Source organism: Nicotiana tabacum, chromosome 18, assembly GCF_000715075.1.
Source record: "Nicotiana tabacum cultivar K326 chromosome 18, ASM71507v2, whole genome shotgun sequence".
In the NCBI taxonomy this organism is placed as follows: Eukaryota; Viridiplantae; Streptophyta; class Magnoliopsida; order Solanales; family Solanaceae; genus Nicotiana; species Nicotiana tabacum.
In genome coordinates, this window is record NC_134097.1 from 78,416,102 (window position 1) to 78,488,190 (window position 72,089).

The following is a 72,089-nucleotide window of genomic DNA, read 5'->3' on the forward strand; positions in this document are numbered from 1 at the left end:
AACTCCTCCATCACTACCCAACTCCATTCCCAAAAAACCCACGACGACCCTCCTCACGTCCGGCAGAAACACCAACTCCCTCACCTTCCCCATCGCCCCGACAGAGGATTTTTAAAAAAATGGCTTAGAACAAGTACTGTTCCTCCGTCTTCTTTGAAAAACCAAACAAAAAAAACCTACTGTAAAAAACTCCATTTTTTCGGACTCCCCCAGCACCGGACCGACTCCCCATTGCCCATAACCATCGTCAAACCAGTCCGGCGTTTCCTCCATTAAACCTGGCGTACATTGCTCGTTACCTTCCTCCTCCTTTGAACAAGACCAAAACCCTAAAAACCTCCATTCCCTACTCCCCCAGCAGAACCCGTCACCTTCACGCCCAAAACCTCCATCGTCGACCCCACGTCCACCAAGGCTCCGACCGCCCGTCACCTTCCCCGGCACCCCCCACTACCCAAAACCACCATCAACATCCTCCTCCTCCCAAACACCACCCCGACGCCATAACCCAACACCCTTCGACACCATCCTCTACCGGTAAACCACCCAGCTGACCCCTCTCGCGTCCAAACTCCGAAACCACCACCCACAGCGTCCCAACATCACGTCGCAACCAGTTCCCCCCAACGCTTGAACCTAACCCAACCCTACCCCAAAACCACCTGCCGAGCCAAAAATCCAGCAAACCTCGTCGTCACCCCCCCCTCGTCGGAACGTAGGCAGCTGTTGCTGTGTTCTTCTACCCCGTCACTGTCCCTCGACCCCTCCTGCTTCATCTTTTCGCACCAAGCTGCTGGGTCGAGAAAGGTCAGTAGCAGCGAACATGGCGGATTGTTAGTACTTGCGGGTCCGAGTTTTCTATTTCCATCGAGGTCCGGCACGTCGAGGTATTTGTCCGAGGTTCCGTCGTTGTTCAGCGAGATCCGGTTCGAGTTCCGTAGGAAGCACTGTTTGTCGTTCTAGGATTGTCGAGGTTCGAAGGTTGGTGTTCTTCGTCCTTTGTCTCATTTCATTCATTTTGCATATTATGGTTCAAGGCAATAAATGAGAATATTCGATATATATGAATGTCAACAATGCAATTTTTGTTGTTATGTTAAAAATGTTTATTCTATGTTTAGTTACTGCATGCTTAAAGTAAATGTGAGCATATGAACGAAGTTATTCTATTTTTTTCATTTTTACCCTGGATATTATTACCTGTTAGAATCGTTGTTTTTTTTGTTTAACCTCGGATGATTTCATGGGTAGAAAATCGTAATTGCTTTAAGTTTGCCCTCAAATAAATAAAAAAAAACGAGACTAGCTTCGCCAAATAAAAATGTATGGATTGCGAAGCCCTCACAAAATATATGTCTTAAATACTTAGATTCCGGGGCGGGCCGTTTAGCAAATTTCACGGCCTTACCTCAAATAATAATGCGCTAGTTGTTGTAGGCGCGCCTTTAATAATGTTATCTCCCTAAACTCGGGTGCACATTTATGTGACCCAAATCCAAATCTCAACGGAGTCGAAATATGTCTCTAGTCACGGGCGCATTGATTGTGGCGTGGCCCGAGATGCATTTCCATGACGTTGCAAATTCTTAAAAAAAAAAATAAGAATGAGATGAGCCTCGCCGAATAAAAATACAAATTGCGGGGCCCTCAGTAAATACTTGTTTAAAATTACTTAGAATTCGGGAGGGTCGTTTAGCGAATTTCACGGCCTCCGCAAAATAATAACGCGATAGTCTCTTTAGGCGCGCGTTTAATAATTTACTTTCTTAAACTCGGGTGTGCATTTCATGCGACCCAAATCCAAATCTCAAAACATCAAATAAAATGCGTTCCGGATTGTGGGTGCATTTCATGTGACGCAGTCCAAAGACGTGTTTTAAGCGATGTTCACATTCTTATAAAAACAATAATAATAAAGCGGTAAAAAGATAAAATTTGCACATAAGTTCATATTGTATTTAAAATCAGATAATCAAGCCAAATATAACAGTTGAGCGACCGTGCTAGAACAACGGAACTCGGGAATGCCTAACACCTTCTCCCGGGTTAACAGAATTCCTTATCTAGATTTCTGGTACGCAGACTGTAATATAGAGTCATTCTTTTCCTCGATTCGGGATTAAAATTGGTGACTTGGGACACCCTAAATCTCCCAAGTGGCGACTCTGAAATAAATAAACGAATCCCGTTTCGATTGTCCTTTAATTGGAAAAAACTCCCCCTTGCGCCCTACGGGTGCGGAAAAAGGAGGTGTGACAGCTCTGGCGACTCTGCTGGGGATAAACCCAGAACCACTGGTTCAGGGTTAGAAATTCGAGCTTAGATAAATTGTTATATTTGGCTTTATCTGATTTTTTACATGTTTTGAGCCTAATGTGCTAAATGTTGCTTTTACCGCTTTGATATTATGTGAACTGTATATAAACTGTGCCGAAACCCATATCCTTTCTGAGTCTTCTAAATCATGAAGAAGGGTGTACTTCGTACGACTTCTTTTCTGTATAGTGTCAAATCCCAATTTAGAACGAGGTTCGGACAAGTTGCTAAGCCGGCGAAGCTTCTGTATTCCCGGTACGCTGCCCCCCTCGGCTCGAGCTGTCCGCTCGGGTAAGCCAGGTCTAGAACAAACACCCAGGTCTGAACCTAGTATAACAAAGCCACATGCCGGATCCCTAGTAGGAACGTTTATTTGCATCATGTGCATTTGACTTAGGGGACTCAACACAGGGGTTGGGTCCGTCTAGGACAAGCAACCTGAAAATAATAGACAATCTTTCGGCATCCTATGTGCTACATGTTGTATTTAGTCAATGGCGTATGGGTCATTGGGTCATTTCCAGCATGATGTTATTTTAATCAAAGCATGGGGAACATTTGTGGAATCCAAGAAGCCTTGGAATTCCCTATGTCCCCCACGCTTGCTTTTTGGGAAAACACATGGGGAACATTTGTGGAATCCAAGAAGTCTTGGAATTCCCATATGTCCCCCACGCTTCATATGTTGGGAAAAGCGCATGGGGAGCATTTGCGGAATCCAAGAAGTCTTGGAAATCGTTATGTCTCCCATGCCACATTTTTGAAAGAAATAATAAATAAATAAAAAAAAATTACAAATAAAACAAAGCATGAAAATTCAAAAAGATTTTGTATGTTTTCATTATTTTCCACAGATTAAAAATAAATCGTGAAAAAGAGGAGAAAATAACAGCATAGAAGTCCGAGTAGAGTCGAAACTCTGCCGAAATTTTAAAAATGAAAAAATGTCTTGTTAGTTTGTTATATTAAAAGCAAAGGAAAAATAAAAAAAATCACCATTGTTCTGTCTGTTTTTTAAAAAATATTAAAGAAAATAGTTTGTTTTGCCATTAAATGAAAATGAAAAAGAGTTTGTTTTTTTTAAAAAAAAATGTTTTATTTTATTTTATTTTGTTTGTCTATGAAAATGCCAGAAATAAAAATAAAAAGAGTTTTATTATTTGTTCCAAAAATAAGTATATATATAATCCAAAAAAAAAATTCAAAAGAAAGTTCAAAATTCAAAAAAGATAAAATAGATAAATAAAAATCCGAAAATATTTTGATTCTTCTTTAGAAAATTCAGAAAAAAAAAACATTTTAGAAGCATTTCTTTTATTAAAGGTAAAATTCCAAAAAATATTTTCTTCTTCTTCTTTAGAATAAAAAAAAAGCAAATGAAATTCAAAAATATATCTTAGAAGTGTTTCTTTTAAAAAGAAAATCAATCAAAAATAAAAAAATATACTTCCTTTCTTCTTTTAAAGTAGTTCTTTCAAATTCAAAAAAAGTTAGTTCATCTACTTATCCTTGATTGCCCGAACTACGCGGGTTTGATTCTCACCGGATGTGAGATACGTAGGCAACCCTCATCGGGTCCAACCCCACCTTCTCAAAAAGAAGGAATGTTTTATGTTTCTCGTTAATTTGTTTGTTTGTTATGAATGAAAAATAATAGTCTATTTGATTGTTGTGAAAAAAGAATAATAATAAAAAAAATAGAAATGGAAAAGGGTCTTCTCAAAAATAGCTTATTTGCCCGAACTACGCGGGTTTGATTCTCACCGGATGTGAGATACGTAGGCAACCCTCATCGGGTCCAACCCCACCTTTTGCTAAAAAGCCAAAAACAAATAATAATGAAAAACAAAAAAAAAACATGTCAAAGATTTTTAATTTTGTCGTAAATAAGTCTAGTGATGTAACTTCCCCCTTTTACAAAAAAATATAGCAAAAACAAATCTGTCAAATTTTAATTGTCATAAAGGGACGCCGGAAGGCTGGCTTTGCATAAACAGCCACTTTTGGGTCATTTTTAAGACTTGGTCCAGTTGACCCCCACGGCCTAAAAATCTTCGTCCCCGAGACGTTGAAAGGCCGTGTTTGCAATATTGACTTTTTTAATTTGAAAAACGATAAAAAGAGTTATAAATAAGTCAGGTGATGCTGTTTTGTCATAAATAGCTGAATGTTCCCGAAAGGGACGCCAGAAGGCTGACTTGGCATAAACAGCCACCTTTGGGTCATTTTGAGATATGGACCCACACAGCCTTAAAAAGCTTCGTCCCCGAGACGTCGAAAGGTCGTGTTTGCAATACAAGGTTTTTATCATAATTTGAAAAAAAAAAAACAAAGAGTCAACGGTCGGGTGAATGCCGTTTGGATGTTTAATAAAAAAAAATATATATGAAAAAATAAAATAAGCCGAGCCAGTTTCGGCCGCGTCTTAAACCGTTCTTGCCGAAGTAGCCTTAGAGTATCTGTCAATTGTCGAAAGGTTATTTTCGTAAAAGAACGGACAAGTTTGTAAAAGTGTCATAAAATAATCCTCCCCGGCCTCAAAATTCATGTGAAATTTGGAAGGGGCCACATTGGCAAAAATAACCATTTGGTTGCATTTGTCGAACAGAGAAAGGGAGTTAGCCTTTTGTTTTTGAGTTTATAAATCTTTTGATTAAAATAGGCGGGTTGTTTGATTTTCAAGTTGGTAGGTCATCTTTAAACCTTTGAAACCCAGTTTGTTTTAATATGAAAAGTGAAAAGAAAAAATGTTCATTATTGTTTATCTTTTATTGGTCCGAACTACGCAAGGTCTGATTCATGCGGGGACATGATACGTAGGCAATCTCCATAAGATTCGACCACCACTAAAATGAAAAAAAAAAAAAGAAAATAAAAAAAAGAAAATAAAATAAAAATATATAATAATAAATAAATAAAAGAGAGTGTGGAAGATTTTCAGGGGGCACAATTGCCTAACTGCTTGGGTACATTTTTGATATATGATTGTCTGTCCAATGCCCTAACACTAACGTGATGACTTCCTTTTGATGTGTTCATATATAGAGAGTGGTTGGTTGTGGTAACTCCTCCCTGCAAAGTAAAATCAAAGGACAATGGCTCAGAACCGCAGAACCGAGTGGGTCGGTACTGATGACCGACAACAATTGGTCGAACGGAACAGCGGGTTGGTAGAAGAAGTGAGATTGCTGAGACAGCATGTGGCAGACATGTATCAGGCATGGATAACGGGAAAAGCACCACCCCCTCCACCGCCAAGTCTCTTGAACTCGGTCAATTCCCAAGCACCCAACACCATAATGGAAGATCCCCCATACTCTCCATCCCAACCCACTTATGGCAGCCTTCCCAGCTACCCGAGTAGCTCCATCACTCCTCAATGTTTCTCCGTTCCCCAACACCACTTCTTTCCCCGCCATACTTCACTTTCCAGGCACCCGGCTCCACAAAATGCCTACCCACCTACACAAGCCTACCAAAAGCCACCTGGATCAGGTTTTCGGCCCTGTCAACATGCAAGAATGAAGAGGTTGCTGAAACGAGGAAATGTTCTCGCCCCCATCGGGGTATCTTATGCCAGTCTGTTTGAAAGGCTAAGGCATGCTGGTTCGATTGAGCCACTCCCCGCATGTACTATAAATCCGCTTGCAAGGAGCTTTGATCCGGCAGCACGATGCGCCTACCACTCCAATGTCATAGGGCACAACATTGAGAGCTGTCATAGCTGGAGAAAGGAAGTAGAGAAAATGATCCGAGAAGGGCGGGTTGCAATTAATAACAGTGACATGGGGCACTCGAACCTCCTCGAGAATTTGCCGACGGAGGTTGATAAGGTTGAAGCTGGTAATGGTCTCGGCAGTATTGATGCAAAGCTCAGTGGCTAAAATGCCAATTCTGATAAAGTGGGAGGACGTTTTTGTTCCTGGGTCAGCAAGAGAGAAGCTTGTGGTGGCTCATTTTGTTGTCATTTCTGTTGTTCGGATTATTAGGGTGATGAGTCGGATGTTGTCTTGTCCAGTTTGTTTTTAGGATTTTGTTCTGGTTTGCTTTGCTTGTTTTGTTATTTAAACCATTTCACCAGTAGTCTAATACAAAGTCCGGTCTTTCATTATTTCCAGTCATTCTTTTGTCCTTTTACCATTTTCTGTTCAATGCCGATTCTAGGGACATGACATACGCACACACTTTGGGCCTAATTTTAAAGTTAATCATAAAACCCTGGAAAGGCGATCAGACCATTTAAAGAAAATAAGGACGGTTTGAGATTATTCAGAGCCCGAGTCATGTGGAACTGGGGCAAGTTAAACACAAAGAAAATCGTTAAAGAAAGATTCGCCTAAATTGGCATGAGGGTCGTTCATAATAATGAGAATGAGAGTGTCGCCCAACGGTGCTTTAGAAGTGACAAATGAACAAACAGACGTTTAACATAATTGTCAAGTCCAGCACCATCAGAAGGGACTACAAGTTTAAATTGTGTTGTTTGCACTTGGCATGTTTTGAAGACTGGAATGACGAAGGCATTTTGTTCTGCTACCTAAACATTTTATCCTTCGTTACCCCTTTTGAGCCTTATTTATTTTTCTTTCGTACCCCTCGTTCGGAATTAGTAGCAACGAATAAAATACGCAAGCATGGCGGGTAAGAGAAAAGAAAGAAAAGAAAACAACAAAATGGGAAAAGAAGAATGAAAGAAAAAGAGAGAAAAAAAAACGACAAAAGAAAATGAGAAAAGAAAAAGAGAAAAGAAAAATGATAACGAAAAGCAAAAAAGGGAAAGTCAAATGAAAAAGAGGAATTGGGAACTACGTTTGACCTGATTCCTCAAAGAGGATACGTAGGCGCTTCACGGCTCGGTCATAGTTTTGAAAAATGAAAAAATCAATTAAAATATCCCCAAGCAAGAAACTGGGGCAAATGTTGCGTTTATTGTGAATAAATCTAATTCTGAAGGTTGTAACTAATAACCCAAAATTAATGCATTTTTGAGCCTTTTATACCCTTTCTTTCTAGCCCTATCCAAAACCCACATTACGGTCCAAAGAAAGACCTTCTGACCAGTCTTCAAAAGATGCCAAGTCAGACAAATGAAGAGTCTTACCGGCGAACATAACATTCTGTTCCACAGCAGAAAGAACTCTAATCTCCAACAGAAAGAGTCATACCGGCAACACTCCAAATCCTCAGCTGGAGAGAGATATAAAACGAGAGAGTCTTATTGGTGAAAACCTTCACAGGCACCATAAGGCGGTGAAAGCTGAGAGAAAACCAAAATGAGAGAGACTTGATAGTGAAAACCCTTCGGGCACTACAAGTCGAATAAGATTGAGAATCAGAGGGGGAATCGCCAATGGAAGATCTTAAAAGATGATTGACGGCAGAGGATAGGCCACATACGCATGTCATGGCCATTAGAGTCGGTATCTGCGTTTGATAGTTTTTTATTTATAGTTTCTTTTGTAAAAGAGTCATCATTTCCTTTGTCTTTTATTTTGTTTCTGTTATCTTTCTCCTTTCATAAAAAATTTCCCCAATAGAGTCTATCCGGTCAGAACAAGTATGAAATGACTTCAAAATATGCCATCAGCTTTCCAAGATGAGATCTGACTAGTATATCCGAATGGTATAGTCAGCAAGGAACAAGCGCGAGGTCAGTGTCAAAAAAGATATCCCCAGCAAAGGGAATTGACAAAAGGATTGACGAGCATCAAGAGGGATATCCTTGCCAAAACCAAGGTTATAAACCTCAAAGACAAGGCCCGTGAACAAAGCAAGGAGAGCAGTGAGCATGATTTGGCAAAATCCATACTAGACTAAAAGGTCAGGGGAAATGCCGGTTTCCGAGCTATGCCCCAAAAGAAGAAGGATATCCCCAGCAGGAAGGGATTATCCCCAACAAATAATATCATCCCCAACAAGTTGCGGAACACAGAGCAAGGATGGAGAAAGGGAAAACCATCCCAGCAGGAGTATCACAACCAACCACCGCGTTTTAAACTAACAATTTTGTTTGATTTGAAACAGGTAAAGGAAATGGCATGGATGCCAGAACTGCATGCTATAAGGGATATTATCAAACAGGGGCAGAAAATTTTCTTTCCATTTAGAAAATTTTCTAGAAGTCAGGTACCCTCAGCTGATAACATTTTACCACCCAACAGGTAAGTAAATCAAGGGAGGTAGTCTTTGAAGGAAGAAGCTATGCAAAAACAAAAAAAAAAAAGAATAATAATAAAAATGGGGAAGGTAGAAAAGGAAAATTCATCCCAATCCCCAGCAAGTATTCGAGGTAAGACATTTTCAAGTCTTAAAGATTTCGGGTTAATCCGCCCTCAAATAGGATCTGTCGGGTTCATCCGCCCTCAAATAGGATCCGTCGGGTTCATCCGCCCTCAAATAGGATATGTCGGGTTCATCCGCCCTCAAATAGGATATGTCGGGTTCATCCGCCCTCAAATAGGATCTGTTGGGTTCATCCGCCCTCAAATAGGATCTGTTGGGTTCATCCGCCCTCAAATAGGATCTGTTGGGTTCATCCGCCCTCAAATAGGATTTGTCGGGTTAATCCGCCCTCAAATAGGATCTGTCGGGTTCATCCGCCCTCAAATAGGATCTGTCGGGTTCATCCGCCCTCAAATAGGATCTGTTGGGTTCATCCGCCCTCAAATAGGATCTGTCGGGTTCATCCGCCCTCAAATAGGATCTGTTGGGTTCATCCGCCCTCAAATAGGATCTGTTGGGTTAATCCGCCCTCAAATAGGATCTGTCGGGTTCATCCGCCCTCAAATAGGATCTGTTGGGTTAATCCGCCCTCAAATAGGATCTGTCGGGTTCATCCGCCCTCAAATAGGATCTGTCGGGTTCATCCGCCCTCAAATAGGATATGTTGGGTTCATCCGCCCTCAAATAGGATATGTCGGGTTAATCCGCCTTCAAATAGGATCTGTCGGGTTCATCCGCCCTCAAATAGGATCTGTTGGGTTCATCCGCCCTCAAATAGGATATGTTGGGTTCATCCGCCCTCAAATAGGATTTGTTGGGTTCATCCGCCCTCAAATAGGATCTGTTGGGTTCATCCGCCCTCAAATAGGATCTGTTGGGTTAATCCGCAATAATAATAAAAATTTGGGGAAGGTAGAAAAGGAAAATTCATCCCAATCCCCAGCAAGTATTCGAGGTAAGACATTTTCAAGTCTTAAAGATATGTTGGGTTCATCCGCCCTCAAATAGGATATGTTGGGTTCATCCGCCCTCAAATAGGATATGTCGGGTTAATCCGCCCTCAAATAGGATCTGTTGGGTTCATCCGCCCTCAAATAGGATATGTTGGGTTCATCCGCCCTCAAATAGGATATGTTGGGTTCATCCGCCCTCAAATAGGATATGTTGGGTTCATCCGCCCTCAAATAGGATATGTTGGGTTCATCCGCCCTCAAATAGGATCTGTTGGGTTCATCCGCCCTCAAATAGGATATGTTGGGTTCATCCGCCCTCAAATAGGATATGTTGGTTTCAGTCTTTACTTTTAAGTGTTGAAATTGGGAGCCCGCCCAGATAACAGAGGCATAAATTCAGTCTTTTTATTTTCAAGTGTCGAAGTTGGGAGCCCGCCCAGATAATAGAGGCATACATTCAGTCTTTTATTTTAAGTGTTGAAATTGGGAGCCCGCCCAGATAATAGAGGCATTACATTCAGTCTTTTATTATTAGTGTTGAAGTTGGGAGCCCGCCCAGATAATAGAGACATACATTCAGTCTTTTATTTTAAGTGTGGAAATTGGGAGCCTGCCCAGATAACAGAGGCATACATTCAGTCTTTTTATTTCAAGTGTTGAAATTGGGAGCCCGCCCAGATAATAGAGGCATACATTCCACGTCTTTACCCATAGGAGATGCATTTCCTCCTAAGTTTCAGTTTTACCAATAGGAGACGCACTTCCTAAAGCAAGTTTCACCAATAGGAGACGCACTTCCTAAGCAAGTTTCATCAATAGGAGACGCACTTCCTAAGTCAGTTTCACCATAGGAGACGCACTTCCTAAGTCAGTTTCACCATAGGAGACGCACTTCCTAAGTTTATTGTACCCATAGGAGACGGACTTCCTAAGTTTATTGTACCCACAGGAAACGTACTTCCTCAAAGTTAAGTTTACCCATAGGAGATGCATTTCCTCCTAAGTTGTTTTTGAAAAAAAAATATAAAAAATAAAATAAAAAAAAATGACCTAGTCTGATGAACCTTCTCCTAGGATCAAAATCTTAGTCTGATGAATCTTTCTCCTAAGATAACCAAAAAACAAAAAAATGACCTAGTCTGATGAACCTTCTCCTAGGATAAAAATCTTAGTCTGATGAATCTTTCTCCTAAGATACCAAAAAAAATGACCTAGTCTGATGAACCTTCTCCTAGGATCAAAATCTTAGTCCGATGAATTTTTCTCCTAAGATAGAGACCTAGTCTGACGAACCTTCTCCTAGGATCAAAAGCTTAGTCTGATGAATCTTTCTCCTAAGATAACCAAAAAACAAAAATGACCTAGTCTGATGAACCTTCTCCTAGGATCAAAATCTTAGTCTGATGAATCTTTCTCCTAAGATAACCAAAAAACAAAAAATGACCTAGTCTGATGAACCTTCTCCTAGGATCAAAATCTTAGTCTGATGAATCTTTCTCCTAAGATAACCAAAAAACAAAAATGACCTAGTCTGATGAACCTTCTCCTAGGATCGAAATCTTAGTCTGACGAATTTTTCTCCTAAGATAGAGACCTAGTCTGACGAACCTTCTCCTAGGATCAAAATCTTAGTCCGATGAATCTTTCTCCTAAGATGCTAAAAAAAACATTTTGAAAAAAAAAGGAGTCATTTTCCTAAAGCCAGGCGCCCACCCATAGAACAGAGGAATACATTTCAGTCCTCACATTTCGAGTATTGAAGTTAGGCGCCCACCTGTATAACAAGGGAATACATCCTAATCTAGTGTTTAGTTCACTCTCAGCACTGCATCAGTAGTATCAGTGGGCTACGATTTTGCTAACGACTCACAAACCTTCCCAGTACAAACTAGGTTAGGAAATTTTGTTTGTTTTGTTTGTTTTGATTGTCAGGGGACTGCCTGTAGAGCAAAAGATTGTTATATGTCAAAGATTGAGAAGTTAGGGGTCCGCCTACAGAACAGCGGGATCGTTCAAAGTCAGGCCGTAACCCATTGGAAGGCAGAAAGCCACAAAAAAAATCCTCAGCACTCAATCCAAGATAGAAGCAACAAGAATCTCGCCCCAAGAATGCGAGTCAACAGTCTGAGAGGGTCAACAAAAGCTAGTCACAAAAAAAAAGAAAAAAAGAAGAAAAAGAAAAAAGAGAAAAATGAATGAATCCGAAGCACGGATGAGGAGAACAAATGTGATCTGCTCAAGAACTAGCGCCTACAACTAGCAAGTATCAAGGTTCAAATCCAAAGTCTGTACGAAGCACCATTCAAGACTCAAGACCAAGTTTCAGAAGACTTAAAGATAGGAATCCTTGTAACTAGTAGCTGATAGACTTAGTTAGTCTTTTTCAGTTTTCATTTTTGTTGTAATGACAGGACCGTGGACCGGAACCTCAACGGAACGACACCTCGATCGGCTCTTCACCTCGGTACAACTTCACTCTCTCTCTCATCCCGAACTACACGTGACCTGATTCCTGTATAACCAAGGATATGTAGGCAGCTCAGATACCAGGGCTCGGTCACATTCCCTCTTCCTGAAGTGTAGTCCGTCCAAGTAATGGTCGGGTCAAAAACACGGCTAGTCGTTCTTTGTCAGAAAACTCTTCGTGTTTCCAGTCAAAGAGGGGCAGCTGTAAGCACGTGATTTTTGACCCTCCCCGAGAATTTTCACATTTTTTAGCATGAATATGTGAAATTGGGTCTAGTATAGCTATTTTAACTATTTTTACTTTATTTTGTTGCAAAAAGAAAATTTCAAAAAAATATATATATAAATTTTAGTTTATGTATCTCTCATAAACCTGAAAAATACAAAAATTGTACTTTATTTTGGTACTTTATATAAATTCGAAAATTACAAAAAAAATATAGTTCTATTAATGTTTGCAGTCATTATAATTTTGAAAAATACAAAAAAAATATTACGTCATATTTTTGTCTTTATTAAAGAACGAAAATTACAAAAAAAATAGTTTTATTAATATTCTATAGTCATTTTTAACTTTGAAAAATACAAAAATATTACCTCATATTTTATCTTAATATTTAAAAACGAAAATTACAAAAAAATAGTTTTATTAATATTTTTGTAGCTATTTTAAAATCTTGAAAAATATTTAAAAATATATAGTTTTGTTTAAATACTAGTCTTATTTTTGGTAGTTATTTTGCTTACATAGGACTAGTTAAGCAACGTGTTCCTATTTCTCGGGTCCGGGCAAAAGAATAATATTCGGGTTTAAACTACCCGGTTTTAGGCCTAATTTTCAGACCTAGCCCATAATAAACAGTGTCCAGGACACATGGGGAACCCCACCACGCGTGGTGGACATATGCCTCGAACCCCACCACGCGTGGGGCTCATTTTCATGGGCATTGTGTTACAAAACACGGGAAAGCCAACAGGAAAAGGGGGGACTTGGAATTTTTTTGGAAAAAAGGACTGTTCAATCTTCTTCTTCAAAAAAGAAGAAGAAGCAAACACCAGCGAAAAACCAAGAAAAAACCCTAAACTCCTCCATCACTACCCAACTCCATTCCCAAAAAACCCACGACGACCCTCCTCACGTCCGGCAGAAACACCAACTCCCTCACCTTCCCCATCACCCCGACAGAGGATTTTTAAAAAAATGGCTTAGAACAAGTACTGTTCCTCCGTCTTCTTTGAAAAACCAAACAAAAAAAACCTACTGTAAAAAACTACATTTTTTCGGACTCCCCCAGCACCGGACCGACTCCCCATTGCCCATAACCATCGTCAAACCAGTCCGGCGTTTACTCCATTAAACCTGGCGTACATTGCTCGTCACCTTCCTCCTCCTTTGAACAAGACCAAAACCCTAAAAACCTCCATTCCCTACTCCCCCAGCAGAACCCGTCACCTCCACGCCCAAAACCTCCATCGTCGACCCCACGTCCACCAAGGCTCCGACCGCCCGTCACCTTCCCCGGCACCCCCCACTGCCCAAAACCACCATCAACATCCTCCTCCTCCCAAACACCACCCCGACGCCATAACCCAACACCCTTCGACACCATCCTCTACCGGTAAACCACCCAGCTGACCCCTCTCGCGTCCAAACTCCGAAACCACCACCCACAGCGTCCCAACATCACGTCGCAACTAGTTCCCCCCAACGCTTGAACCTAACCCAACCCTACCCCAAAACCACCTGCCGAGCCAAAAATCCAGCAAACCTCGTCGTCACCCCCCCCTCGTCGGAACGTAGGCAGCTGTTGCTGTGTTCTTCTACCCCGTCACTGTCCCTCGACCCCTCCTGCTTCATCTTTTCGCACCAAGCTGCTGGGTCGAGAAAGGTCAGTAGCAGCGAACATGGCGGATTGTTAGTACTTGCGGGTCCGAGTTTTCTATTTCCATCGAGGTCCGGCACGTCGAGGTGTTTGTCCGAGGTTCCGTCGTTGTTCAGCGAGATCCGGTTCGAGTTCCGTAGGAAGCACTGTTTGTCGTTCTAGGATTGTCGAGGTTCGAAGGTTGGTGTTCTTCGTCCTTTGTCTCATTTCATTCATTTTGCATATTATGGTTCAAGGCAATAAATGAGAATATTCGATATATATGAATGTCAACAATGCAATTTTTGTTGTTATGTTAAAAATGTTTATTCTATGTTTAGTTACTGCATGCTTAAAGTAAATGTGAGCATATGAACGAAGTTATTCTATTTTTTTCATTTTTACCCTGGATATTATTACCTGTTAGAATCGTTGTTTTTTTTGTTTAACCTCGGATGATTTCATGGGTAGAAAATCGTAATTGCTTTAAGTTTGCCCTCAAATAAATAAAAAAAAACGAGACTAGCTTCGCCAAATAAAAATGTATGGATTGCGAAGCCCTCACAAAATATATGTCTTAAATACTTAGATTCCGGGGCGGGCCGTTTAGCAAATTTCACGGCCTTACCCCAAATAATAATGCGCTAGTTGCTGTAGGCGCGCCTTTAATAATGTTATCTCCCTAAACTCGGGTGCACATTTATGTGACCCAAATCCAAATCTCAACGGAGTCGAAATATGTCTCTAGTCACGGGCGCATTGATTGTGGCGTGGCCCGAGATGCATTTCCATGACGTTGCAAATTCTTAAAAAAAAATAAGAATGAGATGAGCCTCGCCGAATAAAAACACAAATTGCGGGGCCCTCAGTAAATACTTGTTTAAAATTATTTAGAATTCGGGAGGGTCGTTAAGCGAATTTCACGGCCTCCGCAAAATAATAATGCGATAGTCTCTTTAGGCGCGCGTTTAATAATTTACTTTCTTAAACTCGGGTGTGCATTTCATGCGACCCAAATCCAAATCTCAAAACATCAAATAAAATGCGTTCCGGATTGTGGGTGCATTTCATGTGACGCAGTCCAAAGACGTGTTTTAAGCGATGTTCACATTCTTATAAAAACAATAATAATAAAGCGGTAAAAAGATAAAATTTGCACATAAGTTCATATTGTATTTAAAATCAGATAATCAAGCCAAAGTAAATACTTGTTTAAAATTACTTAGAATTCGGGAGGGTCGTTTAGCGAATTTCACGGCCTCCGCAAAATAATAACGCGATAGTCTCTTTAGGCGCGCGTTTAATAATTTACTTTCTTAAACTCGGGTGTGCATTTCATGCGACCCAAATCCAAATCTCAAAACATCAAATAAAATGCGTTCCGGATTGTGGGTGCATTTCATGTGACGCAGTCCAAAGACGTGTTTTAAGCGATGTTCACATTCTTATAAAAACAATAATAATAAAGCGGTAAAAAGATAAAATTTGCACATAAGTTCATATTGTATTTAAAATCAGATAATCAAGCCAAATATAACAGTTGAGCGACCGTGCTAGAACCACGGAACTCGGGAATGCCTAACACCTTCTCCCGGGTTAACAGAATTCCTTATCTAGATTTCTGGTACGCAGACTGTAATATAGAGTCATTCTTTTCCTCGATTCGGGATTAAAATTGGTGACTTGGGACACCCTAAATCTCCCAAGTGGCGACTCTGAAATAAATAAACGAATCCCGTTTCGATTGTCCTTTAATTGGAAAAAACTCCCCCTTGCGCCCTGCGGGTACGAAAAAAGGAGGTGTGACAGGTATATGTTCCAATTGCTCCACCACAACGCACAAAGATGGGTCCCCAACGAAGGTTGTGAGTATATGTTGGTTATGAATCTCCTTCTATTATTAGACATCTAAAACTTATGACAGGAGATTTGTTTACAGCTTTTGCTGATTGTCATTTTAATGAATCGATTTTTTCAATATTAGGGGGAGAAAATAAACAGCCGGGAAAAGAGATAGATTGGAACGTATTATCTCTATTTCATTTGGATCCTCGTACAAATCAATGTGAACAAGAAGTTCAAAAGATCATTTATATGCAAAATGTTGCAAATCAATTGCCAGAGGCATTTACTAACCTTTCACGGGTTACTAAATCGCATATTACAGCTGTAAATGCTCCAATTCGAGTTGATGTCCCAACTGAACAGTATGATAATGCAAATGAGTCTAGGCCACTCCTTAAACGTGGTAGACCAATCGGTTCCAATGATAAGAATCCCCGAAAAAGGAAAGGAGAAAATGATCAAAATGATCATAACATGGAGGCAATTGCTCAAGAGGAGCATAAAGACATAATAATTGATAAGACATCACATGAGGTTCTAGTACATTGAAATGATGAAAATGAAGAAATCCCAATAAGTTAGGTCTCTACAGGAAAAAGGTGGAACCGGAATAATGTTGTTGTTGACAATAATTTTGCATATAACGTTGCAGTTGAAGTAATGCAATAAGATGAGGATCTTGAGCCAAAATCTGTCGATGAATGTAGATAGACAAATGATTGGCCAAAATGAAAAAATGCAATTCAAGCGGAATTGGTTTCACTCGAAAAACGTGAAGTTTTCAGACCAATAGTCCGAAAGGTTGAAGGTGTCAAGCCAGTAGGGTACAAATGGGTTTTTGTGCGAAAACAAAATGAGAAAGGTGAAGTCGTAAGATATAAAGCACGACTTGTGGCACAAGGGTTTTCGCAAAGGCTTGACATTGATTATATGGAGACATGTTCTCCTGTGTTAGATGCAATTACCTTGATGTATCTAATAAATCTAGTATTCCATGAAAAGCTTGATATGCGATTGATGGATGTTATCACAGTCTACTTATATGGCTCACTAGACAATGATATTTTTATGAAAATCCCTAAAGGATTTAAAATTCCTGAAGCACATAAAAGTTCAAGAGAAACTTGTTCAATATAGCTTCAGAAATCCTTATACGGATTGAAGCAATCATGGAGGATATGGTACAATCGCCTTAGCGAGTATTTGCTAAAGGATGGGTACAAAAATAACCCTATTTGCCCTTGTATCTTTATTAAGAGGTCTGTGTTTGAATTTGTCATCATAGCTGTGTATGTTGATGACTTGAATATCATTGGCACTTCTAAAGAGCTTCCAAAAGTTGTAGAGTGTTTTAAGAGAGAATTTGAAATGAAAGATCTTGGTAAGACAAAATTTTGTCTTGGCCTCCAAATTGAGCATGTACCAAATGGATTTTTTGTCCATCAATCAACATACACTGAAAAGGTTTTTAAGTGATTTTACATGGATAATGCACATCCATTGAGTACCTCAATGGTTGTGAGATCACTTGACATAAATAAAGATCCATTTCGGCCTCAAGAAAATGATGAAGATCTCGTTGGTGATGAAACTCCATATCTTAGTGGAATTGGGGCACTGATGTATCTTGCCAACAATACTCGACCAAATATTGCTTTTGCAATAAGCTTATTAGCAAGATTCAGCTCCTCCCTAACAAGAACACACTGGAATGGTATTAAACATATATTAAGATATCTTTGGGGAACTATAGATATGTGATTGTTTTATTCTAATGAATTCAAGTGAGAAATGATTGGCTATACCGATGCAGGTTATTTGTCTGATTCACATAAAGCCCGATCTCAAACAGGTTATTTGTTTACATATGGAGGTACAGCTATATCATGACGTTCAATGAAACAAACAATAGCTGCCACATCTTCAAATCATGCTAAGATAATAGTCATTCATGAGGCTAGTCGGGAATGTATTTGGTTGAGATCAATGACTCGGCATATTCAGGAAATGTGTGGTTTTCCTATGAAAACAGATAATCCAACTACACTATATGAAGACAATGTTTCTTGCATTGCTCAACTGAAAGGAGGATACATCAAAGGAGACAGAACAAAGCACATTTCACCAAAGTTCTTTTTCACACATGATCTTTAACAAAATGGTAAAATTAATGTTTAACAGATTCGTTCATAATTTGGCTGATCTGAGGCATTACTAACCTCAATATTTGAGAAGTTGAGATAGAAGATTGGAATGTGCCGTCTTCGGGAAATAAAATGATGTTTTCATAAGGGGAGTAAGATACACGCTGTAATCTTTTTCCCTTAGTCTAGGTTTTGTTCCACTGGGTTTTCCTGGTAAGGTTTGTAACGAGGCATATTATTTATTTTGGACATTCAAAGGGGAGTGTTGTAAAACCTATAGTTAATGTGGATGCCCACTACTCCCACTATTTTCACCCATAATGTGAATAACCTCCCACTACTCATCACTATTATGATTGTAACTCTCACACCTCCATAAACTCTCTCCATTATCTCAATTGTTAATGTCATATTTAAGACAATTATTTTGTAACCTTCATATGTAATAGTATAAATAGAGGCATGAAATGTGAGATGGAATACACTTGAACACTTGATGAAATAAGAAAGTTATCTCTTCTTCTCTTCTTCTACTTATCTTCTTGTTTTATATTGTTACTTTGAGCTACAATTTTTAATATTTTTTAAATACTTATGAACCTACACTATTTTTAAGAAATGGGGCCCTCATAAGGTTGGAGCCGGCCCTGATTGTCTGGTGTGCATCTTTATGTCTTGGGTTATATGCCCTTACATCCACAAAATTCCCTACGCCTTCTGATGTTCCCTCATTATGATCAACGTATTTTCTTCTTAAATTTTATTTAAATATTTGTCCATATTTAATGTAATGTGTTTTTCTGTGATTAAAAATATGGTGACTTATTGTATTAGAGTAAATTAATCTAAATACTCTTGTACGAAGTATAAGTTAAATGAGGGCGACCAAATAGTGCTCCCCTGAAATTTTTAGATATTTTTACATGGTTGCTCAAATATATTTGGAGTATCCAGCAAATTTTCGATGTATACAACAATATGTAACAAACAGAGCAGCAAGACTTTTCGACGATACACTGGCTGGCACAGGAGTACCCTTCGAGCACTACTAGTTTAACTGCAATTCTGACTAAATTGCCAAATTCATTGTCTACAGTAAACTTTGTTACACTTGTAAATATTAAATAAATGGAGGGGAATTGATTATGAAGATAATGACATATTTCTGCTAAGTTGGCAGAAAAGAATTTGATTTTATTTGAAGACCAGGTTGTGACATGTTTTATCGCATGGATAAGCACAGTCAATTGACTTCACGCCTGCTCTATCAAAATACCAATCTCCAACTGCAAGTGCAACCGGCTGCATATCGTTCCAATGTTTGTTGATATTATTTGTCAGATCCAGTTGTAAATTCAAATTATCTTTTGCACAAAGAAAATAAAATAGCATAGAGAGAAAAGGATTTACAAACGGTACCTTGTTATCGATAAGGGGAGAATCATCAGCAAACCATGTATCCTGCCTCTCGGATTGGCAGTGCGCGAAGCATGAGTTTATGAAGAGACCATTTTGTGTTGAGGCAGCAAAGCCTTTAACAACATTTAGCATATCATTCCTGAAACCTGTTCCAAAATGTATTTCATCGACATGTAAGTACAGTGTCTAAGAATACCGAAAAGGCAAAAAATTAAGAGCTTAGTGGATCATACCTTGCAGAAATTGAATTTGTGATGCAGAACATTGTTCATTGTTGAGTTTACAATCATGCCACAAGCCCTTAGGATCAGCTACTGGAGGAGCCAAACTGGATTGAACCTATTCGATCATTTCCCAAAGATTGTAATGTATGAAACCACCAAATAAGAGAAAACTAAGAATCTATGGAGTTGAGAATTTACCTGCCAGGAATCATAGGCAGCATTTAGCAGAAATAGAGGGGTCTTGATATTGTCGATCAAATTCTGAGGAAAGAAGCACTGGAAAGGAAGAAATATAGGAATTGTATTAGTAAAATGAACTGATATCAGATATTGAAAAGGCAATTATATTTAAAAAGACTTACCGAGGTTGGATCAAGTTTGTTGGTACAAGTACTTGGTAGCGTCTTTTGAAGACCCTGTTAAAATTATGAATATTCTGCTTAGCAATGCTTGGAGATAAGTTATCGAAAAATGCAAAAAAGATATCCCTTAACAGTTCTTTTATTTTGTGATTCTCTCTAATAGAGAAAAACTGTCTCAAAAAGACATAACCTCTTGTAAATCAATGCACCTTTAGTTAAGAACATAATGCAATCTAAGTAAATGATGAGTAAGACTTAGTTGTTTCTGTTATATTTGCATTAGGTCCGGTGTTCATGTTATTATTTAGTATAGGATCAAAATAAACCTTATTAGAGTAGGAATGAGTATAGAAAATTCATATGGCCGACCCGTAGTTTGGGATTGATTAAGCTGGTCAAGAAAGACATTAATGTAGGGAGAATAAGTAGCTATGAAATTGCTTTTCAAGTTTTGAGTCTTTTTATTTCTCCAAGGGTGCTGACTTGGTAAGAGGACTGCAGCATCTAGAGGCGGACCTATACATAAGGTAGAGGGGTCACGGACACCCATAAAGTTCGGCAAAACTTCAATATATACATGTATATATTCTTAGAAAATAATAGGATATTAATAGTGGACACTCTATATACAATAAAAAAGTGCACCCGTGATCTTAAAATCTTGGGTCCGACTCTGGCAGCATCTCTGTAACTATAATAGAAACTTGACAACAATTAATCCTTAAACTTAGATAAACACTTTAGTTGTTAACAGTATTTTGACAATCAACACGCAAAAGCAGTAGTTTGATGAAATTGACCAATATAGAGTTAGAGGTGTCTGGTACCTGCACACTAACTACGCCTTGATATACGTTTCTGAGGGCGTGCCCCCCGGATACATCCGTTCTGCATATTATCCAAAAAAAGACCATTACATCATCTTGTTACTAAAGGAATTGAAGTATATTGGGTGTATCAAGATCAGGAAAGTACGCATCCATAAATAATCCAGCATCACTTAGGCACTTCACTTTGGTACTACTTGGGAACAAAGTTCGGAACTCGTCACAATGCAATATTGAAGCTAGACCACCAGCAGAACATCCAGAGAGAAGAGCCTGAAACACGATTATCTATATCAGAATATGAATGACAAGAACAGCCCAAATGATAAGGCAAGAAGTAATTTTGACCTGCTGGGCATTACGCATTCCTTTTGACATTAACTCGGCCATTGCGGCTTCCCATATACGTTGACCTCTGAATTGCAGCTGTGCAGCCTGGAGAGAAATGAAATATAATTCAATACAACTAGTTTACACAAAAACAAGTCAACAAAATCTTTATAAAGTACATCTCAAGCAATCAAATCATATAGTAACTTCAAATGTTTCTTGTACTTTATCAAACTTTAATGTCATCACACATATATGCATGAACATCAAATGGTTTAATCAGTGGAGATGAACAAAGCTTGTATCATGGTCAGAGGTCAAATTTGTGAGATTTCGGAAAGGGGCACATGCTAACCATAAAAATTTAGCTTATGCTAGTATTAGTTGTTCAACCATCACTCTCTGTGGCCCCGCGAGAAAGAACTACAGAAAGTATATACAATTATTCAAAGCCTGAGAATGAGAATATCGAACAGCAGATGCAACAGATATGCGGAGCCTTGAAAATTTAAACTTCTACACATCCTCAGTCTCACAGGAAGCATGAAATGTGGGAAGAGCAGCTCAGAAGTGCCAAAAGTTCAAAGTCACTCTGTTTCAATAGATGTCATTGAGCTAACAGAAAAAGTAAAGGGAGCTAAAAGACCACTGTCTTTTGCCCAACCTCACACAGGAAGACTATCGATTTCGTAAACGTCATTTCCCTCCAACTACCACTCAAAATGCCAAAAGAGAAAGAAACAAAAAAGACCAGACGACAAAGAATGTAAAGAAGGCAAAATGGTTAGTATGACAAGTTTCAGCTGTCATTTTCTTCTCCATCTAATTACTATTGCAGACAAACAGCATCTCTACATGATAAATGGATACTAAAAGAAGAAAATGGTGCAGGCTGTGACACACCTTATTCTCACTGTCCCCTGCAAAGGAGGCTCCGTCGCAGTAACGAACTTTTACTCTATTCCAGTTAAAAAAATCTGCAACCAGAGAAGAGACAATAAAGAAAAGTTTCAAATGCAGAATCTGTAAAAGTCTTAGTGTAAATTATTATTATCAGCGAACCTGGATTTTCTTCAGCCTTGTTACTTAAAATCCCAGTAAATGGAATCTGCTTTTCCATGAATTTTGATGAGCCGCGTCTAGTCGTTTTGCGATAAACACAATTTCTAACAGTGTTACACCATCCTCCACCCTGTCCACAAGAGGCATCACTCAGTTTAGGTTCTGAATCAATAAATGCAATTATAGAGCTGGAAAATTTTGTAAAACGCTGGATTTAGCATATACTTAATTCCCCAATTTAGGGAAGCATGAAATTGGAATTCTAAAATGGGATACAATTCCATAATCCTGATAAGAGAGTATGACAGGTACCAAACTTGTACGTTAACGAACAACTTGTCGAACAACAATATAACTACACCTGAGTCCCCAGCGAGTTGGGGTCGACTATATCAATCCTAATTGCCTATGTTGCTCCGTTTAAGTTCATTTCAGCCCGATATTATTAAAATACCAACTTTGAGTTCTCCGGACCACAACAATCAATTAATCGAGCAATCAAGTAAACCTTGATCTCAAATAAGAATATGCAAGACAACAATATCTAACTAGAAACGAACTCTCATAAATGGTGACAGCTAAGACAACTAACTACACATTAAATATAATTAATGACAGAGCTATCGTTTAGCATATACCTCCAATTGAATGAGCCAACTGTTTGCCCCTGACCCAGAACCTGGATGTATGTGATAACCTGGTAGAGTTCCATCTAAACACACTGTAAAAATGCGAAAGAACAAAGTCAAAAAGGAACCACAATCAGTTTCAAGACGGCCTTAATTACACAACCTTTTTTAAGGACCACCAATAATTACAATTGACTAAAGCTAATCAACAAGTGAGGGAGAAAAAAATTTCCCTTAATCAACTAAATTGGACTAATCGTTTTCATTGAGCTAATAGAAGATCAAAACCAGAAAACTTGACAAGGAGTCAGAGAGACAATTATTAATAAAAGAAGCAACAGTAATAAGATAAAAAAATAAATAAACAACTGACAACTATGTCGAATCTTCCCCTCCTAGAAAATGATTAAAAAAAAGATTTAACAATGAATTCATAAGTAAAAGAATAATTAATTAAAGTGATGGTTAATCACTGAAAAACTAAAATCTAGTGCAAGATCTATACAGGGTAGTCGAAACATCATCAGATGGGAACTAAAAAGTTACCCTTTTCGCTCCATAGCAAGACAGGGATGAAGGAAAACAAAAAGTAAAATTGTCCCAAATGAGGAAAATTGTACACACAATGTATTAGAAGTTCATTTATACAAGAACACAGACAGCAAATCAGTGTGTGTGTATATTTACCAGCTCCTCTTGCAGCAGCTCCAGGGATAAGTGTAAGACCAATCATAAGAGGAGTGGGATTAATGCCACCAGCAGCAGCAGCAGCAGAAGTTTCATAAACAGACTCAAAGAATGGGCCGTCTGTTTTATTGAAACAGAATTCTTCTTCAACTTCATAAGAATACACAAATTTGCTAAACAAGAAAAACACAGCCCAGAACCCCATGAAAAGCTTGGACATAGCTGAACTCTTTAAGCCTCGCTGTCACTACCCAAACACTATTAGATAGAGACGAGGCAAAAGGAAATAAAGAAGGGCACTAGTAGTGAGTATTATAAATAGGAATCTTTTTTGTGTTTATAAATGGTACGTCAAGCCAATGTTTTAGTTGCAGAGATTAAGAAGTAACAAAGTTAGATCTCCGACACAGATTTGTTGCCAAGGCAAAGAACCTAGGCCCTAGGGGATGGGGTAAAGTGGGGGAGGGTAATGAGATGGGGAGTGTAAAAGACTGGAGTGAAAGTTGCTCTGGGGGGAATATTTATTAAAATACACTATATAAAGACCATTATTAGATCGTGTATTTTTATGTATTTACTACATTAAATTACGAATATTAAAGGAAACGTGTTTTCCCGAGCGCACGCTTAGAATCTCAAAACAGAAGTGTATGAATACAAGAATTGACAGTAACTTGCTGGTGGTAAGAAAGGTTGGCAGGTGCTTTTGCACTTTGTGTGATCTTGGAATACTCTCTCCATTTTTTTTTTAAATTTGTGATCAAAGAGGTAAAAGTTTTATGGGGTCATCACATTTATATAGTTATAAATTTTTTTAATTAAGTATAAAATGAATAAAATAAAGAGTTTAAAGTTAAATTATTTTTAAATTTATAAATATGCATTCATTTTGGAACAAAGAATAAAAAAATTACCTCATCTGATTTGAAACTCAGTGGGTAATGTTTTGTGTGTTGTGTCATTATAAGAGCCGAGTATGCGGTGACCGTGTTTTTCGCGCACTTCACAAATTTTGACACAGCTATTAAGAAAAATATTTAATAGCTTTGGTCTTAAAGGGTATTCCATTAAATTACTCTTATTTTTTTCTTTAAATGGGTAATTAATTATTACATGCCTTTTTTGAAGAGCAATAAATGTCTTCTTGGTTTATAAAGTGACAATATTCTGAACCAAATTTTGTTGGCTAAAGTGATAAATAAAAAATCACATAAAGTATTTACGATACATGTTATATATTAAGATTTTTGCACAGCACTTGGAAGATATTTAATAATCTTACTTACATGGGTATTCGCCTATATTATTGTATTTATTTTGTTTTAAATTTAATCCTGGAAACAGTAAGAGTAGATATGAATAAGTAACTATTCTCTTTCTAAGAAATTAATATATTTTGAATCAAATTTAGTTTACAACTACAACAATTATTTAAACTGAAAATAGGAGTATTAATATGCTCGTGCATAAAAATATTTGCCGTGGGAAGCGAGTTTTTATATTTTTTTTTATTCGAGGGTCAATTGAAAATAATTTTTTTATCTTTACAAGATAAAAGTTAGATCGGTATGTGTATCCTGAATTTCACTGGGTAAGAGGTCGAGTAAGATTTTCTTTAGGACTTGGCGCACGGCATGAGTCAAAAGCAGGCAAGTATTGGCCAATATAATTATTATCATTCTCACGTTGAAAAAGTATGTTATCATTCCCAAAGAACCTCACCATAACAATAATAAAGAGAAGGGAAATTTTCAGATAGGAACAATTAGGCTCCCTATTTTTTAATTTTATAGTTATATTTTAATTTACAATTAATTAGTCCAAAAATAATATGTTAAGATTCAACATCTAATTTTAATAGGTTCTAGAAATTACTATTTAATTTTTTTAAAAAAATTGCTCAAACTTTTAAGTTAATTTTCGAATCTGTAGCTGTGACTCAAATATTAGTTCAACAAACCAAATCCATTTGGGTGGTGAAACTTAGATTTTTAACAAGTTTAAATATGTTGGTTTAACTTTTGAATTTGATTTTGTGAGAAATTTGAAGTGGATGTTATTTAGACTTGTTAGAAATAGTATAAGAAGGTTGTATATAAAATTTGATGTCATTTAATGGAGATTTGGATTGGTTTTGAAGAAGAACTGCAAAATCGTGGAAGAAGTTCGTCTACATACACTTGTATAAAGGTGTATAAAAGTGTATAAGATGTGTTATACACTCATATACACTATTATACAAGATTATACAAAAAACTAACTTCGTCTTCTTTCTTGCGTCTTTTTTGAAATTTAACTCAAAAATCTTGCTCAAATCTATTCTAAATCACTTCAAATTTAAATTTTGAACAACTTTGATATTTTCAATCAATTGGAACAGCACCCAATCGAAACAACTAACAAACTAAAAAAATCATATTTTCGAAAGCAAAGCTTTGAATGGCCTTCAATGGTGGATTTCTACTCTTCAATTTACTTACATTGTAACCAGGTGACACATGGGGAGAAGCAGTAATGGCAGACGGTCTCTTGAAGCATAAGTAGAAGATGTGGAAAGAAGAGAGAGTGAAAGCAATAGTTGTGAGAACACAAATTTAACTCCATAGCTTTTAGAAGCAATGACTGTAAGAACACAGATTTTGAATTTGCTAGTACTTTCAAAATATGTACAATATAGGCTAAATTAGGTAAAACTTAAAAATATGGACCATTTTTTGTTACGGTGTGAAGTCAGATGTATTTTCTTGTGATTCTTTACACAGAGAACCACTTAGTAATATCTTTTTGTTTCTTCCTTGGTTAGGTTTGTTTTGTTTTGATCAGAACCTGAATTAACAGATAAGAAGTGAAGTAAATTACTAAACGCACTTTAACTATTTCTTAACATGGAAAAGCTCGGATGGTACGTAAATAAGCTGGAAATTGAGATCCTCTAAGAAAGTTTGTATAATATATATGTTGTTAAGCCAAGATTATAGTTTCTTATAAATAATAATATTTGCTGTATCGGTGATGCAACTATATCTGAATAAATCATCAAGATCCACAAAATGAGGTGGGGACTTATTATATTTTTGTCAGAGAGCACCTCAACTTTTTTCCCCTTGTGTTAATTCAAATAGTTTTGCTATTTGTTCGAAAACTAATACAATTGCACAAGAGAAGGGTAAAGAACCATTAACATTCACAGTATAAATTGATGCAAATATATTATGCGGATAAGTTCTTTCCATTTTCTTTTATAGTATATATATACACACACGTAATATTTTAGAAATTTGTATTAGATACAACAAAAATTAAAAAGATTGAACAAATTATCCTTAACGAGGTGTTAATTAATTTGTAATTTCCGAGCTAGTACTGCTATTCAAGGTGTCAAAGAATTCGAAAATTAGAAGAAAGAATTCTTGTTTCAATGTAACTGATGTTCAATAACGTATTTTATAGTAATTTTTGTATCTACTATAACTCGTCTATTTAGTATAACCGAGCAAATGAGGGTAGCAAAATGCATTTTAAGGAACTGAGGAAGATATATGAATTTTGAAAGAAGTACATATAAGTGGAAAAAGTTGAAAGCATAAAAATATAAACTAAAGATTAATTAGTTATACAGGAGTAAATACTTACTCGCATCAAATGTTTACATCAACTCAATAAATAAATAAAATAGTTCTTCACATACATGATTATCACTAACTATAGTTAATTAATACAGATTCTCCCTTAATTTAGTACTTAACTATGGTAAATTAATTAGTATGATTGAGCGTAAATAAATTTTTACCGTCACACCAGAGATCACCTCCCAAGTTTGTCAAAACACAGACGGCAATCCGCATATGCTATTTGACGTTCAAGTTTCGGCATAGCTGGATATATAAGGAGGTATTTTTCAACAATAACAACGACGATCCAGTATAATCCCACAGGTGGGGTCTGGGGAGGGTAATATGTACGCAGACCTTACCCCTACCCCGAAGGGTAGAGAGGCTGTTTCCAGGAGACCCTCGGCTCAAAAAAGCAACAGGAGCCGATATATTAGTACCATAAAAATGCATAATAAAATAACAGCAATATAAGAGATATGAAATACAGAATACGAAATACGAAATAGATGGCTGGTATAGTAAAACTAGCAGGTAAAGCCCTGCATCAATAGACGACCAATGACATTCTTAGTCTAACTCCTAACTGGCTAGTCTCACTCTATTGTGCTGTAGAAATATTCACAAGTTTCCCCTAACCTACAACCTTAATGCTCGACTTCCATAATTCCCTGTCAAGGGTCATGTCCTCAGTAATCCTAAGTCGCGCCATGTCCTGTCTGATCACCTCTCCCCAATACTTCTTAGGTCGCCCTCTACCTCTCCGCGTGCCCATTACAGCCAGTCGCTCACACCTCCTCACCGGTACATCAGTGCTCCTCCTCTGAATGTGTCCGAACCATCTGAGTCTTACTTCCCACATCTTGTCCTCCATGGGGGTCACGCCCACCTTCTCTCGAATATCTTCATTCCTAATCTTTTTCCCATACACGAATACACATTTCATCTATTGTGTTTCCAACTGTCCTAAGAACATGAAGGCAAAGGGCGGTTCGGAATTTAAGTTCTATGAATTTAATTTTTAAAATTTTTAGTATTGAATATATTATATATTTACGTGATGGATTTATATTTGCTATTTATTGTAATTTAGTGAATTTTTACATAAATTTATACTTTACCTCAAAAGTAATGAATGCATGTGAACTCGATACTTCAAAGCTCCGTATGCCCCTGCATAAAGGATTAGAGGCACACGTAAAAGAAAAAGAAAAAGGAGTAGAAAGATGTTATAAGAAATACGAAAACAAAAATGCAAAAATAAACGCATTTCTTTTATGGGCTTCCACCTGTCATTTAGTCCTCTTTCCATCTTAATATTCAGAAGCTGATGGAAGAACAAAAAAGTTGTTTTCTTCCTGATTTCCTTTATCTTCATATCTTGTAAGTATTTATCCAGATGATGCATTTGATAAAAATAGAATAAGGAGATTTGCACGACTCTTTCTACTCGAAGATAACAAGTTTTATTCTCATCTTACCTATATTCTCCTTCCTCTCAAAATACTTCCAAAAACAAGAAAATCGAACAAAGAGAAGTTCCTTCTTGCCTTTTGAGGAGTTAATTTCACATATGTACCAAAAAAAAAAGGCGTCAATTTCACATATGGATATTGAAATATTCACCAATAATACTCTCTCTATCCATTTATGGGACACAGTGATTATTTGAAGAGTCAAATGAATTTTTGTTTGATCATAATTTTTTTATATGCATTTTAAATATTGTGGATAGGTAATTATGGTAACTTATAGTATTTTTATGTAATTCACACCAAGATAGCTTGACTCTCATACTCCATATCGTCTTACATAGAGTGGGACGGTTGGAGTGACTAGTAAAATTACCAAAAAAATAAAAATAAACACATTAAACTAATTGAACTATATATGAATTTAACTGAAACTAAAAATATCCCGAAATGAGAAATTCCGGCGTCGGGTTATAAAAGTGACCGCATGAGCACTTTGAAATCGGGTTATAAAAGTGACCGCATGAGCACTTTGAAATCCGTCGTTCTACATCAGCAAATTATCTATCCGGTCTAAAATTAGTGATTTTTTGCAACCAAACGCTGACTTTGAAAATGAAATTGCCGACAAATGCAATTATGCAAAACCTATGACTTAGTAGAAGTAGAGTCGAGAAAAGTGAAGGGACGACTCCTTTATGAGAAAAGTTGGACATAACAATAATTTTTAGGGATTTTTACCTATCTATACCATATATCAAACCTTATTACCCTCAATATTTAAGGTTTGTGTTTATTACATTTAAGCATACCAAATTACCATTTCTATACCATAATTCAAATTAGGGATATAATTAAGGGTTCATTTATATTAGGCATAATTATAGGACTGTATCTTCCCACTTTCTCTTTCCTTTCATCTCAACTGTTCACAACATACACACAACTCACGATGCTCCTATGCTTCCTCTCGTTGATCATCCCCAACTGCCCACCACCGTCGAAGAATATCATATTTTCAGATTCACAAGAAAATTTTAAATTCTTTGATCCAACCGCTTGAATTCCCACTGGAAATAATAATGGCAGAGAGTTCAAAATTCTTTGACCTCTTTTTTTTTTGGGGCAGTGGTTGAAGGTTACTGGTTAACACAGTCGATTGAAATTCGAAGAAGAAGAAGAAGAAGACATATTTCCAGAATTTGTAGATATTTTGTAGTCAAATTGTAGTTAAATTAGAAGAATTGTAGATAAATTGTAGACTGTTTTTTGCAGAAGATTTTGTAGAAGCTTTAGTCGTTTTGGATTTGTGAAAACAGAAAATAATGCATCTACAATCAGAATACAAATAATCTACAAGATATCTACAAAATAGATACATTGAATTTTAATATCTAAATTCTCATTTCAATTGTAGCATAATTGGCATTTTCGACATGATTGTAGAAGATTTGTAGAAGTTTTAGTCTTCCCAATCTACAATTCATCTACAATTTATCTACAATTTATCTACAATATATCTACAATTCTACAATTTAACTACAATTTATCTACAATTTCTGGAAATACGTCTTCTTCTTCTTCTTCTTCTTCTTCTTCTTCTTCTTCTTCTTCTTCTTCGAGTTTCAATCTAAAATTCAGTCAAAACCAAGTCTAATCTTCACCAAAACCCCTCAAAATTGAGATATAAACTCCTAAACATATTCCGAATTATTTACAACAACACCCAATCCAAACAAATAATTATTTTTGAAAACCCAAATTTGAATTCAAAGCTTTCAAGCTTTTTAATGGCTATCAATGGTGGAAAATATATGGAAGAACAGATGAAGATGAAGATGAAGAACAGAAATCTCCTTTCCGTTTGATTACTGGAGCTTCAGTAGCTTGCGTTTTTTGAGAATTGTAGTTGAGTGAGAGAAGAGAGATCTCTTTCCGTTGAGGAAGGAGAGAATTACGCAGCAATTCGAATTTGTTGTTGACAGAATCACACGCAGATCTGGTGCCTTCATTTTAGGGCTTTTTTTATGGCAAAATCTACCTATTTTTGGATTGGTATATAATTTGTAGTAAAAGTGTGGACTACACGGGTAAATAACAAATTATGAACATTTTTGGTAATAAGATTTGATATATGGTATAGATAGGTAAAAATCCCTAATTTTTACTCCAAAAACTTTCACTTTCCTAAATGCCTAATATTAGCTTTTGAGCTGTGCACCACACCTTTATCTCATCACCTAGCTATTTCTATTTTCTCCTGCTACTATTTAATCAACTATCAAGACTTTATTAGTTGGAACATCTTTTTTTATTTTTTCCTTTTTCTCTTCGCTTGGTTCCCCATGTTGTACAACCATAAATGTTTCCACTCATATATACGATAGTTTTTTTTGTGATGATCGTCATGTACCTCTTATTCTGTGGTCAAGTTCTCAAATTAAATTAATGATGTCTACTCATCTAACTGGTTTAAGCAGCCGACACTGATAATATAAATTGTGCTGTTGTTCCATTTAGCTTATAATTATTATCAACCATGAAACCAATAAATTTGCTGCTCGAACTTTCTATAAGTTTCTTCCCTGTGCATTACTAGTCCTCTATGATAGATGATTTAATCATATTCAGTGCCACAAGACGATTGAGACCTACGACGGAATCTAAATAAACAAAAAAATACTGCTCCCTCCGTTTCAGTTTATATGAACCTATTTCCTTTTTGGTCTGTTCCAAAAAAAATAAACCCTTTCTAAATTTGAAAACAATTTAGCTTAAACTTACTATTCTACCCGCAATGAGAAGCTTTTATAATCACACAAATATTCTGGCCCCTTTATAACTTGTTTAGGATCACAATTCCAAAAGTCTTCATTTTTTCTTAAATTCCTTGTCCAGTCAAACAAGTTCACATAAATTGAAACGGGGAGTACCATTTATCTGAAAACAACAAAGGAACATGTTTAGGTCAGGCCATCTCCAACCTTACCCTCATTCCCCATAATGAGGGTAATTTTTGGGTTAATTTAGCTCCAACACTCCCCCATTTTTGTCCCCAAAATGGGGAATGAATAGTGTTCCTCAAATATGGGACACTATTCATCTCCCCCATTACTATTCATCACTTTTTTATTATTATTTTATTATTTAATCTTTTAATTTATCTCTTTGTATATACATAATTATGTTTATGTAATGTCTTTATAGTATTAATTTTATATCTTAACTTTGGTGTATAATTTTGACAAATTAATTTTCGTGCATTTATTATTTTTATGTAAAATTGTAAGTTAATTTTATTATAAGTTATAATTGTACAAAAAATATATAATTATCTCAAAAAATGAATGGTGCAAATATAAAATATTAGATGTTGCTAAAATTGAAAGGTGCGAATATAAAATATTAGATGTTGCTAAAATTAAAAAGTGAAGATTAAAAATACATTAAAATAAATGTTTGCATACAAATTATATTATTTAAAATTTTATGGAATTTTTTTAATGGAAATTACAAATTAATAAAAATAAAAGATGGAATTTTTTTAATAAAAATTAAAAAATAAAATTGAAATGAAAGATAATAATATAATATAGAAGAGAGAGAAGAATATAAAAAAGTTTGAAGAAAAAAATGAAGAATAATTGAAATAAGTTGTTCTCAAAATAGGAAATTTTTCATTTTAGGAACAAGAAATAGAATAAAGGTAGGAGACGTCCTCGCCCATTATGCGGTGGTAAGGGGTGGTCACGAGAGATTTGTGATGGGATTTAAAAGCAGAGAGCTTCAACACTTGATAGGACAGGAACTATACGTGAGGGAATTAATTAGGGTCCCACATGGCTCACATGTACACCTGCAGCCTGAGAGATAGAGATTCCATATTATATATTGGCCAAATACATAGACATGCCATTATACTTAGCTCAATTTTTCATTTTAACATTCTAACTCAGTCTTGTTCTATTTTTGACCCTCCAATTTTATTTTTTTTGTTCCATTTTAACACAAAAGCTGACTAGATTCCATGTTTGATTTGTCTCACCCTTGTAGGCGCGTGAGAGTCATTTTTTAAGCCAAAGTTCATACTCCCAACGCAAAGGCGGATCCAGGATTTAAATCCTATGGATTCAATTTTAATGTTTTTAACATTGAACCCATCATATTTTTAAAGTTATGAGTTCATATCTATTATTTTTGCAATTTTAAAAAAAAATTACATACAAATTTTTACTCCGCGTCGAAAGTTATGGGTTCAGTTGAACCCGTAGTTATTACTGAAAATATATATATAAAATAATTTTTCCCCGGGAGGGAGCAGAAAAACGAAAAAAATAATAATTTAAAATTACAAAAAAAGTAAAATATTTTCTTTTGCGCGGGGGAAGGGGTAGCAGCTGGGTATTTGCACGCGCTGCATTTTTACCTGGGATAAAAAATTTTGTGTTAAAGTGGAACAAAAGTAATGGAGTTGGAGGGCCAAAATGGAACAAGACTGAGTTAAAGTGCCAAAATGAAAAATTAGCCCAAGTTTAATGGTCTATCTATGTATTTGGCCTTATATATTTGAGTTTGACTAGCATGCATGTTTCACATTCATACTGAAAGTACAAGAGGGGATGAATAGTTGTCTATTAAAAATTGGTTGATTAATTATAAGTTTAGTCGACTAGGTTTTGCACAACAGATAGATGAAGTAAAGATGAACCAAACGAATTGAAAGCTAAACAAGACACATCAGCTTTTATACTAGTTCGGTACCGATGTGGTACTTACATTCAGTTTCCCTTGGGTCACAATGGTTCTCTTAGATCTTGATAAAAAATTACAACAGTGATAGTTTTAGTTCGTTCACCACCAATGATGATTAGCAACAGTAATTTCTGGATGTTGACACAACTCTCTTTTGTGTTCTAACTTTTCTTATCTTTTGTAACACTTATAAACTCAAAAATACAGTGTTTGAGCTAAGAACTAGAGAGACTTAGAAGACAGTGTTTGTAGTTGCGTAACACTTCTTTTTGAAATTGGCAGTCTTCTTATACGACAGTTTGAGGACCGTTGCAGAATGATCTTGATTGAGGCACTAAATCCTCTAAGAGATTTGACCTAAGGAGTGCCTCTGAATCCTGCATTAGAGATGGGTTGGATTCGTTTATGTCCTTCCTTTTCATGTCCTCATTTAATAGAGTGATTTGAGGCTTTGACTTGGTTGGTCAATCTTCTAATATAGCCTTAGAGGAGATGCCTGATATTTTCGAGCTGCACTTTGTCACAACTCATTTTTACTACCCCCGAAATAGGGGTATAAGTGAGTTTTTCAATTTAAGTGAAAATCGAAACGAGATTATTTATTTAAAAACCAGAGTCGCCACTTGGGATAATTTATGGTGTCCTAAGTCACCGGTTTTAAAATTCTGAATCGAGGAAGATTGACTCTATTTATGGTCTGCGAACACAGAAATCCGGGTAAGAAATTATGTTAACCCGGGAGAAAGTGTTAGGCATTCTTGGGTTCCGGGGTTTTAGCACGGTCGCTCAACTATTATTGTTGGCCTAATTATCTGATTAATTACATATTTAGAGCCTATTGCATTTTCAAAACCGCTTTTAATTATTTTATGGAATTAGGTTGGAACAAGTCGCGATGTCACACACTCGTTTATTTGGTACACATTGCGAAATATGTCAAGGGAACAGTACCCACGATATACAACGTGTTTATTTTTATTAACATTATTAGAAGTTGTGTCCGGGTCACATAAATGTACCCCCAGATTTGAAAATTATGTATCACAACTACATCACGGAAATCGTACCGTAGCTACGATAATAGATTAAAAGCGTGCCTAAAAGTATACCAACGGTGTTCATGAGTTACTTGACTTTTTATTTTTTATGTATTTGGATCAAACCCAATCTTAAAGCATAGTTTAATCACTGGTGAGCTCGGTCTTTTCCCATACCCCAACCCAACAATCATTCAAAATAATTCGTGTTCAACAAAATTAATCATCAGCAAAGTAAAGTATCCATAACAAGCATCGAAAGCAAAAATGAACATTTGAGAAGGAGACTAAGAGGCTAATAAAAGTAAAGGTGAATTTAAGCCATGAGAAGAGCTATTGAAAGATTTCCTAATATAAGTGAGCTTAACTATTCAAAACACTTTCTTTTGTAATTCATTTCTGCAACTAATAAGAATGACAAGAAGTAAACAGAAGAAGAAAGTGCAGAAGGATGAAGCACAAGCCATAGAGTTGGATCCTTATTGGGCTTATGGAACTTTCCTTCAATTAGGAGAATCTCTTAATGTAAAAACCGACAATAAATGCAATTAGGACAAAGGGGCAGTCTAATGGTCACAAGATCTACCAAAGCACTTGCACGCAAATCATGTAGCTAAAGCTTCATTTTAAGGACCTGTTAACCACCTACCGCCCTGTATCAGCTGAAGCTAACATTAATTAACAAATCCATTTACACTAGTATTTTGCAAGGTCTCACAAACAGGAAACCAAATCTTTACAAGATCTTATAAGATTGCTAAAATTATACACTCAAGTTCGAAATTAAATAGCAAAATAACAGATAGAGGGTTTAACACATTTTTGAATTCATCCAAACTCCATCACAGATAATTCACTAAAGGAAATTTAGGGAAGACAATAACTAAAAGCCATAAACCAAATCAATATGAATCAACCAAACCTCAACGGATCTTAAAATAATTCTTCCAATGCTTAATATTCATCATAAATAATAGTGAACAAGATAGAAAAGGGAAAGGATGAACCTGGAGTTAAAAAAATAGGCAAACTGATGCAGATCTCATCTTCAAAACTCAAAACAAAACAATAGCGGGGAAGTCAAGCAGGAACCGCAAGACAAATCGGAACCTCGAACCTCGGATGAAAACTCGAATCAGCACTGGAATTTCGAACAAAACAACAGCGGCAAACAGTTCTTTGATTTTCTTTTTTAGGAACCCAAAAGAAAACTAAAAGAGAACTCTAAATTTTTGAATGAATGAAAAATTAGAAGAACAACTGAAAATCCAAAAACCCTAGCTCTTTCTCTCCATTTTTCTCCGAAATTTCTGTCCGAACCCCCCCTTTTCCTCGTTTTTCAGCTTGTTTCTCGTGTGTGTGTGACTTGCCCCTCCCCTGTTTCTCGTTTTCCTTTTCTTTCAGGGATTTTGGCGGAAGTCTGGTGGCGTGGGGCTGTTTCTAGTCTTTGAGAGGAGGTAGGAGTTTGGAGTGGAGGTCCGGCGGCTTAGAAGAATGAGAGGCGTGAGGTTCGGGAAGTTTGGGTCGAATGGTAAAGGGGTTAGGAGATGAGGTTAGAAGGGACGGCTAGGAGGGGTGGTCGGCGTTGTGGTGGGTGGAAGCTGAAGGGTGGTCGTTGTTTTGTGCTGAAGGAAATAAAGTCTGATAGGGTTCAGCGGCTGGTTAGGGTAAAGGAGATTAAGTTTCGAGGGGGTGGGGGTCGTTCCTGATGTTGAATGGCTGATCTCCTATTAGGGGTCTAGGGTTCTTTTAGAAGATGTAGGGTTAGGATTATTGGGTGTTGGGTCGGGTCGACCCTGCTTGGGCTGGGTTGGGAAAAAATTTGGGCTTCTAAAATGTTTGGCCCAATTCAATTTAACACCAACCTTTTTCAATTTCCTTTTCTTTTTGTTTTTTTTTCTTTCTTTAATTAATTAAAACCTAAATTAAATTCCTAAATTAATTCAAATTGTAAAATTAAGCTAATTATCTAACCATAATATTTATAAAAAATTAGTTGGTCCTAAATTAAAAGAGAAAACTTAATAATCCAAAATTTAAAGCTAAGAATGTAAAAATGAGTCATTTTAGTAATTTTTATTTTTAATAAAACACTTAATTAATTAATCCTAAAATGTGAACACAAAATTTAAATGCAATGCATAGTATTTTTGGTATTTTTTTCATGATTTTAATAAAGGTAAACATGCATAGAAATGCAAACAATTGACAAAAATCCTATAAAATTGCAAACAATTAGGGAAAAATCTATTTCTTTAATTTGTAGGAGTATTTCACATAGGGAAAAAATCACATGCTCACAGCTGCCCCTCTTTGCTCGGAAACACGAAGAATTTTTGGGGAAAGATAAAGTGAGCGGATTCAAGCGATTTTTGCCCGTTTGGATACTCCGTGGGAAGCATTTTTGAAAGATCTGACCGACCCTTGCTTCCGAGGTTGCCTACATATCCTTGTCTATAAATAAATTAGGTCAGTGTAGTTCAGGAGTAGGAACAGTGATGGAGTTTAGGTAGAGAGCCGGTCGAGGTGCCGTTCCGTCGAGGTTCCGGTCCGCGGTCCTATTATTATATCAAAATAAAAAAACAAAAAAAACTAACTAAGCCTGTCAACTATGAGTTACAAGATTCCTATCTATAAGTCTTCTGAAGCTTGATCTTGAGTTTTGAATGGTTTTTCATGCAGACATTAGATTTGAACCTTGACACTTGCTAGTGGCAGGTGCTAGTTCATTCTTCTTCAACTTTTCGGATCAAAACCGGACACACCATGCCTGTGACTTCAGTCAGGTCTTGAGAAATCCACCTCTTGTCTCAGCTTCTGCATTTTGGATTCACTTCCCTTTTATTTATTTTTATTTTTTTTTGTTTTTCTTTTTTTATTCTGGATTGAGATTACTTCTGCTAATCATCTCGAACTGTTGAGTTGCATTCTTGCCGCGAACTTCTGCTAATTCTAACTTGAATTAAATTCTGAAATGACTTCCCTTGTTCTCCAGGTGGGCGCCTTATTGCCAAAACTTGAATTGTATTCCCTTAATCTCGAGGTGGGCGCCTGATTGCCAAAACTTGAACTATATTCCCTTGTTCTCCAGGTGGGCGCCTGATTATCAAAACTTGAACTGCATTCCCTTGTTCTCCAGGTGGGCGCTTGATTGCCAAAACTTGAATTGTCTTCCTTTGAAACTTGAACTGCTTTCCCTTGAAACTTGAACTGTTTTTCCTTGTTCTCCAGGTGGGCGCCTGATTGCTGAACTTGAACTGTCTTCCTTCGAAACTGCTTTTCCTTGAAACTTGAACGGGCTTCCCTTGTTCTCCAAGTGGGCGTCTGATTGCTGAACTTGAACTATCTTCCTTCAGAACTGCCTTCCCTTGAAACTTGAATTTTATTCCCTTGAAACTTGAACTGTCTTCCCTCGGAACTACTTTCCCTTGAAACTTAAATTATCTTCCCTTAAAACTTGAAATGTCCCTTAAAACTTGAACTGTCTCCCCTCGGAACTGCTTTACCTTGAAACTTGAATTGTCTTCCCTTGAAACTTGAACTGTCTTCCTTTGTTCTCCAGGTGGCCACCTGATTGCTGAAACTTTCTGTGTTCCCTTGTTTTCCATGTGGGTGTCTGCAATCAAAACAAACAAAACAAATGAAATTTTCTGCCCAGTTTGCACTAGGAAGAGTTGTGAGTTGTTAGAAATATTGTAAACCACTAATATTATTGATGCAATGATGAGAGAAAACTAAATACTAGACCAGGATGTGCGTGTCCTATGAGTAAAACCAAAAAAGTTTGACTAGCAAATGCGTCTGCTAAAAATAAAACACGAATAAACCAAACTAGGAAGTGTGTCTCCTAGGGGTGAAACTTGAATGAACCAAAGTAGGAAGTGTGTCTCCTATGAATGGACTCTCAATTTAGGAAGTGCGTCTCCTAAAAGAATAACTTGAAAGACCTTGATTTGGAAGTGCGTCTCCTACAGATAAAACTTCAATGAACCAGACTAGGAAGTGCGTCTCCTAGGGCCAAACTTAAATTACTCAAACTAGGAAGTGCGTCTCCTAGGGGTGAAATCTCAATTTAGGAAGTGCGTCTGCTAAAACAAAATATAACTTTAAAGACCCAGACTAGGAAATGCGTCTCCTAGGGGTGAAACATCAATGACTCAAACTAAAAAGTGCGTCTCCTAGGAATGAACTTAAATGAACCAATAGGAAGTGCATTTCCTAGCAGTAAAATCTTAATTTAGAAAGTGCGTCTCCTAAAATAAAAATATAACCCGAAAGACCCAGACTAGGAAGTGCGTCTCCTAGGGGTGAAACATCAATAACTCAAACTAGGAAGTGCGTCTCCTAGGAATGAACTTAAACAAACCAAATAGGAAGTGCGTCTCCTTGTGGTAAAATCTCAATTTAAGAAGTGCGTCTCCTAAAACATAAATATAACTTGAAAGACCCTGACTAGGAAGTGCGTCTCCTAATGGGTAAAACTTAAATGACTCCAAACTAGGAAGTACGTCTCCTAGGGAAAAACTCAATGTAGGAAGTGCGTCTCTTAAAACAAAACATAACTTGAAAGACCCAAACTAGGAAGTGCGTCTCCTAGGGGTGATGTGTGATCTTCTCAATAGCATTTGCGTAAGCAGAATTGGAGCATTACACCTAAAAAATTCAAGCTTCCAAGATTTTATATGAACATAGCTTTCGTCCCTGTTTTAGACAAAGAAAACTTGTGAGTTTAAACATGGTGGTTGGTTTGTGGCCTTGACTTTGAGGGCGATTGCTCTTTCACTTGCCATGATAACTTTGATTTTACCTTGAAAAACATTGCTTGCTTATTGACTAACCAATTTATCTGTCACGGTGTCACCCTTATCACAGAAAATACCTCTGATTCATTCAAACTCAATAATTTTATCTGTTGCATTTTGCTCATGAATTCACATTTACCTAACCTTTGCATTTCTCATGAATCCCAAAGCACACCGATTGTTATCCATTCAGTGTACATACTGTTCTTTCTTGACTTATGCCACTTTGATATGCTAGCGAGATTCCATTTTGTGCAATTGGAAAGCTGGTGGCAAATTTAGAAGTCATTTCTCACTTGTTTTGACCAAACAGACTCAAGAAGAGGAAGTAAACAAGACAAAGGAACATAGTAAGGGACAATGGGAAGAGATGATACCTAACAAGAAAATTACAAAGTAGAAACTTATCAGATGTGAACAATAACTCTAATGACCATGACATGCACCTTTTGATCGAGTGGCCTAATTTGTCAAGCAAGTCCAATGTTCAACTCTTCTCGTACCTCTGAGTCGTGAAATTGGGCTTCAATGCTCCGATTATCCCATCTGATTCATGGTCTTTATTCGACTTGTAGTTACCGAAGGGTTTTCACCATCAAGCCTCTCTCATTTTGCTCTTTCTCTCAACTTACCGTCGCCTTATGGTGCCTGTGAAGGTTTTCACCGATAAGACTCTCTCATTTTATTTTTCTTGTGTAGAACAGAGTGTTGCCCCTAATGAGAATCATACCTCTAGCTCGCTTGACTTGGCACTGTCACACCTCCTTTTTCGGCTACACCCCCCGCTAAGGGACGTAAAAAGGAGTTTTTCCAATTAAAGGACAATCGAAACGAGATTTTATTTAAAGATTCAGAGTCGCCACTTGGGAGATTTGTGGTGTCCCAAGTCACTGGTTGAATCCCGAATTGAGGAAAAGAATGACTCTGTTTAACAATCTGCGCACCAGAAATCCGGATAAGGAATTCTGTTAACCCGGGAGAAGGTGTTAGGCATTCCCGAGTTCCGTGGTTCTAGTACGGTCGCTCAACTGTGATATTCGGCTTGACTATCTGATTTTATACAATTTTGAACCTATGTGCAAATTTTAACTGTTTACCGCTTTTGTTATTATTTATTCAAAGAATTGCAACGTCGTGAGAATGCATCTCGAATTGCGCCACATAAATGTACCCACAATTTTCGATACGTTCCAACTTCGTTGAGATTTGGATTTGGGTCACATAAATGTGCACCCGAGTTTAGGAAGATAACATTATTAAATACGCGCCTAAAGATACTAACGCGTTGTTATTTTGAGAAAAGCCGTAAAGTTCGCTATGCGGCCTGTCTCGAAATCTAAGCATTCGAAATAACTGTCCGTTGAGGGCCCCACAGTTTGTGTATTCTTGTTTGTCGAGGCTCGTCTTATTCATTATTTTTTAAAGGAATTTGCAACGTCATGGAAATGCATCTCGAACCACGTCACAATCAATGTACCCGTGATTAACGACACATTTCGACTTCGTTGAGATTTGGATTTGGGTCACATAAATGTGCACCCGAGTTTAAGAGAGTAAATTATTTAAAGCACGCCGGAAGTGACTTGCGCATTGTTATCTTTTGGGGAAGACCGTGAAATTTTGCTAAACGGCCCGTCTCTAAGTCTAAGTATTTTAAAACAAATATTTATTGAGAGCCCCGCAATTTTGTATTTTTTATTCGGCTAAGCTCATCTCATTTTTTATTCAAGGATATCCTAAAGCGACTATGATTTTCTATTTATTGGTCTCTAAGAATAAAGAAAAATCCTAATCAATTAGCATTAAAAGTTCGGGCTTCAAATTCAAGTCCGGGTCCAAACAAAAGGAAACACCTTCTAGTTTGAACCCGCTACCTAACTTAAGGTTCGCTGCCTGCCGTTGTAAATATTAACAAACCAGCTACCATTTCGATCCAGTTCAACTTTAGCTTTATTATATGAATTGGATTATTGGAGTTAATCTATGTGGAATACAAAGCCATTTTTGAGCTCTTTTTACGGTTTGTTGAAAAATGCATCAATGCTTAAAACTGGCATCAAGCTAACATTAATCACTAACATTCGAGAACTAACATTAGTTACTAACATTATTTACATTGCTATTTAAAATGATGTTATTTACTCAAGTGAACTCGCGATTTCAGAATTAGACCTATTAAACCAACATGCTGATTTCCATGAACTATTTGAACCTGTTTCGTGGCATAACCTATTTGAAACTATTACGCGACTACTGGAAAAAAAAAGAATTAACTACACTATATTTCATAACTAGTAATCACAAACTAAGATTAATTACAATTGATATTCTCATATTTGTAGAAATAGATTCAACAGTCCAGTTTATGCATTCAAAAATCATTCCAATACATACTATGAAATATCAAATGAACTACTGCTTATACATCAAATTAAACACAAAGAAACAGTTATTTTCAGGAATCCATTCCAACAACTCTTTACTTCCTTTCCTTTAAATTTGAGAGCTGTAGAACATGTACCTGGATAACGGAAACACAAGAAGATGAAGGAGCGGTCAACAAGCAGATAGATGAAGTAAAGATGAACCAAACGAATTGAAAGCTAAACAAGACACATCAGTTTTTATACTGGTTCAATACCGGTATGGTACTTACATCCAGTTTCCCTTGGGTCACAAGGGTTCTATTAGATCTTGATAAAGAATTACAACAGTGATGATTTTAGTTCGTTCATCTCCAACGATGATTAGCATTAGTAATTTCTGGATGTTGACATAACTCTCTTTTCTGTTCTAACTCTTCCTATTTTTTTGACACTTGTAAACTCAAGAATACATTGTTTGTGCTAAGAACTAGAGAGACTTAGAAGACAATGTTTATAGTTGTGTAACACTTCTTCTTGAAATTGACAGTCTTTTTATACGACATTTTGAGGACCATTGCAAATTGATCTTGATTGAGGCACTGAATCCTCTAAGAGATTTGACCCAAGGGGTGCCTCCGAATCCTGCATTAGAGATAGGATAGATTTATTTATGTCCTTCCTTTTCATGTCCTCATTTTAGGAGTGAGTTGAGGCTTCAATTTGGTTGGTCAATCTTTTAATATACCCTTAGAGGAGATGCGTGATATTTTTGAGTTGCACTTGATATGCTTGCTTGTTAGACAGTCTCGATGGCCTTTGATTGAGAATAAGATAGCGAGACTGATTTGGTTTCCTTTTTGATGGCTTGACTTCCTTTGATTTAGCATCATCAAATCTTGACTTCCTTTTTGATGGCTTGACTTTCTTTGATTTAGCATCATCAAATCTTCGATCTTATTTCCTATTTGTTGATACCCTTGGTGGTGCCTTGATTCCTGCAATCAAAGTAAATAGGAATTAGCTTTGCACAATTGTCATTATTGAAACTTAGATGTAACACGTAGTGCCTTGTTTAGGCACTTTTCTTTAGTGTTAGGGACGAGCATTGGCCAAAATATTGTTGGAGTTAGGATGAAAAATGGAATAATTTGATACTCTACATCTAATGTGCTTTTGGCGTTCATTATTATATGGATTATTCCGTCCACGCATGTGACTTATTTGTTCCAATCTTCTTCCACGCTGTTTATTTGGGTGCCCTCCTAAATTATCTAAGGTCTTGGTTCATTAACCTACAACTTATGCTCAAATAGAACCAACAAAAAAGTAAAGAACAAGCAATTTAACGTGGAAAATCACCTAGCTTAAAGTTGCAAACCAGGACCTGCCACGTATGATTTTAACTTCAATTTCACTAAAACAAGTGAGTCAAATGTGCAGATTACAAATCCTATAACCTAATACACCTCCACACTTAAACTACTTTTGCTTATTGTATGAAAACTACAAGCTACACTAACTTGCAAACTCAAACAATAATTCAACTAATATTGTTTGAATAAAACATGAATACAACTCAATTCCCTAATACACATGAACTAGACTGACTCAAGTAGAAAATGAATTGACTCTACGAACAGTCTAGGTCAGCAACTTCAAGTGTATTGTGAACTAAAAAATGCTATACTTCTTATAGTCAGTAGATGTGTAAAAGGATGACCTTGAACAGTCTGTGGGCAGAGTACTTAAGTCGTCACAACTCCGAGATCCTTGGGAGTCCTAGGCACAAACAAACTCTAATCCATATACGTGTCCTAAGTCCATAAGGACTCCTCAATATTTGTGACTCATATATGCAAATATCTTTAGCCATCATTCCCTATCACATCAAAGATAGCTTCCACAAATATTGGACTACAGTATTTTTGTAGAAACAGTTACTACTTTGTAAGGAGCCTTCTGCAGACATTGTGAGAACCTGGTTCTTAGCACATGTTCATTGCACATACTTGTTAATCATCAAAATATATAACTCATCAAATTCTCTCTTTTTGATGATAACAAACACTGTACTTATGAACCAGGAGAGAACATTATTATCAAGTATCAATATCGATCATCAATCATTAGTAAGAACAAGTGAACTAACAGATGAACCCCATTCCCCCCACTCTATCTTCCCTCTTTTGGCATCAACGAAAAACATGATAGCTATGAGATAAACTGAGTAATCCAAATGTAATACAAGATTCATGAACACTGGGCTACATAACAAGCACTAGAGAAATCATGACAAAAATAGAATTAATCTGATAATATTAGCCATGTGAGAAGCGGGATAATAACACAAGAATATGCATTAGACAGTTTCAATTTAAACCAAAGGCCTTGATAAAAAAGTATTAAAACCAAATAGTTTAGACATTCATGCAAACTAATCCTGAAACTAGACACAAAAAAAACAAGACACCAGAGGATAAGGACTAAGTTAAGGGGTGAGAGGTGGACGAGGTCAAGGCCTTCACAAGAGTTGCAATTTGCTATGAATGGGCTTCTCCGTCCTTTATTAACTCCTCCCTAAGCTTCTTGGATTCCTTCCCGAGCTCATTATTATCTTTCTTGAGTTTTGCATTCTCCTCCAAGTCTAACTCCAATCTCTTAGCGAGTTCAGCAGCCCTGCCGCTTCCAAGCAAAATAGTGTACCAGTTGGACCCCCAGCTTGATCTCACCATAACCATACTATTTTGAGTGTGACTGCATCCAGTATATCATTGTGATTTCCAAACTTTAACTCAGGCAAGGAGATGTTGAGCTTGTCAAACAACTCAATCAACATGAAACCATAGGGCATAACATGCCTAGGTTTTGAAGTCCCAGCAATCCCGGCCATATGTTGAATCATCAAGCTGGGAAGATTTATGGCCTTCCCAATATTCAATAGTTCCATCACATCCATGTCATGCAAAGTGGCCTAATACCTCCTCTCAAACCTTTGCAGATTACAAGAATTCATAAAGTGAAACAACAATTTGTGAAAAGGTATCATATCTGTCTTATACACCCTTTCAAGGGCATCCAGCTCAAACTTCTGAGAAAATTTGCTGGTAACCAGAACCCCTGTATCCACATTATTATCAATTGGTAGCCATTTCATCTTCTGATACTTTTCAAACCCCAGGGAAGGAATATTCAGCAGTAATCCCAATTCTTTATCATCAAGTTCTAACTCAAAATCTATGAGAGAGCTCCAAACTGAAAGTTTGCATAGAATTCAACCACTGCAGGTACACAAACATGGGGAAAAGGTTTCACAAATATGTGTCTCTAGCCTTGCATGTCAAGCTTCTCCACCAACTAAGCCATTTCCTTTTCATCAGTGTTGGCCAAAATCTTCCCATTCAGAACCTTCAACTCTTGAACTCAGCCACCTTGTACTACTTCTAACTTAGCAGTTTTTTCCCTATGATCTTCTTCTGAGATGAAGAGGTTGTTGCTTTGACAGGCTTGACAGTAGCTCTTTTAACTGATGATTTCTTGCCCTTATGGGAAGAGGCAGTTTCCTCATTAACATTCAATTCAATAACAGTCTTAGTAGATACAACTTATTTCCTTGTCATTTTTTTAACTTCTAGCTTCCTTATTTAGTTGCTCATCTTCAAACTTTCTTTTACTCCTGATGAGGGGAGTTCTAGCAAGAGGAACCATAACCTTCTTTCTCTTGGTAAGTTGGACTTCATCACTCTGTAGGGAAGCCATATTTTCAGATTTTGTTCTATTTTTCTTCTTTTTCCCCATTTCAGAGAGTGGTAAGTCATCCTCATTACTTTCAATATCTTTATCTCCCAGGAAAGGAGATAATGAAGGCCTTGGTTCCTCAGAAGTCTCTTCCACATTAACATTGTCCAAATGGGCCATGGCTGTATCTCCAATAGTCATAGAGCCTGCAAAGTCTTCACTATTCTCTTCTTCACTTTCTAACTCAGAATTTTCTACCTCACCCCCTTTCTCATCCTCACCTACCCCTTCATGAGTACTTTCCTTACTAGAACCACCTTTACCCTGAGTTTCTTTTTCCTTTTCTAATTCTTCCTCGTGCTCTCCTTTTTCCTGTCCCGATTCTCCTTCATTCCCACTTTCTTCTCTTCTGATTGGTGTTCTTTCTTACCTTCCATTTCTACTTCTTTGTTATTTTCCTCATCTTCCTCATCACCAATCCAGCTATAAGTACTTTCTTCAAAACTCTCATCGTCCCCTATTTTCATTCTTCTTCCCACTCTACCTCAAACTTCTATACAACCACTTTTTCACTCACATGTTATTCTATAGCTACTTTCTCAATTATAGGATTTTTTTGCATGTAATGTCTTCCTCAATGGTTCAACTACATCTAGAGGAGAAATATCTATAGAAGAAGCCAGTTCATCAAGTTTGACGGAGAGGGGTTTACCTGAGAATCCTTGTTAGTTACAGCTTCCCCCTCGAGTAGTAGGATCATTCATCATAGGTTCCCCTTAGTACTAGAACTGTCAACTTGTTTCATACCTTTTACTGACATTTGTGAAATGGCCTTGACCTTTGTGGGTTGAAGGTAATTTATAGTGCAAATAAAGTGGATTGAGTAGCTGTTTTGGGAGATGAATGAGGGGAACCTATGGTAGATGGAGGCGGTAGAGCAATAATGGGTGGTGGTGTTGAGACATTAGAGGATGGAGGTGGAGGAACAATAGGTGATGGTTCATAAACAACAAAGGATTCACATTTTTCTTTTGTTTATCTTTCTCACTTTTAGACGTAGAACCAGGTTTGAAAGATGATTTCAATTTTGAGGGTGTCTGACTGGTCTTTGTCATGGTGAAGCAGAGACAAGAAGATCAATACTGTAGCATAGAATTTGAGTGAGAACAATGGATTGTGAAGAAGCATGAAAACATGAGAAGGTTTATAGGGGAGGATTCCTGATTTGATTCCCTGATTTGACTAGAAGAGAGAGAGAGAGAGGGTATTAATTTGAGTTCTAATGGGACTCCTATAACGTATATATTTCCCAACCGGAGTTTTGGAATCAATAGGACTAATAACAAAAAACTATTCCCCCCTTGAACTTTGACTCTTATAATGGATAACTTTGAGTCCTACTAGAAGTTGGAAGTCTGATTATAGCAGTATTTCTGTTATTCAATTTTAATACAGTTTTGGTAAGATGGAACATACTTGAGTTGAAAAACCAACTCCTTTTGCAACTCCTTAGTCCTTCTCATAGTAAAGCTTCAGACACAATAAGGGTAATATTATAAGATATCAACATTATTTAGATTCTCAAGACAACTATGTATACTAAACAAAGTATGAAATCAAACCAAGTATTAATTACTCAAACATCTGCAGCTATATTACTTTTTCTAGCCAAGCATTGAGGTTCAACTTAGTAGGAAGATTTAATTAATCCTAGTTCCCGCTTGTTCCTTTCAAAATGATCCCTACTCAGTCCCTTAGTAAAAATATTAGTAATTTGATCTTCAGTATTACAGAAATTTATTGAGATGTTTCCCTTTTCTACATTGTCTTTGAGAAAATAACATCTGATGTCAATATGTTTGGTTCTCTTATGCTGGCATGTATTCTTAGCAATATTTGTGGCACTAGTGTTTTTACAAAAAATGGAAACACAATCAACAAAGATGCTATAGTCCCCGAGATACTACCTTATTTATAGCAATTGTGTACAAAATGATGTTGCTGCCACATACTCTATTTCAGTTGTAGCTAGGACCACTGAGTTTTGCTTCTTTGTTCTCCAGGACACAAGGCAAGAAGGTAAAAAGTGAGCTATTCCAGATGTGTTTTTGCTGTTAACATGAAAACCTGCATAGTTAGAATTAACATAACAAACTAAGCTAAAATTATATCCCCTTGGATATTACAAACATAAATCAAGGGTTCCTTTAAGGTATATGAGACTTCTTTTGACTGCCTTTAGATGAGATTACTTGGGGTGTTCCTGAAACCTTGCACACAGACCTACACTAAACATATTATCAGATCTGCTTGCAGTAAGATACTAAAATGATCCAATCAAGCTATGCCCAATTGACTTCATACTGTTGTGAGGGAACCATAAGGGTATAATTTCCTTTTTTGGGTCTCTATCTCCCGAAGCTATAGCAGTTCACATTTAGATGCAGTCCGTTGATTTGCATTGTAGACCAAGTGTGTCAGGTTCCCTATCTGGTTCTTGAGAGCAAGTTTGTTAGATCATCAAAACATAAAACTAAAAAAACCCATCAATTTACCCCTTTTTTATGATGACACACTTAGACATTGATAACATGTATTTAGAGCAAAAAGAACCAGATGATGTAATGGGAACTTCACAAGTTCCCCCTAACTTTATGCTTCCCCCTTTATCAGATCTCTGATTCAATTAAACTTCCCCCTTTTGGCATCATTAAAAAGACACAAGCAGGAAAATATCATAAAGAAGTCTAGCCTAGCTAACTCATGCCACATATGTGCATACAACATGATAGAGAAGAGAAACAGAGAGTACAAGCAATGAGATAATAAATGTGGAGAGATTTTATATATATAAAATATATGCCTTTTCTTAAAAAGCAAAGGCAGAATTGGACTGTTGAAAACATAAACAAAACAACTGCCAAGTCATAAAAACTAAAAAGAGACAATCCAGAAACTGGTCACTGAAGGGGTTACTTAGGGGGCACTAGGAGTAGAGGGCTTGGAAGCTACATCAAGAGTTTGGAGAACTAGGTCTAATCGGGCATTGGCCGACTTTTGCTGATTGAGCAGTTCTACTTTCATATTCTCTACTTGTGCCTTGAGATCAACATTCTCTTTTGTCAAACGAGCCACTTCATCATTTGACTACGGAGCCCCTAGGGCTTACTGAACTTCCAAGATAGAATTCCTAGCCTTCAACCTTCCATCTCCTCAGTTGCACTATTTTGAGCATTAATGAGCTGTGAGATGGTTGATGTACTGCCTACCCCCCATTCTTTTCTATGCACTCGCATTCTTCCAATGTTGTATGTGAGAAAGTCTGCTTCTTGGTTCGTACATTGCCTTGCCCCAGCAGCACCTCAAAAAACTTAAACACTTGTGTAAGCAGAAACCCGTATGAAAGACCATGATTACCATCCTTGAAGGTTGCTACTTTTTGCATGTGTTCGATCATAATAACAGGCAGGCTGACAGGATTAAATCTATCCAGTTGCTCCATAAAAAACAGGTCAGACTTAGAGGTCATGGACCTCCTCTCAACACAAGGCAACAAAACTTTGTTTACCAATTTGAAGAGCAACTGATAAACAGGGAGTAATGCCTTTTTGTGGATCTGGTCCCCTTTTTGGTTCGCATTGTCCTTTACCACGACATTCCGAAAATTATACTGACATGCATCCTTCACAATAGACACAACATCCGTTGGGACTTTGAGAATATCCCCAAGCAAACTCATATCAAACACAATGTCCACATTATTCACCAAGGCACAGATATGGTCAGTATCAACGGGTCACAAGTACGACCCAGCAGAACCTTTTGGTGCCTTAGGCGTTCTGAAGTAGAACTACTTTCACTCCTCAGTTTTTTCATAGAATTAGGTTCCTTAACAGTTTCAGACTTACGTTTTCCATAGTTAACACCACTTGATTTTGCTTTTCCCTTAGACTTGACTAACACATCCTCATCAGAAATGAAGAGCTCACTTTCGACATCCTTCAACTTGGAACTAGTGGTTTTAACATTTTCTATGGAAGTAGAGCCCTTCTTCTAGTGGGACCTTCTTACTAGGGAACTAGGTTCCTTAGTTGTTTCCGCTTCAACCTCCACCACTGGAACAACCTTATCACACACTGGCATATTGTCTTTCACCAATCTTCTCATTTGCTTCTTACTACTTTTTCTGCTCTTTTGAAGGGCAGAGTCATAGGCTACCTTTGCTTGCAACCTGGTAGTAAGTCGCTTGGTAGAAGACTCAGGAGTGGACACCACCCTTCGCTTGACTATGAAAGCATCAAGAGCCAGGTTGTCTAAATCCTCCTCATCACTAGACCTCATCTCAGGAGCTTGGATGTCCAAGGGTGCAACAACAAATGAGGAGCAGAACTGGCTTGGGAGTGAGAACCCTAACCTAGGTCCTCCGGAGAGGGGTCAGGTTCCTCATGTGAGGGCCCAGTAGTTTCTGCTAGTGCAGAGCCCTCAACAGTCACTATGGCTCCTTCTTCCCCCATACCCTGTATCTCATTTCTCTGAGAAATTATCTCATGCAGGACATCGTCAGCAGATACCACAAATATGGTTACGACATTTTCTTTCTCAATAGGCTCCACTGCCACCACGTAATCTGTAGCAACAATGGCAAAACTCTCTGCAAACTCAAGACCTTGGCCTTGTTCTCCACTTTTTCTTTGATCAATGGGAACCTTAGAAGAAAGAGATGATGGATCAATAATTTTAGGGGTTTCAGGGATGGAGAGTGACGGGGAATTTGGGTTAGGTGTTATTTTAGCAGTGAGAGCAGGAGTGGTTACAGAAGCTCAGTGGGGACGGAGGACTCCATAGGCTTTTCAGTATTAAAGACGACCGAGGTAGGGATTTCGGAGTTGGTGTCAGCCATTGAAGAGACGGAGAGAAGGTGCTTTGGAGAAGTTCTAATGGAGGACTTATGGTTTGTGGAGAAAAGAGAAGGGTTTTATTAAAAGTGGATAATTATGAAGGGAGAGATAGGAACCGGTTCTGAAACGGTGGTTGTGCTTGGAGAAGTGCAACGTTTTAGAGGGAGATGGAACAATTTGAAGTGAAGAGACGTGACAACAGGGTCTAAAAAGGTGGATGCCATTGTAGTTGATTTTTGTACCTTTTCAAGACATGTATTAAAGAATGCACAGAACTACTAACCTTTGGTACAAGAACCAGGTTCTTGACCTGTTATTTGAAAACATCAATCATCTTTTATCATCCATGCACTGCATCTACATCTTCTATACTCATCATGCGTGTTTACCTACAACGGTATTGAAGTGAGTTAGACTTGGCCAGAAAACACTTTAGCTAGTTTTACCTGAAGGTGATTTTCATAGCCAATTGATGAGGAATCAGGTTCTCAATTGGGCTTCAAAAGCCCTAGATTCACCTCGTTTCTTTTAAAATGTTCCCTGCTCAATGCTTTGGTGAAGATATCTGTAATTTGGTCTTCTGTACTCTAGAACTTCATACAGATCAAACTTTTCTCCATATTGTCCCTCAGAAAATGGTGCCTCACATCAATATTGTTGGTCCTTTTTTGTTGAACTAGATTCTTGGCCATGTTGAGTGCACTGGTGTTATCACATAGAAGGGGAACACTCTCAGTAATTACCCCAAAATCCTCTAGTTGCTGCTTAATCCATAGGAGTTGAGCACATCAGGATGCTGCAACTATATATTCTGCTTCAGCTGTTGAAAGAGCCATTGAATTTTGCTTCCTTGTGCCCCAAGAGATAAGACATGAACCTAGGAAGTGAGCCATTCGAAAAGTGCTTTTCCTATCCACAAGATAACCTACATAGTCAGCATCAGCATATCCAATGAGATTAAAACTGTCACCTGAGGGTTAATATAGGACCAAGTCTTGTGTTCCCTTAAGGTATCTCAAAATTCTTTTGGTAGCCTTCAAATGAGATTCCTTAGGATTTGATTGAAACCTTGCATATGCCCCACACTGAAGACAATATCAGGTTTGCTGGCAGTGAGATAGAGAAGAGACCCAATAATGCCTCTATACATAGTTTGATTCACAGGAGATCCAGTTTTATCCATGTCCAGTCAAGTGGCCGTAGCAATGGTAGTGTCTATCAACTTTGATGCTTCCATGTCAAATGTCTTCAAGAGCTCCCTAATGTATTTCTGCTAACAAATGAATGTACCCTTTGAGGGCTGCTTTACTTGAAGACCTAAGAAGAAATTCAGCTCCCTCATCATGCTCATTTCAAACTCACTTCACATGAGTTTTGCAAATTCTTCACAAAGAGAATCAGCTGTTGCCCCAAAAATAATATCATCAACATAGACCTGAACAATGAGCAGGTTCCATCCCCGTTTCTTTAGAAACAAGGTGTTGTCAATTTTCCCTCTTTTAAAACCATTTTCTAAGAGGAACTTTGACAGCCTTTCATACCAAGCTCGAGGATCCTGCTTCAACCCATACTTTCTTTTGTCCAGTTTAAACACATATTCAGGGTGTTCATGATATTCAAATCCTAGAGGTTGCTTCACCTAAATTTCTTCCATAAGAAGTCCATTCAGAAATGCACTTTTGACATCCATTTGGAACAAGGTGAATTCCATATGAGATGCAAAAGCGATTGGGATTCTAATAGCTTCCATGCGAGTGGCCGGAGCAAACGTTTCATCATAATCAATCCCATCCTCCTCATTGTAGCCTTGAACCACTAGCCTGGCCTTGTTCTTTGTGGAGTTTCTATGTTCATCAAGCTTGTTCCTGAATACCCACCTGGTTCCTATAATTTTTCGATCTGAGGGTCTAGGTACCAGGTGCCTGACATTGTTCCTTTCAAACTGATGCAACTCATCTTGCATGGCTTTAATCCAATATGTATCTTTTAGGGCTTCCTTAATATTTTTGGGCTTTATTTGAGAGAGAAAGGTTGAGAAGGCAAGTGAATTTTTGTCTTTTGACCTGGTTTTTACTCCAGAATCTAGGGGAGTAATTATGTTGCCAAGAGGATGGGAACTTTTGTGTTTCCAGTTAGACATCTGGGGTTCATTTGTAGAGGAGATGGGTATATTTAACTTGTTCTCTTGTGTTCTTCCCTCAGGTACTAGTGGAGTACCCTGGAATGCATCAACCACTCTTTCTTCAGCTTCAGTGGTTTTAATTGAGGTACCTGGTTCCATTGAAGAAGAGGCAGCATTGTCTTCACTCGACTCTTTTACTTGGCTCATCATATCTGCCTTTCCATTTGTCATGTCAATAATTTCACTAGGGACTAGTAAGGGTTCTCCATCTTGATCCTCTTCAGCACTCATCTCACAGGAGGGATAAGACTCATCAAAAATAACATTAACAATTTCCCCAACACATTGAGTCCGCTTGTATATCTTGTAAGCTTTTCTTTGAGAAGAGTAGCCCAAAAATATTCCTTCATCACTCTTGGCATCAAATTTACCAAGCTGATCCTTTCCATTGTTGAGAACATAACATTTGCACCCAAATGTTCTTAGGTGAGTCAGCTTGGGTTTCCTTCCATTCAGCAACTCATAGTGGGTTTTGTTCAAGAGTGATCTGATCATGCACCTGTTCACCAAGTAGCAAGCAGTGTTGACCGCTTCAGCTAAAAGTTCTTTGCAATTCCATTGTCGATCAACATTGTTCTTGCTAATTTCTTCAAGAGTTCTATTTCTTTCCACTACTCCATTTTTCTAGGGGGTTCTAGGAGCTGAGAAGTTGTGAGTGATGCTATTTTCATTGCAGAACTCATCAAATTTGGCATTGTCAAATTCTGTTCCATGATCTGATCTAATACATGCGACTGTAGACTCCATCTTCACCTGGATTTTCTTCACAAAAGCCACAAACACCTCAAAGGTTTCATTTTTAATTCTAAGAAATAGAGTCCATGTAAATCTGGAGTAGTCATCCACTATCAAAAAAATGTATCTTTTTCCTCCCCTGCTTTGCACTCTTATAGGGCCACATAGGTCCATATGCAGAAGATCAAGTGGCTTTGAGGTGCTTACATCCTTTTTAGACTTAAAAAAGGACTTTACATGCATTACTCTAGCACAGGCATCACAGACTTTATGTACTTTGAACTTTGACATGGGCAGACCATGGACCAGGTCCTTCTGAATTAGTTTGTTCAGAAGAGAGAAGCTTGCGTATCCCAATATTCTGTGCTAGAGTTCAACATCATCATCAACAACTTTCAGACAACTCAGATCACCACTTTGTAAGGACTCAAAATTAGCAACATAGATGTTCTTGTATCTTTTGGCCACAAGTACCACTTCACCAATTACCAGATTAGTAATTGTACATGTCTTGGACAAGAACTCCGCTTTGTTTCCTTTATCACAAATCTGAGAGACACTCAAGAGACTGTACTTAAGACCATTGACATAGTACACATTCTCAATAAAGTGAGTGAATGATTTCCCGACTTTTCCAAATCCAAGAATGTACCCATTTTTGCCATTACCAAAGGATACACTCCCTCCTTGTAGGGCTTTTAGTGAAAGAGAGTCCATGCTGTTCCCAGTCATGTGCTTTGAACATCCACTATCCATGAACCATTGTTGACCGCTTCCTTTCAATGTTCCCTGCATAAGGAGATCAAGAGTTAGTTTTAGGAACCCAAGCAAGTTTGGGTCCCTTGTAGTAGGCAAGAGGATAAATAAGAGCTCTCTTAGTCTATGTAGGTAATATGCGTTTTTTATGGGTGGAACCTGGTCCCTTTTTAGTAGTTATATTTTCAACAAACACTTTGTTTTTCTGAATGGACTGGACCCTGGCTTGGCAATTTTCCTTGAAATGTCTATTGTTCCTACAATGGGTACACAGTCAGATGTCTGGTACAGTCACATACTTGCTATGTGGGTTGTAAGGGGTTTTCTCCCTTTGGAACCATATTCCCTGCCTGTTTCCACTATTATTAGCGTACATGTCAGTGATAGCTTCTAAGGACCAGGTCCACTTTTGGGGATTTTTCAAGATCATTTTTTACTCTTTCCAGTTCAGTTTAGAGGTGTTTTTTTTCCTCTGTTTCAACACACAACCTAGTTCTCACAGCTTTCAACTCATTTTCAAGCCTAATGTGTTCCTCACTAGCTACCTCTTTTCCTTTTCCAGTATTTTCGGATTTAGACTCAGTTCCTAGTTCCTCTATTGTTTCCCTCAGGTTTACAACTACTACCAAGAGATCATCTCTTTCTTCCTCAATCCCAGTCACTCTTTCACTAGGGCCTCCTTTTCTTTACTGAAGTTCTCAATGGTTTCCTTATAGTCAACAACTACAACCACTAAGTCATCTTTTCATGCTCTATGTTGGCAATTCTTTTGGTTAAGACACTTTTTTCCTTTTCCAACTCATAGATGGTTTCCTTCAGATCCACTACACACACTACCAAATCATCTCTGGTTTGTTCAGCTTCCCCTAGTTCTAAGGTCAAGACATCCTTATCCCCCACAAGACTATGATAGGCATCAATCAATACATTAGCTAAAGACATAATTTCTTAGGAGAGTAGGATTTTAGATTTCTCTAAACCTCCCTAAAATTTACCTTATTGTTGTCATCGTCTTCATCATTATCTGATTGGGCCATCAAAGCAAAATTTGAATCATATTCATTTTCCTCGCTTTCAACTACCATCATAGAGCAGTCACCAGCATCAGTTTCATCTTCATATTCACTAGAGGAGTCTCCCCATGCTGCAAGAGCCCGTTTCACCACATTGTTAGCATATCTCTTCCTTTTGAAGTCCTTGTCAAGAATCGGGTTCCTCTTAGCTGCTTTCTCAGGGTTGTACTTGGAGAACTCTTGCTTCAGGAGAGGACAGTCTTTGATGAAGTGCCCATGCTTTCCACACATGACAGAGATCATAGTTCTTTGGTTTGCTAGAGCTACCCCTTTTTAACATTCCTCCATTTCTTCTGACCATCTGAAATCTTTTGGTTTAAGCCATGTCACTGTCATCCTCACTCGAGTCATTGCTATCAGCTTTGAGTACCAGGTTCGTTTCTTTCTTTGGTTCTCTTCTTTCACTGTCTATCTTCCTCTTCATCTCGTAGGTCTTCAGATTTCCAACCAGCTCGTCTATGGTCAACTCTTGTAGGTCCTTTGCTTTAGTAATAGCATTCACCTTGCTTTACCAAGACCTAGGCAGGATACTAAGGATTTTCCTCACTATCTTGTTCCTAGGAATGGTTTCACCAAGTGAGTGTAACTCATATATGATGGAAGTGAATCTTGTGTACATATCTTGAATAGATTCATCATCCTTCATCCTAAAGAGTTCATACTCGGTAGTGAGCATATAAATCTTAGATTGTTTTACTTGAGTGGTTCCCTCATGAGCTGTTTGCAAAGCTTCCCATATCTCCTTAGAAGTTTCACAAGCAGAGATTCTATTGTATCCATCAGGTCCTATTCCACATACCAAAATCTTCTTGGCACGAAAGATCTTCTCCACAGCTTTCCTGTCTGCGGTGGTGTATTCTTTTCTGGTTTTTGGCATTGAGAATGGAAGTTCTTCAAGTACCTTTGTTTGGACGTAAGGACCGCTACATATGACATCCCATAATTCAGAATCCTCAGTCATGATAAAATCATGCATTCTTGTCTTCCACCACCCATAGTGTTGCCCATTGAACATGGGTGGTCTGTATGTAGATTGACCTTCTTCAAAATTTTGTGGAGTAACCATACAGATCCTTCCTAGGTGTTAGCCTGATAGGAGGAACCCGCTCTAATACCAATTGTTAGTTTATATGAGTTCACCAAACTATAGAGTACCTGGTCCTTTATGAGTTTTTACTGAGAATGCTAATGAAATAGTAAGTAAATTAGACACGGTATTTTTATGTGGAAAAGTCCCAACTCAAGGGGACAAAAACCACGACCTACACTTGTAGGCTTTTAACTTTACTAACTTGTAAACACACTATTACAAGCCACTTTGTAATAACTCTATTACAAAGACTTCAAATCAACTAACTTGTGATACTCTTACCACAAGCCACTTTGTCACTCACTAGTCACAAAGACTTTAACTTATGACTAACTTTAGTCACAACAAAAACTCAGAGAGTTTATGGTATTACAAGGGGGTTCCTAATCAACGCTTCTAGCTAAGCAATTTAGAAATTACAATAAAAACAATCACAAAGTTACAACTCAACTAAGGACAAAAAAATACTAGATTTAGGAACTAGTACGTAGTAGCGTTTAACTTTGTTCTTCAAGCTCTTAAGAATTAAGTTCACTATTTTGCAGAAGGCTTGAATGCTTGAAGTGAATCCCAAGTGTTCAAGTGATGTTTTGTTATAATGCTTTTGTTAATATACCTTGATGACATCACTTGAATGATGTACGCACTTGGTTTGTCAAAGGACAATTGACCGCTTGAAACAATGCAGTGCAGGCAGAAGAGTGCAGGCAGTCACATCACTTTCCAGCTATGCCCAATTGAATTTGTACTATTGTGAGGGAACCATAAGGGTATCAGGTCCTTTGTTTGGATCTCTATCTCCTGAAGCTATAGAAGTTCACATTTAGCTGGAGTCTGTTGATTTGCAATGTAGACTAAGTGTGTCAGGTTCTCTATCTGGTTCTTGAGAGTAAGTTTGTTAGATCATCAAAACATAAGACTAAAATATTGAAAACCCATCATATATGTATATAGGTTATGGGTAGGTCGGGGACCTATTCCGATCATGGCACATCCATCAATAGAGGATTGTAGACATATCCTATCAGTTAGTGCAGTATGTTAGGCTTGCAGGACTTGTATATATTTTTTGTTGGTTTATCAGTTGTAGTAGTTATGATGGCTTTGCCGACCCAACTTTATATTGATGTTTAGTCAGTGTTAGTTTCCATTCAGTTTTATATTTTTCTTCGTAAATTGTCTTGCAATATGGCCCATGTCAAAAGTATGACATTTTATGTTCAGAGTCCCTTAGTCGCAAGTTGTTACACAAGGATAGGTAAGACACTGAGTGCCAGTCTCTCCCCCTAGGTTTGGGGCGTGAAAAAAGTGGTATCAGAGTAGTTCTGTCCTAGGTAGTTTACAAGTCATGTCTAGTAAGGTATTGTTTATAGATGTTTGGTGCACCACAAGCAGGGGACTATAGGGCATTTAGGAGTTGGTTACCCTTCTTTCAAATCAAAATCGTGCTGTAGACCTGAGTTATAGGAAATTTGAGTTAAACTTACGTGTTGGCATTTGCATGCATAGACAACGGTGAATAGGAAGACTACGGCTAGCCAGAAGAGAGATACAACTGTAGGTAAAGGGACTAGCATGGTACCCCCAGTAGATGGGGCCCAATATGAGGCCTAGGGAGAGAACCCTGCTTATTCATTACCGGTTTCTCCACCACCTGAGGAGATTCCTAGGGAGAGTTATTACCGTGGTCCCCCTCCGCTTCAATCAAATTAGGACTTGAGGAGTGCGGTGCATTTGTTGACACAGTTGATAGCTACCCAGCAACAGGCTAGGGCATCCGCTAGTGCAGGACCTTTTGAGGGGTCTGGGAATTCAAGGATTCGAGAATTTATTGCTTTGAGTCCCCCAGAGTTCACGTGGATAGATTAGAGGGAGGAACCACAGGATTTCATAAATTAGCTTCACAGGATCTTTCGAGTTATGCATTTCATGGAGAAAAAGGCAGTTGAGCTAGCAGCTTTTCGACTCTGAGATATAGCCATCCTTTGGTACGAGGGATGGTAGAGTTCCAGGGGATGTGATGCACTTCCAGCTATTTGGGAGAATTTTTGGGATGCGTTCCTTGGCCAGTACTTACCGCGGGAGATCTGACAGGCTCAAATCGATCAGTTTCTAGCCCTCAAGTAGGGCAATATGAGTGTTTGAGAGTATAGTCTCCGTTTTGACTCATTGGCCAGATATGCACCATCCATAGTTACTACTATACGAGACTGGATTCATAGGTTTATAGCAGGGTTAGCCCCAGAGTTGACTGAGGAATATTCCACCGCTGCATTGCAGGATAGTATGGATATCTCCCGGATTCAGGCATTCGCCCAGAATATAGAAAGTGGTAGGTGTCGGCCCTTTATAGAGAGAGGATTGAGTCAGGACACCTAGGACTTTGCCACCTCAGTTACAGGTATGCATGCTATACTCAGTCAGGACCAGGTGATAGCTTACGGGCGTCGTGTTTACAGGGACAACAAGGTTCAGGGAAGACAAGGTCATTTCGGTCGTGGAGTGACATCTGTGGTAGAGGACACTTGGGCCAATGCCGAGTCGGTTCCGATGCTTGTTATACATGTGGACTTTCGGGGCATATGATACAAGATTGCCCAAATAGAGATTCTAGGGGTATGGCACAACCAGCGAATTCAGAAACAAGATCATCTACATCCGCGCATCATTTAGGGTTCGAGTCTTAGTCTTCGACTGGTAGAGGTCGAGGCAAAGGTAGAGGTTCCAGCTCAAGTGGTAACCAGAATCGTAGCGATGGTTTAGCGGGTCGACATGACCAGGAGTCTTCACCAGACATTGTGATAGGTATGTTGACCATTTCCTCTCATGATGCTTTTGCCTTGATAGACCTAGGATCTACTTTGTCGTGTATTACCCATTTGTCGCGAGGAAGTTTGGTATAGTGGCTGAAATACTAAGTGATCCTTTTTGTGGTATCTACACCGGTCAGAGAATCAATTATTGCTAAACGGGTTTACCGAGGTTGTACGGTGATAGTTTTGGTCATCACACCTCAGTCGACCTAGTTGAGTTAGAGATGTTGGATTTTGATGCTATCATGGGCATGGACTGGTTGGCAGCATGCTATTGCACAATTGATTATTGAGCAAAGATAGCAAGATTTTATTTTCTGGGTGAGCTAGTCCTTGAATGGGTAGGTTATACAGTGACACCCAGAGGTATGTTTATTTTCTATCTGAAGGCGAGGAAAATGATCTCAAAAGGGTGCATTTATCATATTGTGCGAGTTAGAGATGCAGATGCTGAGATACCTACACTTCAGTCTATTCTAGTAGTCAAAGAGTATGCAGATGTATTTCCAGGTATTCCTCCAAAGCGAGAGATTGATTTTGGCATCGATTTTATTTCGGGAACTCAACCAATATCCATCGTCCGTATAGAATAGCACCTGCTGAATTGAAGGAGTTGAAAGAGTAGTTAAAAGATTTGCTGAAGAAAGGTTTCATCAGGCCCAGTACCTCACCTTGGGGTGCATCGGTACTATTTGTACGCAAGAAAGATGGCTCGCTAAGGATGTGTATCGATTATATGCAGCTGAACAAGGTAGCTATTAAGAATATGTATCCACTTCCAAGGATAAATGACTTGTTTGATCTATTGCTGGGAGCTAGATGTTTTTCAAAGATAGATTTGAGGTCGGCGTACCCCCAGGTCAGAGTTCGGGAGAAAGATATTCTCAAGACAGCCTTCAGGACCCGATATGACCAGTTCGAGTTCCTTGTCATGTCTTTCGGGTTGACAAATGCACCTGTCGTATTCATGGACTTGATGAATAGCCTATTCAGGCCATTTTTATATCTATTCGTGATAGTATTTATTGATGATATTATGGTTTATTCACGTTCAAAGGATGAGCATGCGGACCACCTACGAGCGATACTCCAAACCCACTGTGATAGTAAATTATATGCTAAGTTTTCTAAATGTGAGTTTTGGTAAAAGTCTGTAACATTCTTGGGGCACATTGTATTCGATGGAGGTATAAAGGTAGCCACTCAGAAGATTGAGGCTGTGAAATCCTAGCCTAGACCTACCACTCCGATAGAGGTTCGTAGCTTTCTAGGCTTAGCAGGATACTACCGGAGGTTTGTAGAGTGTTTTTCTTCCCTTTCGGCACCATTGACGAAGTTGACGCAGAAAGCAACTAAGTTTTAGTGGACAGAGGCTTGCGAGCAGATTTTCCAAGAGCTTAAGAACAGGTTGAACTCAGCACTAGTTCTAACACTTCCAGAAGGTCCTGATGGTTATGCCATGTATTGTGATGCCTAAGGTGTCGGGTTAGGATGTGTCCAGATGCAACATGGGAAGGTAATTGCGTATGCTTCAAGGTAGTTAAGGAAGCACGAGCGGAATTATCCGACCCACGATCTCGAGTTAGCTGCGGTTGTCCTTGCACTTAAGATATGACAGCATTATTTATATGATGTTCATGTTGATGTATTCACAGATCATAAAAGCCTGCAATATATCTTCATGAAAAAAGAGTTGAATTTGCGACAGAGGCGTGGCTTGAGTTATTGAAAGATTGCGATGTTAACATTCTCTACCATCTAGAGAAAGCTAATGTTGTAGCAGATGCCTTAAGTCGCCGATCTATGGGTATCTTAGCACACGTAGAGGCCGAGAAAGGACAATTGACTAGAGAGCTTCATCAATTGGCTTGTTTGGGGGTTTGGTTAGTAGAATCTGGCAATGGTGGAGTTGTACTCCAAAATACTGCAAAATCATCTTTCATAGCTGAAGTAAAGGACAGGCAGTATGAGGACCCAGATTTGGTCAAGTTGAGAGAGCAAGTTCCACAGCAAAAGAAGCCGTTGTTAGAGCTTAAGGGAGATTGGTCTCTCAGATATAGGGGTTGTCTGTGTGTTCTAGATGTAGCAGGTCTACGAGACAGGATTATGTCAGAGGCACATTATTAGTGGTACTCCATTCATCCTGGGTCGACGAAGATGTACCATGGCATTGATGATGTGTACTAGTGGGACGATATGAAGAAGAACATTGCTGAGTTTGTTGCTCAGTGTCCTAGTTGCTAGCAGGTGAAGGTAGAGCACCAGAAGCCTAGAGGGATAATGCAGACTATAGAAATCCCAACGTGGAAATGGGAGGAGATAAACATGAACTTTGTCATGGGTTTACCTCGTTCTCATCGTAAGTTTGATTCTATATGTGTGATAGTCGATAGGCTCACGAAATCAGGTCATTTCCTACCTGTCAGATCTATATATACAGCAGAAAATTATGCAAAGTTATATATTAAAGAGATAGTGCAGCTACATGGAGTACCAGTATCTATTATATCTAACTATGAGGCCTAGTCACATTTTTGGAGGTCATTTCAGAGAGGTCTAGGGACTCAAGTGAATCTCAACATAACTTTTCATCCACAAACTGATGGACAAGCCGAACACACAATTTAGATGCTCAAGGATATGTTACTAGCATGTGTGTTGGATTTTAAATGAAGTTGGGATGCACATTTACCTCTTATCGAGTTTGCATATAATAATAGTTACCACTCCAGTATCCAGAGGGCTCCGTATGAGGTTTTGTATGGGTGTAAGTGCAGATCTCCTATAGGGTGGTTTGATGTTGGAGAATCTGGGTTACATGGGTCGTCCCTGGTTCAGCAGGCCGTAAAGAAAGTAAAGCTTATCTGGGAGCCACTATTGATAGCCCAGAGTCGTCAGAAGTCATATTCTGACGTGCGACGACGAGACTTAGAGTTCGGGGTTAATGGCTAGGTATTCTTAAAGGTGTCACCTATGAAGGGAGTGATGAGATTTGGCAAGAAAGACAGGCTTAGCCCACGATATATTAGGCCTTATAGGATCATTCAGAGAGTGGGCCAAGTAGCTTATGAGTTAGAATTGCCCTCAGAATTGGAGCTTGTCCATCCGGTTTTCACGTATCTATGTTACGGAAGTGCATTGGCGACCCTACCTGAGTGGTGCCCACAGATGATGTTCAGATTACGGAAGACTAGCAATACGAGGAAATTCTAGTTGCCATCCTAATCCGACAAATTTGTAAGCTACGAAATAAGGAGGTAGCCTCCGTGAAGATTTTATGAAGAATCAAAAATGTGGAAGAGATGACGTGGGAAGCAAGGAAGAAATGAAGTCTAAATACCCCACCTATTTCAAACTGAAGATATGGCTCGAGGTGGGATACCTCAGCACAACTCTATTCAGGCCAGTAGGTCATCAGGTAAGCTATTATTTTTAACTTTTAGAATTTATAATGGACAACTGTGTGAGGCCAAGTGTTGCTATATATATATATATTGTCCATGTGTGGCATGTATAGTATAGTTTCTGGCTGCGTACATGTTGGTTTTAGTCTACTGTACGGCGGAGACATTGGCAAAATTTTCCCAAAGTCTCTAAGAGTAAACATTCAAGGACGAATGCTTCTAAGGGGAGAAGGATGTTACATCTCATGTTTTGGTACGTTAAAGTTTCGTCTTCAGTTAATTGACGTAGACTTGGAGATGGGATTTTCTTTAGATTATAAGCATTTATGCTATTTATAACAAGTAATAAGTAACTGCCGTGAAAGATAAAGGGTAAATGAATCAAAGAAAATGAGTTTCATTGAAGGTTGTTGATTTGGGATAAAATACGATCCGAGCAATAATACTCGGTATTTATGGACTAGTGCCATACAAGGTACTACATGACCATGATAGTAAGGTGTATGTTAGAAGTGAGTAGTATTTTAAGTAAGTTATTTGAGATAATTCTTAATTATGTTGATAATTAGGTAATTAAAATTTTTTTGTGAGAGATTAATTAAAATCTTTGTATAAATAGAACCCCACGTGGCAGCAAGCCACCCCATGTTGATACCCAATTTTTCCTTATATATTTTTAATATGCAAAATACTTTCAAAATAGCATATTTATGCATATATAAGTATGTTCAAATGTTTTATTATTTTTCCTTAATTTTTAAAGATTTGTTAAACCAATTTATTCCCCTATTTATTCATAAAAACCCAATAATAATTCTCAAAATTATCATTTTGGTGATTTATTTATTGGATTCTCATATTTATACTAAAATATAGCTAATATATTTTTTTGCGTATTTTTAAAAATTTATTTAGTATTTTTAAAGCTAAGTTGCATATAATTGCAATATTATCCCCTTTTAAGATTTAATTGCGTTTATATTTATAAAAATTAAGTCCAGTATTTTTAAATTGATAATTATGTGTTACAAATCATTTTAGTACTTTCAATTTATTTTCAGAATTTAATTTACTATTTTTTATAAAATAAATGGGAAAAATTAGCTATTTAAAATCTAGCCAGAAATCATTTCAATTGTAGCCTAATTCTCCCTCTATTGAACCCCGACCCAATTTCAATTTAAATCGACCCAAACTCTGTTTCATTAAACCATCCACTTACTCATTTTAATCCGGACCGTTGATCATTTAGTTCAACGGCTAATAATCACCCTTGCCTTAATTAATTCCGAACTACCCCCCAAACCCTTTCATTTGTTACCATACGCCGCCTCTGAATCCCTCCTCTCCCAAATCCTCTTTAAAACACCCTTAAACCCTAGCCACCACCACCCTAATCCACCCTAATCCATGGCTTTCCGAGGTTATTGGAGACATATACCAGCCTTCCAGGGTTTCTATGTGTTTGGTTCTGTGGTCTCATGACCAGACTCTGAAGGGATTTGGCCTAGTCTTTGCTCGATGACCCTTCTCCGGTCATCCCTGACCTTTCTTCGGCCAGCCATGGCCATTCAAGTAAGACCTTTGACTCTCCTGGTTAGATCGGTAACTTTCAAGGCCTTTCTCGTTGCTTTTGGGTTCTTCTGAAGTCCTAATCTCTAAGACCTTTTCGATTTCTTTCAGATCTACCTTAGATCCATGCTTGCCATGAGTTTTTAAACATTTTTTCGAAGCTTCTTTAACTTTGCTTTAAAAAAAGACTCTTCATCTTTTCCGATTAGGATTTTTCCTTCAAGTTTTCTTTTCAAAATCTTTTTCTCTGATTTTAATGTGTCTGTGGATTTACTATGTTTTGTTCATGTTATTCTCCTATCTGAGTTAACATATTGAAAACCCTAGTTACTCTGGGTTCATTCAAGTTCTGGAACTGTTTGTTGGATAAGTGTTTGTCTGGTTAAGTTCTTGTTCGATTTATTTGATTATCATCTTTTAAGCTTGATTATTGTTGAAGGAACGTAGGTTCATTGGGTTTGAAACTGTTCGTTTGGATACCTGAGTCGACTTGAGGTTCCTTGTTTCTGAATCTCTTTTCTTTATGTGATTCCTCTAATTCTGGGGTTTTATTATCTTTAAAACTCGACTATGCTTGAAACCCTAACTTTTCAAAAGGTTTTTCTTGTCTGCTACTATGAGACCTTCGCATGTTTCTGATACTTTGTTTTCTCCACTATCAATTCAATGTGACTTGACCTACTTGACTACTATGCTTCGAATGTCTGCTTTACTACTGAACCTTATGCCTATTTCTGTATGCTGTTTCTTTTGTCAATGGGTTTGGCCTTGCATGTTTGGTTTGTCCATTCTATTTGTATGCTGAGGTTCCTTCTTTGATTGATCTTCAATCTTGGGGCTGATTTCAAACTTTTCTTTTATGAACTCTAATTTCACTCGCCTGTTAAAGTTATTTGATTCTTTCCTTATTTTGCTTTACTGAATCTTTTTCCCGAAATAAGTGTATTTCTGTACTTAGACTCGATTGATTACTTAATGGTTTACTACTTCTTTTATGGCAATAATCAGTCTGCCTACAAACTGATTTGCTTTCCTTATTTTGAATCAGTTAGCCCCGTTAAAAAGTGATTCCTTAATTAAAGGAAAATCACTTGGTTGATTGATTCTGACTATTAATTATTTCCATATTTGTGTTGAACTTTACTTATTACCTTATTTCTCACATGTTTTCAAAAGCCTATAAATACCCTTGCACCTCTCTTCTTTCAAAGACATGAACTACTTGAGTTCAGAACACACACTTCACTCAAACTCTCTCTCTTTTTTTCTCTGTTACTGCTTGTGTTGCTGCCTTGTCTAACCGGCTGAAAGCCAAGGCTGGGCTGTGGGAACTTGCTCACTTTTCTTTCTACATTTGCTTATTTACTGGTATGTTCTAATTAACTTTCCAACATTAACATCAACATATTTTCTTTGCTATTTCCCTCACTCTTACCTATTTCTGTTTGTGTTTTAATCAAGTTGCATTGCTAAGCATGTTGTAACCTGCCCCTTCCTTTTCTGAATTCATGTTTCCCCTATGTATGAACTCTATCAGTCACTTATGAACCCCAAACCCCCATATCCCCTATGTGTTTGTATTCCTTGGTTGGTTTGAGGGCATGCCAGCATTAGACATTACTATGCATGACCCAAGCCTAACCCTCCTAATCACATACTTCATATCCTCTTTATATGTGTATCCTCTGGCTGGTTTATGGGCATACCAGCATCACTTATTGCTGGGCATGTCCAGATTTTTGACCCCTCTTAGGGTCATAAAACACTTGCAATGTATTCCCAAATCCCTGCCCCCTTTGTGCGATTACTGATGTTGTATAATTCTAGCTTTTACTACTACTTCTTTCTAAACTCCCCCTCTCCCCCTCTACATTCTCTACTCAATTTTAAATCTCTGCTCCTGCACTTCTACCATATTCTTAGACTTAAGTTTTGCCCCTCTTATGTGAGCCTTGCGTTGGGACCTATTGGACACATAAGGGCTGGCCCTACCACACTGCACTCATCTCTATCTGGTTATGCAACTTGGGTGTGAGCACTGCTCGAGGTCCCCTTGAGACCCTTAGGGAACTTTGACACACTCAAGTCAGAGAAAGGCTTTGAAATAATGGCCTTTGAGGTGGTTTATTCCATAACTCAAAGAGGAAGTCAAGAATCAGGTTTCCTCTGGTTGTAACTTTTCTTTTATACTTCCTTGATGTGATTCATTTTGTAATAATTTGTAATACACATTGGGGTTGGCTAGTGAAAAGGATTGAGTAATTATGCATGCTTAAGGGTAGAAATCATGCCTATAAAATCTTTTGTTTTAAATTCTGCATGTTTAACCCTGCACTTAGGTATCATGCCTATAAGATCTGTTTGTTTAAATTATGCATGTTTAATTCTGCATTTAGATACCATGTCCATAAGATCTGTTTTCACTAAAATTCTACATGTTCTACTTCTAGGGAACCTGCCTATAGGACTTGCTTAAATTATGCATGTTATTGTCATATTTAGTCACCATGTTCTTAGGATCTAAATGGTCAAAATTAGATATCATGTCCATAAGGCTAAGAACCAGTACCTTTTTTTTAGAAATCATGTCTGTAGGAATAAAAGGAGCAATATTAGATATCCTGCCTATAGGATCTGAAACTATTTAAAATCAGTTCGACTTTGAACCATGTTTTAACGACCTTACTCCTTTTTTAACGTAGTTTAGAGAGCATGCCTATAAGATTTCCAAATCGTTCTTTTAAACTAATATTACTTTGCAATATGGTGAATCAATAGTAGATACCATGTTCATAGAATCTCACCCCAAATGCTTAGGCAAGCTTTAGGTGATAATAAAAAAATGAAATCCGTCTCTGTTAAGTAGTAATTGCTACAACCAGCTGGCATGCCTGATTTAGACTTCTTATCTGAGTTATGTAATAAATTGGTCTGCCTCAACAATTGGAACTCCCCTTTTGCCTTAGTATTTTAAATTTCAGACCCTAAATGTATGTTCAATCGATGCTATTTACGTGTTTGTTTGAGGAGGTATACATGAGCCTTTTATTTGTTTACATGCTTCCCCTAACGTGCAGTATTATGTGTTTTGTATGTCGCCTTAGATTTTTACCTTTCGAAATCCAAGTCAGCCTAATATCCCTCCCCTTTAGGAATAGTAGTCCTAAGTTCCTCTGGGACTGATTGGAATGGGACGGGTAATAGCATGCAATAGAGTTCGAGATCAATCCGTGCTTTAATACCTTGACAGGGTGGGAAGGGTAGACATGGATATGATGACCGGTGCGCTAATACCAAGTGTATCCCCTCTTTTGAGGAGTGTCATACCGGATATCACATTGATGTGATCCATATTAAATATAAACCTAGGACCCCCTTCCCCTTTTATTTGAAAATTTATTTTCAAAACTCTTCTTTTAATTGTTCTTTCGAACTCTTATGTGTTTAAATTTAAATCCCCTACTATTTGAGCCTATACTTGTCTATTTGCTAAATTGCACAAATTCACAAGAAACTATCTGGCCGGGAACCACACTAGTGGATCCTAAGGGGTTCCTAATACCTTCCCCTTGGGATAATTTCAAGACCTTACCCTATATTTGATTATCAAACAAACATAGAAGTGAACCCTTATAGGTGTCCTAATGCACCTTAAATCATTAGGTGGCGACTCTTCAAATGCAAAACCCAGTTCCTAAAAGGAATGAGTTATCCTACAACCAAAAATGTCATAAACCTGATATCCTGATTACATAAGAGGGAAAAAGGGGCCGCGATAGCATGGCGACTCCGCTGGGGACTTTTAGGCTTTTACCATTTCAGATTGTTCTTGTGAATTTGTACCCTCCTTTATGTGCAATTACTTGTTTAATTCCTTTAAGCATTCAATTTCCTTTTCAACTACAAAACTGACTTATCTTCTTTGTTTCTTTCCTTTACTACTGCTTTAAAATACGAAACTGCTTTATTTACTGCTTTCTTAATGTGCAAATACATGTCAATATGCTTTTAATTATTGCATAACCATGCTCAACATCATACTCCACTCGTGCCAAACAAATACCATAGCAACGCTTATAATGAGTTGTTGTGCTCTTCCTATATTATCACCCCTAAATCCGGAAAGACATATTTGCGGTAAAACTAGTCGATCAGCAGTTCCGTGCCTTTCCCCCTTGAATTGTCCGCTCAAGGGTACCAGTTTAGAACCCCATGGAAACCTTACTCTATTCAAATTGTGCATGCATCATGGTCAAATCTTTCCGGGTCAGTTATGTTGTACACATAATGATCCTTTAAGATAGCCTTGTCCAAAGTCCATTGGGTTTCCCTAAACTCAAACGGACATCACCACGTTCTGTGCATTTATTTCGAGGACTAAATGCTTCATGGTAATTGTTGGTATTAAATAGTCGAGTCTGGTGGGGGTAAGGGTCTAACCTTATTTGTCTTGCAGAAATATGAGGCATGAAGTCCCTAGATTTGGCATGGTCACCAACATCCAACCAAGACTGCTAAGTTGGTGGAAAGATCTTCACTCTAGTGATCAAACCCTTGTCCGAAAATATTTGGGGAATCTACCTTCCCTCCTGGAAATCCAACCTAACAACAAGACCATAGAAGCTGCTACTTTGTTCTAGGATTGTGAAAAGGCTGTATTCCGCTTTGGGGACATTAAAATGACATCCTTGCTAGAGGAGATAAGAGGATTGGCTGGGTTAGTATGGGAAACTCCAGGCCTGCTGATGCCCGAGAACCGTAAAGGCAGGGGTTTCCTCAAAATGGTGGGTTTAAAGAAGAATCCAAAATTGACATGTATGAAAGAATCCTACATCCCTTTCGACTATTTGTATGAAAGGTACGGTCACATCAAATCCTACTGTACTTATCCTGACGAGTTTGCCATCACATCATTAGGGCACATTCATCGAAGGAACTTTGTATTCATGCTTTGTTTCCTGGGGTTGATTGTGTTTCTGATGAAGAAAGCAAGAATCCATACCAGGCTAGCTATGGTGACTAAGACCTTAATGGAAGGAATTGGTGGGCAACCATTCAACATTGTGCCCATGATCATTACTGACATATATCGAGCCTTGAAGAAGTGTCAGCGAGGAGCAAAACACTTCGAAGGCTGCAATTTATTACTCTAACTCTGGCTCATAGAGCATCTCCAAAAGGGTGAATACCGACAAGAGATTCAAAGAAGGGACTGGGATGATCACATCGCTTTCCATCATCCGAAGCGAATGAATTACATGCCCAGTATGTTCGCCCAGCCAGAGAATGCTAAAGAATGGGTCGAGCTCTTTGAAAGTCTGACTGAGGACCAGGTACAATGGATACTCGAGTGGTTTCCAACCAAGGAATTCATCGCCCGATCCAGAGATACACCTTTCCTGATATTGATCGATCTGAGGGGAACATACGCTTACGTCCTTCTCCGAGTCATGAGGCAAGCTGGTAGGAAGCAGGTTGTACCTAGGGTTGACAAAATGAGTCATTTCCGGGCTGACTTCCAGAATGATGACAACCCTTACAAGTGCCAAGCTCAACATATGTGGCACTGCAAGATCGTCATGGGGAGGGATACCATCGAGCCCGACAAATACCACGGTGGTTGTACTTCCTACTATTCAGGTTGGTTGGAGGATAATCATGATGGTCTATTTCAATATGTGTTTGTTCGAGGTCACAGGATTATAGATGAAAGGGCCGAGGCGCAGGTCAAATACAACCAACTACGCAAAAGGATCCGGGAGTACGAAAGCGAACACTGCGAGATACAAGAGTCCAACTAGAAGCTAATTGAGGAATGGAAGGACATGGCTGTCAGTGACAACAAACGACTGGGATACTTGGAGCGAAGCATAGTGGAGTTGGAAAGGAAGTTTCTCAAGAGGGTCGAAAACTACCAAAATGCTGAAGGAAACGAAGGCGGACATCTAGCCAGAGCCTACCTATTGTTGGGACATCGCGAGTTGGGGAAGCTGTTCGACGGAGCCAACGATGCTGAATCTGGGGAAGGTCCTTCTAGGACCAAGTAGATATGAGTTTTCTCTTTCCGCTTTATTAAATGTAATAAGGCCAATGGCCATTAGTGATTTTTATTTCCTGTTTATTTGGTGTCAATTTGGGATTCGTCTACTTTTTACCAATGAAATGAGGCATTTAGCATCCTAAGTTCTCCAAATAAATTTGTCGCTAGGCCTACATCGGGCACAAAGAGGTTCCCAAATTAGGACACGTCTTACATTCCACACTATGTGTTTAAATATTGCAACCCTTATTATGGTCCTCACTAACTTGTTACCTTTTTGTTTTTTGTTTATTATTCCCCTCCCCAAAGGTTAGTTCGTATACTCTGGCAACATCATCCTATTCCACGAGATACAAGGGCCCTCCACCCACTCCTCCTCTTAGTCCTGTCACAAACAAGAACAAAGGGAAGATGGAAGATTTGAACAACGTCAGAAAAGAGAATGCAACCGAACGGGTAGAGGCCACCAATGGTCATGGTACTCAGGCTCTTAAGGAAAATGTATCCCAACTTGAACAGAAATTGCTGAAATTCCAGGAAGAACTCGATCAAGTTCGGAATCTAGCAAGCTTGTCATTTTCCCTCAGCACCCTAGATATCACCTTTCCCAATACTCAAAACCCTATAACACCTCAAAACATCCCGAAGCAATAGAATCATCCCGCTCCTCACATTATTCCACCAAAGACCCAATGCAACACCTTCCATACCCCAAACAACACCCTGCTACTCATCCCGGAACTCCAAAACTCCACAAATGACCACTTTTACACCTACCATAACACCCCTATTTATGTGGAGACTATGCCACACTCCACCCAACATATCTCAAGCACACCTGTGTCTAATGAAAAGGATCTACTTATTAGAAACCTGGATGAGGAACTTAAGAAATTGACTAGCCGAATTCAGGGCGTTGAGGGAAGCAAAGGAATCAAGGGGCTGAACTATGAAGATCTTTGCATACAACCGGATGTCGAACTGCTCGAGGGTTACAAACCTCCGAAGTTTGAAATATTTGATAGTACAGGGGATCCAAGGGTCCATTTGAGAATGTAATGTGATAAGCTGGTTGGAGTAGGGAAGGACGAGAGAATCCGCATGAAGCTGTTCATGATGAGTATGAAAAGAGATGCGTTGTCCTGGTATATTAGCCAAGATCCAAAGAAGTGGTCAAGTTGGGTAAGCATGACGTCTGACTTTATGGATAGGTTCAGGTTTAACATAGAGAATGCGCTAGACGTGTTATATATTCAGAATCTAAAGAAGAAGCCTACATAAACTTTCACGAGTATGCTACTCGCTGGAGGTCCGAAGCTGCTAAGGTCAGACCTACCTTAGAGGAAGAACAGATGAACAAATTCTTTGTCCGAGCTCAGGATCCACAGTATTATGAATGACTAATGATGATCGAGAGCCACAAATTCTCTGACATTATAAAACTGGGTGAAGGATTGAAGAGGGTATCAAAAGCGGAATGGTTACAAACTTCGAGGCCTTGCAAACTACAAATAAGGCCTTGTAGTCTGGTGGTGTGTCCAAGAAAAGGGACGTAGGAGCAGTGATGGTTGCATAAAGGACCAAATCTCCTATCAAATACCAAACTTACCCAACACCTCCACTCGCATATTAGCCTACTCCGAACTACCAAGCACCCTCACCCTCTTACTAAGCTCCACCACCACTTTATCAATCACCACCACCTCCACCTCCTACATATCAGCCTACTTCACCCAGATATTCCCAACCCACACACGTCTACCAAACTTACAATGCTCAACCATCCCACTATCAGTCACCTCTCACCTATCAAACTTCCCTCGACCCCAGCCAAATTTTGATCGCAGACCTCCGAAACAATATACAGCTATCACTGAGCCTATTGACCAGTTGTACGAGAGACTCAAAACTACTAGTTATGTCACCCCTATCCCTGCTGAAACTCTTGAGAACCCTTCTTAGTGGGTTAACCTAAACAAATCCTATGCATACCACTCCGGTATGAAAAGGCACACCATCGACGAATGTCGTTCCTTGAAAGACAAGATCCAGACTTTAATTGATAACAAGATTATTGTGGCAAAGGAACCCGCTCAAAATATCCACAACAATCCTCCAACTGATCATAAGGGAGGAGGTATTCACATGATTGAAACAGAGGATGATTGGGATCCTGAGGGATCAATCGGGTTGATCGTAGAAGGCGATGACCCAAAGAAGCCAATAGTTACTCTTAATCCAATCATAGTCCAAATTCAGCCATCTGGGGACAATATGTCTGTGCCACTTGAGTTTGAAGCAACGTCATCTACAAAAACACCAGCACCAATTGAGGTCGAATTCGTGTCTCCAGCAAATGCACCCACACCGTTTGAAGTCGTAGTTTTACCACCCAAGGCACAT

At 38.1% G+C, this 72,089-nt stretch overlaps 1 protein-coding gene and 1 long non-coding RNA gene across 2 annotated transcripts; both read right to left on the bottom strand.

Moving 5' to 3' along the window:
• Positions 1-18,748: 18,748 nt before the first annotated feature.
• LOC107826495 (pectin acetylesterase 12) lies at positions 18,749-23,939 on the bottom strand. The gene is made up of 12 exons (XM_016653482.2): positions 23,349-23,939; positions 22,671-22,753; positions 22,033-22,162; positions 21,874-21,947; positions 20,989-21,075; positions 20,789-20,913; positions 20,641-20,701; positions 19,814-19,867; positions 19,650-19,727; positions 19,461-19,566; positions 19,228-19,373; positions 18,749-19,110 (listed from the first exon to the last, which is right to left on the bottom strand). Exons 1-12 carry the CDS (start codon positions 23,566-23,568, stop codon positions 19,003-19,005), a joined length of 1,272 nt encoding a protein of 423 aa, XP_016508968.1. The 5' UTR covers positions 23,569-23,939; the 3' UTR covers positions 18,749-19,002.
• Positions 23,940-34,554: 10,615 nt separating this feature from the next.
• Positions 34,555-35,943, bottom strand: LOC142172925 (uncharacterized). The gene is made up of 2 exons (XR_012702153.1): positions 35,228-35,943; positions 34,555-34,873 (listed from the first exon to the last, which is right to left on the bottom strand). It is a non-coding gene; the product is annotated as an uncharacterized LOC142172925 (long non-coding RNA).
• Positions 35,944-72,089: the final 36,146 nt, after the last annotated feature.

Bases quoted from the DNA above. Each gene is read 5' to 3' on its own strand.
- LOC107826495 (XM_016653482.2), bottom strand. From the start codon at position 23,568: ATGTCCAAGCTTTTCATGGGGTTCTGGGCTGTGTTTTTCTTGTTTAGC. The intron at 21,076-21,873 runs GTGTGTCACAGC...ATTTCTCTCCAG, and splicing joins CAGGGGACAGTGAGAATAAG to GCTGCACAGCTGCAATTCAG. The intron at 20,702-20,788 runs GTACTTTCCTGA...GATAATATGCAG, and splicing joins GCTGGATTATTTATGGATGC to AACGGATGTATCCGGGGGGC.